The sequence below is a fragment of the Citrus clementina genome, unplaced genomic scaffold, assembly GCF_000493195.1.
Source record: "Citrus clementina cultivar Clemenules unplaced genomic scaffold, Citrus_clementina_v1.0 scaffold_3, whole genome shotgun sequence".
Taxonomy (NCBI): Eukaryota; Viridiplantae; Streptophyta; class Magnoliopsida; order Sapindales; family Rutaceae; genus Citrus; species Citrus x clementina.
The window spans coordinates 7,418,212-7,487,312 of NW_006262339.1; the positions used below are offsets into that span (position 1 = coordinate 7,418,212).

Here is a 69,101-nt window from a genome sequence, read left to right on the forward strand (position 1 = left end):
CTTCGATTGGATTATTTGGAGTGTCCGCACGGCACGTGCCTGCCTACTTTTGAGAGCAGTAGAAGAGGCAAATTGGGTTTAAGTTGATAATAGTCTTCTTAGAAGCACTTTAAGTTTTGATCATGAGGTATTTTAAGGAGAGCCCCAGCTGTGGGAGACACCTTTAAATCTGTACCATAATCTAGACTAGAAGTTTCCGCTCGAACCGAGAGGCACAGGTTCTCCCAACAAAGACGACTTCTCTACGACTCGAACTTAGGAACAAATTCAATCAAGCCACTTAAAGGGACTCCATTATCAGTGGAGCCAACACTTTGTTGGTAGCACATATTATTTAATCTATTCAATCGAATAACTGTTCGTTATATTCGACAAGTGAAATATTTGCTTGCTTCATTTTTGCCTTCTACCAGCTTGATTTCATGTATCTTTGCCTTCTACCAGCTTGATTTCATGTATCTTTGCCTTTCCAACTGAAGAAAACAAAAAACTAGGATTCTTGAAAACTTGATTGAACGAACTCAACACAATACTACACTATCACGTTTTCTTCATTTTCTCCCTACAGATTTATCTTCTTTTTTCCTTAATTATGTAAAAATATCACTTTAGTCTTTGAAGTTAACAGTTGAAGGCTTCACCAGCACCGTGGCTTTTTTTAGAGTTTTTGAAACTATCTATGCGATCATGAATCCTAGAGTATATAATTCGACAGGCTATGGAATTGGAAGCATGGAAAATAAAAAAAAGGCAACTTATAATTTAATTACTTTAGAAAATTGTCACAAAAATTAACAACTTTATTTTCAAAAACTTCAAGTTGCTACCTGTTACTATGAAACTCTATAACAGGAGAAAGCGAATGGTCCAACAAAGTACAAATTCTGATTTTTGAGTTTTATTCAATTTTTTCCTTGATTAGGTATGTTGTAATAAGAAATGGACAAGTCAAATAAGGATAACGTGAGAGCATGAGAGAACGAGAAGGAGCCCAGTTGTTGAATCCAGCGACTATCTAATACTTACAAACGTTATTTAAGGCCCAATAAAAGAACTTAGAAACTCCTAAAAGACAACTCACCAAAAATTTTATTATAAATATGAACTCTTGATGTATAAAAAAACACAAGCAACTAGCTAAACAAGGATCCCGTTACGTTATGTTACGTTTAACGTAACGTACATCCACACACAGTAACAGTTCCTATGATGAGGCACACAATTATTGCTGTGTGTGGCGTACGTAGCACCAGCCGCTAAAAAAATATAGATTTTTAATTATAATTTTTATTCAATAATAAATATTGTTATTTTATACTCGTAAATATAATTCTAAAGTTGAATCATGTGAATTTTTTATATCTCATTTTTTATATCGTCTTATTATTTAATTATATAATTGAATAAAAATTTACACAACAACGAAAAGGATATTCATCATAACTCAAATCAATTCAAGAATTGGTTTAAACTACATTCACTTCAGAAAAAAAAAATCCAGTTTTCCCAATTTGTTTTCAACTGAATTATGGGCATTAAATAAAAAAGAAAAAAGAAAACTGACTCTGATACACGTAAGAAAATCCCAACCATTTTCAGCGGCAATCCACGTCAGCAACAAAGAGCGCCTACCAAAACCAATGAAGATAAGCAAATAAATCCTAAAATCTGACCACACACGTGTCACCAACCTTAATTGTTTTTATCCTAAATTATTTGCAAGTTTTTCCGTAGACTTGCCGCTGAAATTCGGTTAGAGAAAACGAACGAAAACAGATACCATATTTCCTCTCACTAGCCATAACCAAACCAACAGTTACGTTTTAGAGAGAGAAACAAAAAAAAGCGTCAAGATGTCTACAGGCTCGCTGTGTTCATCAACGACTCAGATCAATGGCTTTACAGGTGGTTTCATGTTGCAGAAAACCAATCTTAATCAGCCCAGTTCACTTAGTTTTACAAGGTACAGTTTTTGAAGGTTCCTTTGTTTGGTTCTTTTTGTTCTTTCATTTTTCTTGAATTTTATTGGGTTTTTTTCGTTTAATGAAGTTTTGGATGTAGAATGGAAAGTTTTGTTTTCGGGTTAAACCCAGTCATAAATGATGTAATTTCCTTGCATGATTTAAAATTGATGAAATTTGTGTTGTATTTTCTAAATTTTCTATTCCATATACATTTTGGGTAGAAATGAAGGTGAATTTTGATTAAATTTGTTGCCTTTTCTTTTTTCATGATCTTGATGTTTATAGGTAATGAGGTTGACTGTGTATAATCGGTCTGTACCCCAGATACCAAAGTTTTTTCAAATGAAGTGCTCTTGTCTTAGGTTATAAATAATTGCTATATTTAATATGTGCCTGCATGTTTGTAGTTATGCTTTTTCTTTCTAAGAAAAAGAAAGAAAGAAAGAAAGAAAGAGGCTCATGAATGTTTTGGCTTTCCTATAAAATCGATCCATGAGGCGGAAAAGCTTCCTTCAATAAATCATGTTACTAGGCTGCCTTCATAGAGTTCAAGATTAATGACCAATGCACCCCAACCATTTCCCGCCCTTGAATATAATTCATTATCTATCAAGCATTTGTACGCTTGCCACATAGCATATACTTGTATCCTTATCTCCGTCATGTCTGTGTTGATCTATTCCTTATCTCACACCTACATTTGTTATATACCTCTATCACATCTTTTTATATGAATTCAGGGGGAGAATTCATACTATAGTGAAGGCATCAGCTCGTGTGGATAAGTTCTCGAAAAGTGATATTATTGTTTCTCCATCTATTCTCTCTGCTAATTTCGCGAAGTTAGGCGAGCAGGTTAACTTTTGCCTTTTGATCACTGCCACCATAATTCTAATTCATAATTTAATGTGATGATGCTGCACAACTAATTGTCTCAGATATTATCATGCCTTATGGCCGAAAGGGTTAACATGTTAATTTTGAACTTCCAGTACAGGCCATGATCCTTATTATTGCACAAGTTATTGACATTTTATTATTTTCATCTCAGTTTATGGCAACTTCTTTAGTTGGTCAATCAATTCTGGGTTTACAAAAATAAGCAGTTTTTGATTGATCTCTTTTGCATATTGCTGTCAACTTTTATTGCTTTTAGAATTTGACTTTCATCTTCTCTTAGGTAAAAGCAGTGGAATTGGCTGGTTGTGATTGGATTCATGTTGATGTCATGGATGGTCGTTTTGTTCCAAACATTACAATTGGACCTCTTGTGGTTGATGCCTTGCGCCCTGTGACAGACCTTCCTTTGGATGTTCATTTGGTGTTGTTTCTTTTGCATAGCTTTCTCATTGATCAAGTCATTTTCAAATAAAAGATATGCTTGCTTGCTGACATGAAGCTGAAGTGTTGCAGATGATTGTCGAACCTGAACAACGAGTGCCTGATTTTATCAAGGCTGGAGCAGACATAGTCAGCGTCCACTGTGAGCAATCATCCACCATTCATTTGCACCGCACTCTTAACCAAGTAAGATTTTTCCTTGATCTCGTTAATGCATTTTCCTTTCACGAATTTCCATATATAAATATAAATTTTTTTGTGTTCTTGTGTTTGTTTCTAATCTTTTCTTGGAAAGATTACTACTGTGCATTTTCTATGGAAATTACTCTGTAACATGTATGGATAATGGAATAAATCTCCATCTGAGATATATGTACAATATTCCAATGGCTGGATACAATTTATGGATCTCAATAACATTGGGAATTTGAGATCAAGCAGTAGAATGTATTTTGTTTAACTGCAGTTGCTGTTTAGAGCCTCTTGAATGTATCAAACTTGTTATTTTGATGGATTATGATTGGACCTTTCTTGCATGAATAAATAAATCATTGGGTAACCTCTAATTGTAGCCATATGTATCAGCCCCATAAGTCATGCTTAATGCTTGATCAGAACAGAATCGTTTTTTTTGCTTTGATATTTAGTGTATATATTATGGCTTGGATAAAGAACTTGCTGACTTTCCCCTAAAGCTGTCAATATCTGCTTTTATTCACATTCTTGTATTACCCACTTGGTGTTCCCAGTAGTGTGGTGCCTATTTGAGTACTCTATTAATATTGTCCCAATTCAGATAAAAGATTTGGGAGCTAAAGCTGGAGTTGTCCTTAACCCTGCTACCTCACTGAGTGCAATAGAATGTGTCCTTGATGGTGAGTTCTTCTGTTCCCTCTCTATATCCTTATTCTTTCTTCCAGTTTTAAGGGGAGTTTACAAAGATGACTACTAGAGAAGACTTTTTTCTGCCAATGCTCACTCCCTAACATGAAGAGATATGTCCTTTTGCGGAACAGAAAGCACAGTGTATTTCTGCTTTCTAGTATGCTAAATTGGTTGAATTTGACTCTCTGTTTCTCTCCATGTGGGCTGTCTGCTTCTTGTTTCACGGCAGTTATTTGGGGATAGAGGCTTAAGTGTGAAAGGTCATCCTGCTCTTACTTTTGTTTCCAAAATTCTTTCAAGAAAGAATCTTTGAAAATATAAAAAAATTAAAAGAAAAAATTGACTGGAAGAAATTGTGAATTGTCAAAGTAAAGAGAGCAAGATGGAAGGATAACATTCCTCCGAAGTTGATCCAATACCATATGTTTGGGTTATCTTTGACAATCTTCTATACCATTCATGTTGACAGTGGTTGATCTTGTCTTGATCATGTCGGTGAACCCTGGCTTTGGTGGGCAAAGCTTTATTGAGAGCCAAGTAAAAAAAATCTCAGACTTGAGAAGAATGTGTTTAGAGAAGGTATACTCTCACGCTTATGTGTGTATATGCATGTGTGACATGTTTGTTTTCTTTTGATCCTTCCAGTTAGGCTTTGATGTCTTTTCTTCATGTATTGAAAAGCCACTAATCTTTGTTTTCTATGCAGGGAGTAAACCCATGGATTGAAGTAGATGGTGGAGTAGGTCCGAAAAATGCATATAAGGTACCCAATATATGATCATCTCAGCTTTGTTTAAGTTGGTGTATTTATATCATTTGTGAATCAGTGTTCAAGTGCTTTTTGCTTATGGCTTTAATGAATGCACTCCAATATGGACTATATATCGATCCATGCCTAGATTTGCCATTGAATTCGCTGCTGGAACTTAGTCAGCTACATTCTTAAACTACTGCTAGCTTCCTTTCTGGTGCTTTCTCTGCTGGTGGTTCCGGAAAAACCTCAATTGGTGCAAAGAGGCACAAGGTTTTCACTTTTGTTGGCAGATGAGCATTTTATGAATGGTTCTTTCTGAAATCAAAATGTGTTTCATATATTTTGAATTTTAATTACAAACTGAAAAATATTGAATTATGCTTGCTGATGATTTCATGGTACCCCATCTTTTGCTTAGATGATAAAATCTCTCTCAATATCCTATATAAGAATTTTTTGTGTGCACATTTTCAGTCATATTGTAGAGAAATACCCCATCTGTTTCATTAACTTCCATTAAAAAAGAAGGGTTTGGGAACGGTGGGATGGGGGGTGGGGATAGAAGAGAAAAACTATAACCTTTTGCCCTCTGAATTGGGATGTTATTATGACTATGTGCAATGAAAGCTCAATTTATCACCCTCAGGTATCTGTAAAAAAAGTTGCAATATCCAGTTCAATGTGATTCAGGTAAATCCAATGTTTGATTGTGGCAGGTTATTGAAGCTGGCGCTAATGCCTTGGTTGCTGGTTCAGCTGTCTTTGGAGCTAAAGATTATGCTGAAGGTGCAGACTCTCAGAACTGTTTTTAATTTTCAAGTGCTAAAATTGATGTACTTATAACACTCTTTCTCGCGTAAATTAATTGTTTTACAGCTATAAAGGGAATTAAAACCAGCAAAAGGCCACAAGCAGTTGCAGTGTGAACAGATGATTACAAAAAGGATTGATTAGATTCAGTCCACAGTATCTGTATCACCCGCGTATGTTACCTTGCCACTTTGTCAAAGTTCTTCTATTGAATATCAGAATATGATTTATGATTAGTGACAGGGTGTTATTAGTTTGAGGCTAGATGACCCATATTAGAAAATCTTCAGAAAAGATAGTGACTGTGAATCATTGGAACAAGAAAAAGTGTCAATCTTTTCTGTCTAGGTTCTTTTCACCAATGAACATTTTGAATTTCTGTCCCCAACTTTCTTGGTGCATTAGACCGTGTATGAATGTGAATAAAAGATTTTGCCTGCTTCTTCGGAGTTTAAACATAATTAACTTATCTTTACTTTATTGAAAAGACTTTGATTATTAAGTTATGGGTTGTCTTCATGTTTGCAGATATGCACTAGTAAATTAGTCGCCTATTGCTTGGTTCATGTCGTTGGCAGAATCATCTTCCCTTCTTGGTCGGTTTCCATGTTGTTGGGGATGTACTCATAAGAAATCAAGTCTGGGGTAAGACTGCTGTTGTGAGGCGTATTTTGTATCATATCTTTTTATATAGATTGAATAATACAAGCTTATTCAATGCATTTGCATCAAACCAATAGACATTAATTAATTTTCCTTTTTGTTAATTTTCTATACATATATTTTTTGGCCCGCATAAGGAAGTGAAGAAATAGACTGCAGATCTAACTAAATGTTCCTTTTACTATTTGATTTTAACCTCCATATATACTGTAAGAATCTGTAAACACCATCGTGGGGCAAAGATTGGTTCAACACGTTTGGTTTGAACAAGCAAACTTCATAGAGATACGTGGCATTTGACAATGAATAGACAGGTTCCAGCAGTCTCGGGTTGTAGCATTTCAACCAAATTTTAGTCTCAAATTGAGGAATAATGAACTGGATGAACTAGATTGTTGGTCGATTGTCATGACCATGCTTGATTAAAAAAAAAACCCCCAGCTTGTGGGAAGTTCTTTGTTCCTCCTGCAACTGTATGCAATCAATTTTTCCAGCTCAGGTTGCCTAGAACCATTGAAGTGTAAAGCAACATCCAAACAAGTTCACAACATACAGTACAATGCATGAGCTCACTAAGTGAACTTCTCAAAATCAAATTCCATCAGGAGTGCAAGATTTTCATAAACAATACTTGTTTATTTGATCCACTACTAACTATATTAGATACAAAAGGTACAAGTTCTCAACCTGCAAAGCTCAACGAAGACTGTCACTATGCCACCCTAGTGCATATACGGTAACCATCCTCCATGACATATAGAGAAATTAACTTTGAAAGACTTGTATGCTCATCAATACAAACACACTATGTATATGTGGACTGGCTGGTTTCACCTCAAATTTTCTTTCTGTAAACTATAATACAAACCTACATACGCCTACACATCCCGTCTGCATACAGGGCATGAGCCATGTCTGATTAGCCACTTGTCCACACATGCCAAATGAAAAGTGTGGTGACAATGAGGCAAGCTCCTTGCAAGTTCCCCAACAATGATATCCTGCAAAGAACAAAATATTATTCTCATTATCATGCTGCCAGAACCACCAAACTACAAGTATGATGGTAGTATGATTGTTTTTCTTTCTTTTAATATTATGTGATTATATAAGCCAATCCCAGATTTCTTGCACCACCTCAAATGTTTTAATAGTTGAACCAACAAGCACCCATGTATCTAATGAGGAATAATGACAAACAAAAGCACCAAAATTTCTAACTAAAATAGTTGAATATATAAAATGAAAACCTGTAAACATATAGAGCAGCAGCTACTCTGTGTTGGCTTGATTTCATCCAAGATCACGTGACAAGGTAATTTTTTCAGTGACTCTCCTGTCAATCCTCTGGATAGAGCTCTACAGTCGGTATCGTTCACATCGTAACTCATACTAGCAATTCTTACCTATGAATGCCGATACAAATTGGTTAACAAATTGAATCTCCAGATTATTGTTCAATCTATCCTTAAAACTATTTCACTAATAATTGTTGAAAAGATTTAAATTTAAACGGAATGAAATACATCATAGTCATGCACAATTGAATAGGGAAAATATTTATTATTTATATCATGCTGCATGTTAGGCATCTCCGACCATTCCAGAACATTAAAAAAAAAAAAAAACTAACACAAAATATTAAACAAAGATCAGAAATATGGAAATATCCAATCAAACTACTATCTTGATAGCAGATCCAGATCGTTGATGGCATGCTCATGGAACCTCATATGACAGGCATACACTCAACTTATAGCTCATATATTCATTAATCAATATATATCCTAACCTAGAAAGTTTTTCATAACAATATCTTGAATGCTTGGTCACAATACACAAGAAATTCAAGTATGATTTTGACATTATGCTGGAAGTTCTAATTCTACAGAATGAGCACAGAAAAGATGGAGTGCTAGCGCAATAAAGCAAGAGAAGCAAGAGAGAAGTGATTGTTCAAGAAATGTCAAAGGCTTTTAAAGACCTTATCATCTTTAAAATGCACTGTACTCCACTTATGCTATTTTCAAGTCACAACAATGGACTTAGAGAATAAAAAACACCAGAATCCACACATCTGCTTTAGTGCTTATTCTCCATTTGGACTCAGGTTGCATAGGATAAATCTCTAAATCATAACGGCCAGCAACCATAGCATAATCAATTATCCTGTGTGGTTTTAGACATAACAGTGCAGAGTAACTTAGACTAATGCCCAACTCAAATAATTTTCACTCAACTCATCACAAGAATAAATGAATAGTCACTCTTAACCATATAATTCTTCTAGACAGTGGTAAGCTTCGAAGGATATAAAATATAAACACACCTGCCAGTGGTAAGCACCTAATATGGCTGGAGTAAACTGTTCCTCTATGAATCTCCCGCGGAGAAGATCCTCAACAAAGTCTGCCTGGGCACAGAGCGTATACAATCAGTCCATTGCAGAAAAAAGGGTAGTAGATCTATACGAAACAGAAGACTCTACAAGATATCTTTAAAATAAAATGGATAGTGATAGCTTGATACACATACATAACTTTTGATGATTATGGAAATCCATTAATAAGAACAAGGAACAAGCAAGTCCCTGCTTTCAGTTTAATTAGTTTTAACCACAAACTAACTGCTCAGTACCAAAGGTATTAAAGAAATATCATTTAGTTAACAAACCATAGACGAGGAGCCCCGAGAACCAGTTCGTTCCAAACACCAGTAAGCACGAGAAGCCTCCAAAAGCTCAACAGAGAGTACAGCCCCGGCAATTGCACCCAGTCCAGCCCCTCGCAGAACACCACAGTCAGAAGCCCTGCCAGCTAAAGCACCCGTAATTGCCCCTGTGAAAGCTCCAGCTGCAAGTTAATCCACAAACACATATCAAACGGTCATCAGAATAGAAATTCAACCCAATAAGAAAACCAATCTAACTTCTCGTATTCATTAAACAATCTTGCCAAACACAGTGAACCGGTACTGAATTGTCCCGAAAATTCAACAAAAATAAAGAGTAACCAAATTTCAATCTTGGCATCACAGACAAGGTTAACATGGATCATACTCATCGGGGTCAGAGGCAAAATTTGATTTTGTTTTTAACATCATTCACAAACAAACTTATGCATACAATGAATTAAGAAGCTCATAATAATGTACCCAGAGCGAAGAGACCAGTGAGGGTGCCAGAAATGGCGCCAGCGATGAATTTGGGAATAGATTGGAAAAGGTTGGGGTCTTCGAATTCTAAATCATCCATGCTGGCGGCGGAGCTGAAGCGGAGCCACCGCAAGTGCGAGAAGCCGGCGTATATTGGTTACTGAAGGAGTGAGGGATCACGTGCAAAAAGAGATGGATTTCGAAAATATCTCGGTGGCTCTTTATTTATTTATTTTTCATTATGTTTTTTGTGTGGATTCAATTGTAAGGGGAAAGAGAAACACAAGTACCTAGATTATGGGGCAGTTAAGTTTTTGAAACTTAAATATTTTACGTTTAATTTTTAGCCACTAAGCTACCCTGCCCACCTGTCGGTGACAGCTGCTTCGCGGACAGGTGCTTTTCGGAGGGATTTTCGCTTCACAAAAAAGCAATCATCAGTTAAAATTATTACGGTTCTCTGAAAGAAACATATGTCAATTTCTTCATAGTTATGCATTTGTATCAAATGTTTTCTGTTTTTAGTCGAACTGTTGTTCATAAAAAGAGCTTCTAAAGCAATTGAACCATCCAGACAGAGCTTTATGATTAGTCGGTTTTGGTACCAATTATGGCGAGGCTGAGCTCAGTAATTATGCACATACAGGCATTCGGGTAAAAAGAGAGACGTGAGATTTTCCACCTTACAATTACGAAAAGCTGTGATTTTTTATTGCATCAACTTCTGCTATTTCACAAATAACAACAACAAAAACAAAACTTAGAATTGGAAAGCAGTGTAGAATTGGAAATAAGAACTGAAGCACGTTACTTTTTGTTTCCCAATAATTGGAAACCTTAAGGCTCTAAACATTTATTCACTCGACCCAACCCTAAATTAATACCAACCATGGAAAAACTTTGTAAGTCAATTTTCGATATAGAAACCGAAAGGATCTGATTTGAGCATTTTTGAAATCCAACAACGTTCCATGACATAGCATGGTACAGCCCTATGAAAAATCGGCACTTATCTCAGTATCCGGCAATTGTGGAGCAATCCATAAGCAGCTCTTCAGAAATCGGTAAAGATTGATGTAGTTATGCCAGTACTGAGCAAAACAAATGCAGCAGCATTGAAGAAGTGCAAAGCTGCTCACAGGAATGATCATTGGCATCCTCAGCAGCATGTTGCCACATGGTGTCCAATTCTGAACATCCAATGGAAAGAATCAGAGCCGCCCTCGATGGCCTTGAAATGGGCAAAGTTTTACAAGAAGGCAATTTTCTTGCCTAGGAAATTAACTACAAATTGATAAATCCTGTTCTTTATATACTGTGGGCTTTAAATGACCAAGAAAAGATCTTGTCGTGTGTCCTTCTGTTTCAGAACTCCCAATTCTTGATTCTTTCAAAAATTCAGAACAGCGGAAAGCCGATTTCAGATCTCCATTCTCTTGATAACCGCGAACCATGACCTGGTTAATGACTGCATCAGGCACAATGCCCATCTTTATCATATCAGCAAGCAGCATCATCACATCAAGCATACGCTTGGCTCGTAAAAGCCCCCGTAGCATGGTAGTATATGTGCAATTATCTGGTCTTAAATTATCAGATCTCATATCTGAGAAAAGCTTACTAGCTTTTAAAATCTGCCCATCATAACACAAAGCTTGAATAATTGCGGCATACAGCACATGATTTGGGGAACAATATCCACCATCTGTTTTATCAGTCTTTTCTAGAAAAAAATTTAATGCATTAGAAATCCTTCCATTTTTAAAAAGGCCATGAATCAAGCTACTAACTGTGAAAACACTAGGGGTGATTTTTGCCTCTAACATCTCCTTGTACAGCCGAAGGGTTTCTTTCATGTTACCATCTTTACTAAGCCCATCAATCAAAGCTGTAAAAACAACGACATCAGGCACAAGGCTTTTAATTACCATTTCTGTGTATAAACCCATTGCAGCATCTATGTTTCCCGCCTTGCATTGACCATCAATCAAAGAAGAAAAGGTAACAACATTTGGTTCTACACCCTTTTCTGTCATTTGAGAACACACACTCAAAGCCTTCTCCATATCACCTTCTTTGCAATATCCATCAATAAGGGAATTATATGTCACAACATTTGCAAGTATCCCCTCTTTATACATTTTTTGCAATAAACCTTCTGCTCCTTCCAATTGACCCACACCACAAAGACCCTTAATAAGTATGTTGTAAGTGAATACATCTGGCGAGATTTCAAACTTTTCCATTTCAGAACACAAGCTCATTGCTTCAAAAAGGTTACCTGCCTTACAATGCCCGTCAATCAAGCAATTATACACAAATATGTTAGGAAAAACACCAAATTTAGCCATGTGAACAAAAAAATTTCCTGCCGCTCTTAATTCACCCACTTTGCACAGCCCATCCATTAGGACACCAAACGTAACAACATTTGGCTGCAAATTATGATGTAACATTTCATGATAAAACTCGAGTGCTCGATTCACATCAGCCACTTTGCAATAGCCATCCATTAGAGCATTGTAAGTGTACAAATTAGGAACCACGCCACATTCTCGCATTGACCTGAACATACTTTCAGCCTCAACCATCTTATTCTCATTGCACAAACCATGAATAAGAATTGTGTAAATCACCACTGTCGGCTCAATCCCTTTGTCAATCATCTCATCAAACAAATTGAGCGCTTTCATAACATCACCTTGGCCACAACAACAATCAATAAGTACCCCATACGTGACAACATCAGCAACCAACCCACACAACACCATTTCTTCATAAAATTCCCACACGGAATCAAACTTCCCCTTCTTAATTAACCCATTTAACAACGCATTACATGCCTGAATAGCAGGCAAAACCTCAATTTTACGATACACCCACAAGGCCTCTTCAATGTGACCCATCTCAGAAAATGCGATAATTAACGTACTAAACACAGAGGGATTGAATTTCGGTATCTCTAAACTGTTGAGTGCATTAAAGACAGAGTAACAGACATGGTGGGGTTTGCGAGATTTTAGGAGATTTTCAGTCACGTCTTTTATCAAACACCTGGCGTTTTTGTACAACTTGGCATTGGCTAAGACATAAAATATAGCTGCAAAGGGTGCAAGACTCTTGGTTGGGTTTAATTTTTTGGAAGAAGAATTGAAAAGTACTAGTGCTTGGTTGGGTGTTTTAGAGTTCAGTATAGCATTTGTTAAATTTGAACGGGGTGGCAATGATGACGACGACGACGACGATAAAGAAGAAAATGGTGTTGAAGGCATTGATGATGATTCAGAGATTGATCTTAAAGTGATTAAAGGCTGTTTGTTGATTTTGATGTCGATGAAGGTGAGTTTTTGTTTTGGCGGGAAAATCTTCAACATTGCTCAGACAGCTACTTTGAGGTTGATTGCCTCTGTCCATGTATTTCTGTAACTGTTCTTTATTCCGTTAACGGTCTTCGGGAAAGTACCCAACGACGGAGAAAATGTTAATACCAAAAGGCCAACAAAAATAATTTTATCACTTCTTAATTTTTATTTTTTATTTTGATAACAATCTTAATATCCTATTTAAGTTTTCATTGATATAATTTATTTTCATTTTACTAATATTGAAAATGATCACCATCAAGAGTAATGCTAACACTCTTTATCTTGTTGAAATTATTCAAAACAATATTGCTACCCAATAAAGTTGGATTAAAAAAAAAAAGTACTTCTAACCAATGCGACAACAAAGAATAATTCTGCACATGAACTGAAATGGCAAAATTTAACAACTAATTATCTCGTCAAAATTTAAAATTAATACGCATCGTGTTATCAAGTAAATATGCATGCTATCAACTACCATAGATTAGTAAATATTAATAATGACTAACATGATTGTGCTAAATACAAATAAATTATTAGATTACCAAAGCCTTAAACACTATGACAATAATTAAAACTTGGGGATACCTAACATTATTGTCATTAAAAAAATTTGAGGCTATTTATAATACTCTAATATCTCTTTTCCAATAATAATAATAATAATAATTGTGAATTTATATTACTCTAATAAGTAAAATCTAGGCCTGCTCCCTTGTGCATGTTACTTGTCTGCCAGCGGCGACTGCTTAAATGTTGGTTGAAGAAATAATTCCCGCCAATCCGGCAACGAGCTCCAAAGCTCCAACAACGCGACAAATTTTTTCCCTATTACAAATCCGCAACACCACTAAAACACACTTTCAAATTCACTCTCAAATAATCATTAACGGCTTTTCCCAGAAGAACTACATCCTCGCAAAGCTCTTAGCTTTCTACGTGACATCGGGTTATCTCATAAATGCCCAAAAGGTTTTTGAAAAAACTGAAAACCCAAGTACTTCTATATGGAACCAAATGATTAGAGGCCATGCTAGGAGCGAAACGCCTGAAAAATCAGTTTACTTGTACAAACAAATGATAGACAAAGAGACTGAGCCTGATGAGTACACGTATTCGTTTCTTTTGAGTGTGTGCGCAAGATGTGGGTTCTTTAGAGAGGGGGAGCAGGTTCATGGGAGAGTTTTGGCAAGTGGGTATTGCTCAAATGTGTTTATGAGGACAAATTTGATGAATTTGTATTTGATGAGTGGGGGGGAGTGCGGCGTTGGTTGCGCGCGTCTGCTGTTTGACGATATGCCTGCGAGGAGTGTTGTGAGTTGGAATTCGTTGCTTAAGGGGTATGTTAAGCGTGGAGATATTGATGGGGCATGGAAGATTTTTGATGAGATGCCACACAGGAATGTCGTTTCGTGGACGACCATGATTTCGGGGTGTGCTCAGAATGGGAAGTCCAGGCAAGCGTTGTCTTTGTTTAACGAGATGAGAAGAGCCCGTGTGGGATTGGATCAAGTGGCGTTGGTGGCAGCTTTATCGGCTTGTGCTGAAATAGGGGATTTGAAGTTGGGAAAGTGGATACATTCATATGTTGAGGAGAACTTTTCTGTTGGAAGAGAACCAGTTTTAGTATCTTTGAATAATGCACTTATTCATATGTATGCTAGTTGTGGCGAGATTGAAGAAGCCCATGGAGTGTTTAGAAAAATGCAGAGGAGAAATACTGTTTCTTGGACGAGCATGATTACGGGATTTGCAAAGCAGGGCTATGCACAAGAAGCTCTTGTTTTCTTTGAATGGATGCAGAGCTCGGGAGTGAATGGAGCAAGACCGGATGAGCTAACCTTCTTAGGTGTTCTGAGTGCTTGTAGCCATGGTGGCTTTGTTGATGAGGGCCGCCAATTTTTTGAGTGCATGAATCAAAATTGGGGAATCAAACCAAGGATAGAGCACTATGGGTGCATGGTAGATCTCTTCAGCCGTGCTGGGTTAATGGATGAAGCTTTCAGTCTTGTTCAGAATATGCCCATGAAACCAAATGATGCTGTGTTGGGTTCTCTCCTTCTTGGTTGCAGAATTCATAACAATGCTGAGCTTGCCTCACAAGTCGCTCAGAAATTGGTGGCTGAGATTGACCCTGAGCAAGCTGCCGGCTATCTTGCACTTGTGGCTAATGTGTATGCTGCTGCTAAAAGGTGGCAGGATGTTGCTGCTGTAAGACAGAAGATGATCAAGATGGGTGTAAGAAAGCCTCCAGGTCAAAGTTGGGTCCAAATTAATGGTGTTCTTCATGATTTTGTGGCTGGTGACAGTACCTACAAGCAGGCATCTTTAATTTATAAGACGCTTGGTGAGATTACCATGCAGGCTATGCAGGAAGGCTACAAGCCAGACATATCAGAGCTGTTTTTGGGTATTGAGGAATAGGACAGGTAGCAAGAGAAATTTGCTGTGTTGATAAACTGCATCTCGCGTTAAGTTCACTTACTCGAGTTTCTACAGTTCTTGAGATCATTTGTTTGTCTTATAGGCACTAGACAGTTGCTCATCTTATAAGGTATAAAATTTTTCGTCAATCTCCCAAAAAGTGTAAAATTCATGTAAACTAATAGAAGTATTCTTTCTAATACAGTTGATTGTCTATTGAACTCCCTCTTCACATACACATGCAATTGTGGCATGACCTTAATCTTTTTTGTGTCACCAAATAAAATAATAAGCTAAGAACTAGCATGATGCACGATTGTGTTGAAATAGAATATCAATCAGGCAATTCATTCATCATTTCATGTAATTTTCACAATTACTACCATCATTTTGCGTAAAATGAACTATGACCAATTCCAAATGCTTTTGAGAAAGGCAAGTGCTAATAGTGATTATGTTTGATTTGCTAAATATAAAGCCAAAATTTCAATATGCTAGGCATATTTCATTCACTACTCAGCAAGAAACTATGCTGGTTTGGGCCCTAGGAGGAGGAAACGTGAGACACTGTGGGAGTCAGGAGAAAACCCCAATAATTGGCTAAGACAATGCTTGAAATTTTGAAATTACAGCTTTGGTTCTACTTATGCATCAGCGCAAGGAATAATTCCATTTGCATATTCTCAATTTACTTGATGCCAACGGTTTCTAATTCCTTGTAATGTGTCCATATCCAATTTCTTAGCAGCATGTTTCTCATTCTCCTCATTTTAGATTCTTTTATCAAACTCGTTTCGGAAGAGATTGGAATCAACCAAGATATATGTGCAACATGGAATTTGTAGTTTATTTTTCTGTTCTGTTTATTCTCTAATAGTGTATATATATATAATGATATGATGGTATATGCCTATCCTCTAATATATTGAGTTTAACAGATATACATGCGATTCGAAATTGAAACAATTATGAACGGAAAAAAAAGTTTAATAAATAAACACTTCACTTATTGAATAAATGATTCTAGTGAGATCATCCAAAACAAGCTAATTGTAACAATTTTTTTAGAAATGTAATAATAAAAGAGATTAATATATGATAAGAGCAGCAATGGTAGGAGCCGCCTCGCTTAATTTTATTAAACCCATTGCTTGAAATTCATGTAAAATTAGGATTAAAAAAGGTACAAAAGGTGAGATGGGCAAGTATCCATCCACATTATAGTTTCTGTATTGTTTACAACCATTTTAGCAATGTAATGGGCAGTATCATTACCAAGCCTTGAAGTATGTTGCAGGGTGGTGTTGTTCAGTCTTCTTAGGCCTTCTTGAATTTATGAAATAATCCAGCATATTTCGATTCTGCTAAATTTCCTTCCCATAGCCAGATCCACAGCTTTTTGACAATTGGATTCAATCATCAGTGGCATACAACTAGTAGATTATGCCGTTTCAATTCCCAACAGAATTGCTTTTGCTTCTGTAGCAAGTACATCACCATAGAACATGTCCTACTTCTGAGCTGCTGCTACAAAGTTTCCCCTCAGAATCTCTAATTACTACTCCTACACCAGCCACCTAATTTTCCACCTTTTCTACAGCATCTACATTCACTTTAAAACATCCGATTAGAGGAGGTTTCCAAGTCTGGTCCTCTAAGCTCCTCTGTCTTGAAAAAAAAAGGCAGTGGAGGAGGTTTATTTTTTCTGTATGATTCTACAATTGCTTTTGCTTTAGCCACTGATATTTGAGAATCTTCTCTCTTTTTCTCAAAGACAAAAAGATTCCTAGAATGCCAATTTGCCTAACAAAGAGCTATAAACAATTCCATTTCTACTTCACTTTTCTTTGCTGCCAATACTTGGAAGATACTCAAAATGTCTTAGGTGGTAAAAAGCTTCATATCATCTGGAAAGGCTATGTTCTTCCATGTCTTCTGTCATTCCTTACAGTTCAGAAGAGCATGGGCAGTATTCCTTCCTTATTTGCCACATCTTTGGCACTAGGGTTGTTACAAAACCTTTTTCTGCCAAAGGTTATCTGCTGTTGGAAGCAGATTCTGAGCTGCTCTCCACATGGATATCTTAACCTTCTCTAGTAAATCAAGCTTTCATATTGCATGCCACTCTAATGGACTTTTCTTAGACAAAATTTTAAGTTTTAAAGCAACTTGATAACCTTTCTTTACTGAGTAATTACCATGTTTATCATAAGCCCACAAATGTCGATCTTGTCTTGGACTTCTTGGCAACATGATCTTCAAAATTTGGTCTGCATCTTCAGGTGTAAATTGTTGCCTAATTATAGTTTTATTCCATTTATGCTCCTCATTAATTAGCAAAGAAACTGTGCTATCTATAGGCAAAGTTGGCGCTGACAAAATCTTGAAGGTTGAAGGTCTAGGAAGCCAATTGTTATTGTAGATTTTTACTTGTTCTCCATTTCCAATTCTCTATCTCACACTATTTTAAATCACTTGTCCATTGTCAGAGAATACTCCTCCAACTAAATGATGGCTTACAACATTTCTTTGCATTTAAGAAACATGTTTTTCTAAAATATTGTGCCTACAAAACCTTTGCCATTAGAGAGTCAAGGGATTGAAGCAATCTCCACCCTTGTTTGGCAACTAGGGCTTGGTTGAAATTGGATAAGTCTATGAATCTCATTCCTCATTTTCTTTTGGATTTACACATCCTCTCCCGTCTAGCCTAATGAATGCTTCTGTGATATTCCTTTGAGTTCTACCAAAATCGAGCTATTGCTTTTTGGATGTCAGCACATAGACCCAAAGAAATCCTAAACACACTCATAGCATAAGCAGGAGCTGCTTGGGCAATTGTTTGATTAAAACTCTTTCCCTCAACTGGAAAATAGTTTGCTCTACCAATTGGATATCTTATTAAGCACTCTCAGCTTGATGTCATTGAAGAAGCCAAAGTTTCCATGGACAACAACCTCAAATGCTTCTCATGTCTTGAAACAACATTGAGCTAGAAGATGCTTTTGATTTTATCAATTTGCTGGGCTTGGTTGTTTCCATTGAAGAGCATTGAGGATTTCTCGCAGTTGAAAATTTAACCAAAGGCAACTGTATAGCTATCAAACATTTGCTTTAGCCTTGTACAATCTTCATCATTGGCCCTTGCAAATATAAGGCTATCGTCTGCAAAGAGTAAATGAGTTATTGCCAAGTTGTTGTTGAATTTCAACCCCTAGATCAGCTTCTTAGCTTCAGCTTGCTACAATAGATTTGAAAAGCCTTCTGCACAGAGAATAAAATGATAAGGAGACAGGCAACAACCTTGTCTCAATCCCCTTTGTAAGTGAATCATTCTTTTTGTTGTTCTATTAATGAGAATTGAGAAAGATATTGCTGAAATACATCTCATAATCAATTCAATTCATTTAGGTGAGAAATTTAGTTTCTTCATAACATTTTCCAAAAAGCCCCACTCCACAGTGTCATATGCCTTACTAATATCAAGTTTTTAAGGCAACTAGGGCATTTTTCCTCCCCTCATACAACCTTATCTTATGCAAGCATTCATAACATATAACTACATTATCAATAATAAGTCTAATAGGAATAAAAGCACTCTGAGTTGGTAAGATTATACTATGCAACATATGTTTTAGTCTATTGGCTATGATTTTTGTTACAATTCTATAAATCACATTATATAAACTAATAGGCCTTAATATATGTCGCTTTTTTAGGCTTCTCCACCTTTGGGATTAAAGCAATGTATGTATGATTAAGGGGAACAATATTACTTCTTTTATTGAGGATATAAAGGCATCAATACTCATTTGCTCACATATTTCCAGTGCTTTTGAAAGAAAACTGTTGGAAGCCATCTGGTTTAGGGTCTTGGGTTAGACACATTTGGGACAAAGTTGTTATTATCTCCTCTGCAGTGAAAAGTCTATCCAGCTATTTATTCATGTCATTTCTCTTATTACTCTAGTAGACATATCTTGAAAGACATATTCTATTTGAATTTGAGAAGGATTTGTTGTAATGAGTAACTATGTAAAGTAGTTGCAAAACATTTTTTCCACATCATCAGCTTCTTTTGTCTTAAGTCCCATATTCATCTAGAATTCCCCAGATTTTTTTTTTCCTTTTTCTAGATAATTCCTTGGCATGGAAAAATTTTATGTTTTTGTTTCCCTCTCAAAGCCAATCAACTATGGATCTCTTCTTCCAGTATATCCCCTCTTTCAGTAAAAGGCCACTAATATACTTTTCTAACATTTTGATATGTTATCAATCTTCATAATGCCAATTTTATTATTTCATCCCCGTTAATTCATTTATCAACTTTTCCAGTTTCTTACCTCTATTTCTGAATGTTTCTTTACTCCAACATTGAAGTTGAGCCATTGATTCTTTTTTTTTTTAAGCATTTAACTGCACCTTCAGTCATTTCACCTTTTTTTCTCATCCCACACCTACTTAAAAATTTCTCTGCATTTGTCATAATGGTTCCATAAATTCTCATAGTGTACCTGAGTAAAAGTTGTTGGAAATTTTCAAAATAATTGTGTCTTATGGTAAAGACATGTCCTATTAATTGTGCCTTATAGAAAATGTACCTTTCACTAAAGACTTGTCTAATTAAATAATGTCTTGTTGTAAGGACATGTCCATTTAATTGTGTCTTGTAGAAAATGTATCCTTTTACTAAATGATATAACTTTTCATGGCAACATTTCACTTAGAGATGCATCATTTCATGGTGACATTTCATTTGAAATGGTGATGGTTCAATTTGGACCATTGATTAAAATCAAATCTAGATCCAATGGCCATGAATGAAGGGGTATCATGAAAGATGATAACCCAAATGAGGGGGCACAAGTATATCTATAAATAGGGGTCATGTTTAAGCCATTTAGACATGAAATGAATGATCATACACCACTCTTTTCTTAGCATTCCTTTCTAGTACGAATCTCAACACAAAACACCCATTTCTTTTGTGCATTCACATTCTAATATATTGTTTTTTGCAGGAACAATATATTGTTTCTTGGTAGGCTTGCAACATTCAAGAGTATTCTAGTTTGCTTTCGTCGATGCACAACGCAAGCAAACAAACAAGTGCTTCATTGTATCCTGGAGGCATATTTGCTTAACCCATGTGCATCACTCAATTGGTGGGGGCAAATAACGTCTTAAGGAAAGCGACATTTGTAACGTGCCTTGAAGCACACAAAATTTATGCAGTTTCTTCCTACATACAGAGTTAGTTGTAAACACATTATTTTACATAATAAAGTTCCACCATTATTGTTGTATTTCTCTACATTTATCATTCCCCACAAAATTTACCACCAACAAAAGTTCTATTATATCTTAAACCCCTTCATTTCTCCACCACAACCATCAAAATAGGGTTATGATCTTATGTCCATGTCTTTAAAGTTTCAACAGCTGATTCAAGAAACATATTACACTATTCATTGTTACCCAAGAAGCGATCTAATCATTCTTCAATCAGGCAGTGCTATATCTTTTGTTAAACCATGTAACAGGACGCCCTTTACATCCCAAATCCACCAGATTGCATTCTCTAATGGCTTATCTAAATTGATACATCATGCAAACTTCTCTGTCATTTCCTTTTGTTTTCTCAAAAGGCCACAGAATTTCGTTGAAATCACTAAAGCACACCCAAGGCAGAGAAGATATGTTAGCTAACCTTTTTAAAAACGTTCATGTATGGTGTTTCTAGCTCATTTCTAGGTGTCCGTAGATCCCTACACACCTCCAACAACTACCATTCTCAGCACAAACCATTACGTCAATTTGGCGTTTACTTTAGGACTTGATATCCACCAATAAGTATGAGTTCTACATTAAGGCTAAACCTCATTTTGCCTGTTTTGTTTTCTTCAAAACAATTATAAAACTTCAACTTTTTACTTTTCTCTTGCATTTGACTAGCTATTAGCTTGGTTTCGCAAAAGAACACAAGTTTAAGCTTATGCTTTTGGAGCAATTTTTAAGCTTTTCGGAACGTTGGGTCACTCCCCAGTCCATGAGCGTTCCAGCTTATAATATTCATGGCCGTAGGTGGGGTTGGCGTCCAGCCTCCATCGATGTCAACATTATGCCTTCCGTTTCAAATTCCTCTATTTCATTGTCTTGTTACTCCTTTGTTTCCATCTTCAGTTTTTGTTTTGCTTTTGGAGAGTTGAGAATCACTACTTCTGTTTGGCCACTTATTTTTTTTTCTTTTTTGCTCCTAAGCAGGGACGTAGCCAGGATTTTGATTGAGCCGGGGCATATTTAAAATCAAACATGACTCGAATGTGCGATTGCTCGTGTCATAAGTCCCTATTTGAGAAAATTTATTGTGGGCCCCATAAACTCCAAATGGGAGCTTGCCACATGTATGATTGTGCTCCTTATAAAGTGCGTCTGTATGCATCTAATTGAAACCCCTATTTAAAGTATAATACATTTTTAAAAATTTAGATATCAATATATAACATTACAACTATAATATTTATTGATAATAAATTTACTTATTACAATGGTTCTCCGTGAAAACTCCTCAATGAGATTTTATGAGTTGAAAATAATGCATTATCACTATAAGCAAAAATATATTTTTCAATATACAAGACTAGGTTATTACTTAATTTGCTCTTAAAATCTTTTAATAATAACAAAAATATTCATATATTGCAACACACAAAACAAATATGAAATGCATGATAAAATTATAAATTTTAAAACTAGACAAAAGATTAATTAGAAAATTAAAAATTAGAATTAGGTAGACTTACAACTTATGATTCGGTGTTGAAAGACTAAATAATTGATTTTACTTGAATAAAAAATAAAAAGATTAAATACCAGTCCATTAACCATTATACTAACATTTTGTTATGATTGTTTTGTATTTTAATATTTGTTCTTGTGTCTTTAATCAAGTTTCATGAAATGTTAATAACTAATTAAATTATTTATAATTAGAAATTTAAACTAGGGACAATATGAAATATTTTAAAATTACTGGAGTCAATTTTAAATTTTATAATTCAACTGGGGCATTTTTCATAAATAACAAATAAAATATAATTTTTTAGTATAATTATAAAAAAAAAAATTTTAAAGCCAGCTGGGGCCTGTGCCCCACCTCGTCCCACGCTGGCTCCGTCCCTGCTCCTAAGCTTGCACAAATTGCTTCAGTAGCTTCGATTGCTAGCTTTTTGTTGTTATTAGCCCATGTTGCTTCTTTTCTTTACATTTGTCTTCACCTTGTGCTTGCATTTTCCATTTTCTTCTTTTGGGCTTTGTTATAGCCGCATTCAACCCATTTGCTCTTTCTTTGTTTTCATTTTCTTTACTTTCCCGCCATATTTTTTCATGTCTCCAAATCCAGCTGTGTTTTCTATTTTTTAGCATTTTGCCTTTTTCCTTCCTCAGCTCCATTAGCTGTAATAGGTATTTCTAGCTCTTTCCCTTTGTTGATGTTGACTTCACTAGCTGTCATCTTTAGCCTCTGACAGTTTTCACTTACAAATCTCATCTCTTTATATCTTTGTAATTGATACGCCTTTGTATTTAAATTTTCTCAGATGTAGATTGCCTCATCTTCCGGGTCTAAATTTTCAACCCCTTTTAAAGGTTGCAACTCGATGATTTTGGAATGGGGGTTTCCCTTGTGGATTTAGTGATTCATTTGTTGTATTTTCTGATCTTGTGTTCGGTCTTCCACTATCTTTTTGTTGTTTCAATCTTTCTACAGTGGTTTGAGCTTTAGTTCATGTACCATACGGCATATCTTCCTTAGCATGATTTTTGTATACTACACATTCTTTGTATTAGTGTTCAATACAACCACAATAGTAATAAAATTCTGGTAGCTTTTCATATTGGACTGTTATTGGAATCTGGTCTTCCTCTTTTTGGCTTTCTCCATGACTATCTTTCTGCATCTCAGGTCGTCTATTTGTTTAGGCATTTTCTTGTTTCTTCTTTGTCAGCAGCAGTATGACTTTTGTTAGTGGCTTGGTGATACCCTAAGCCTGATAATCTACCCCATAACATCTCTGCTGGCATCTGTTCCCACCTTCTCAACTTTCCTAATTGTGCCACCAATTACCATTAATATTTCCTTATCCATACACATAATGGGTACATTTTGAAGTTGCACCCAGAATGATGTATGTACAAAGGATTGTTTGGAGATATCACCGATACCTATAGGCTCTGTAAACACAAGGAAGGCATTATTAAAAAGACATGGACCACTTGTCAACTCACGCCTTTTATCCATCTTTGCTCCAAACTTGAAGAGGAATACATTGTCCCCCAAGTTTTCTACTTTTACTGCTCTAATATTTTGCCAAGCTTGTTGCAAAGCTATTTTTAAGCCTTTCTTGTTCACATTCCTGTTTGTTAACACCTTCCCTATTAAGCATTCCGCCACAATTTTTTCTCCTTTTGCTTTCATTTTGCTCCTAAAAGATACTCTCCCCTCTCCCTCTCCTGATATAGTGATTGCTCTACATCGTTTGATTAAGTCTTCCATATCTATAGCCCGTTTGCAGACACTGGCTTCAATTAATAATGGATTAATTCTAGCGATGACTCCTCTAACTTTGAACTCTGGTTGCTACCCAAAACAAGGCTGGTATTGAAAGCAAAATCAGATAAGTTTACTAAGAGAAAAATGATTCTTATAACCCAACTCGTGGGTAGAAAGAAGAGCCATAAAGACCCTATCTAGTTTCATTCTTATTTTTCAGAGAAAACCTAAGAAGGAAGATTTATTTATTTATATTTTATATTTTATGGAAGGCCCTATTTATGTTGCCACAACGACAACCTACACCACATTTTGTCTTTTTTGTGTTAAATTTCATTTGACCACTTTCTTTTCTTTTTATTTTCAAATATTTATAACTCAATCCAATTAATACGATCGGCAGGAGAAGCGATGGCAGCAGGTTGTAGCAACGGCAGTAGGCAGTAGCGGGTAGTAGCAATAGTACCCAAAATGTGGTTTTTTGTCAGTGAAGTGTATATTAAGGAATCAATAGAAAGGTGGAGGCAAAATGGGAATAGTAAAGTTAGGGAGGAAGAGGATGAAGATGAGCAGGTGACTGCTTCGGTAAGTGTTGATCGCTGCTCTTTTGCTTATTTTCAAATTTAAAATAATTCAGACTTATCTGTTAAAAATTCACTTTTTAATTTTTCTTTTTTAAATAGGACCTATGATGTTAATTATCAAATATATACATCCTTACGGACCTTACCATTGAGTCTGCTTTTCCATTTCATTGGACGGTAAAAAGACAAAAGTTGCATGGCACTTTTTCTTTTTGACGTGAAAGTTGAAAATACGGTGACCCATTCAACAAGCATTACATCCGAGGGTGAAGAGTTAAAGTCACAAATTGGCTGGATTCTTTATGGAAACGCTTTTTCTTTTTGACATGAAATTTTACAAGCGTGACCAGCAAGTTAATAAAACGGTGACCCATTCGACAAGCAATCGAAGGTAAAAAAGAAAAAAAATTATGAGAACCCCAAAATGTTCCTATAAACATCCAATCGAATTCCCGTCTTCGTTTCCATTTACCGATAATTTCACTTCAATCAAAATCAGCTGATACATTCTTCCTTAAACGAAAACTAGAAAAGAAAAACCAAGCAGATATACGATGGGTCCAACTCAAGACAGATCCGAAATCGTGTTCTTCGACGTAGAAACAACGTTTCCGATCCGACACATATGGGAATTCGGAGCCATTTTAGTTTGTCCCAGAAAGCTCGAGGAGCTCGACAAGTACACCACTCTGGTCCGACCCGCCGACCCGTCACTAGTCTCCAATCTCTGCGCTCGCCGTAACGACATCACTCCAGAGGATGTCTTTTCCGCCCCTACCTTCGCCGATATCGCCGATACAGTCTTTGACATTCTCCAGGGTCCGTAGAGAGCTCTCATTTTTTCTTTCAATTTTTATAATACTATTTGTTCTTTTTAACTTAGATTTTATATATTTATTGTTGTTTATACAGGGAGGATATGGGCGGGTCATAATATACTGAAGTTTGACTGTGCAAGAATAAGAGAGGCGTTTGCGGAGGTCGGACGGCCAGCGCCGAAGCCCAAGGGGACGATTGACTCGTTGATATTGCTGACTGAGAGATTTGGAAGGAGAGCTGGTGACATGAAAGTAAATATCTGTTAGCTTTGGATTACTATGATGTTATTGTTCAAGTATTGGTGGCTGCCAAAGATTTAAGATTTTGTGTTTTTTTTTCTTCAATGTTTTGCTTGTGTGCTTTTCTGTTGTTATTAAGTGCTGTCGTTTTAATGCTGTCTGATGAAATCACTGGCTATCTAGTGTCAAGTAAAAGTGGAATGAAACACTTTAGCTGCTTTGCTTTTAAAGTCTTGTTGAAGCACGGCAGTTACCTATGTTTGGATGGAGGGAAGGAGAAGAGAAAAAGAAATTTGGGAAATTTCGTCTTTCTCTCTGTTTGGTTGGGAGGGACAGAAAAAGAACTACGTCAAAACTTTCAATTGGATAGTTTCACTGCAAGACTGAAAGGAGGAGAAATTCGTTTGTTTTCAATTTGATCTTATAACTATGTTTCAATTTGTAAGTTTGGCCCTGTGCTTTCTGCCTGTACTGTGAAATGATTGGATTTGGAATGATGGCACATGCTCAACCTTCCCCTCCTTTCATTGATTTTTCGAGCCAAACTGGAGAAATTCCTTCATACCTCCTTCCCTCTCATTAATTTTTTTAAGCCAATCACAGTTTTTTGCATTTTTCAATATCATATTTAGACCCTTTTTTGGCTTAAGACATGCTAAAGAGGTGGCGCTTTCTTCTATTTGAAGTTTGAACCTCATTGGATAAATTTTGAGAAACTTGCAAACAAGGTTTTAGCCTGTAAAGAATCTTGCAACTGGGATTCTGTACTGTCATAATTGTTGATAAGACAAGAGTTGATGAATCTTTTGTATGCAATTTACAATTTTGGCATTATGGCTTATGATAAGACAAGAGTTGATAATTATTTACTTCTTGATGCTGATATGCTAGTATCTGAGCAGATGGCCTCCCTTGCAACCTAGTTTGGCCTTAGACAGCAGACTCATAGGTATTTCTACAGACTGCAAGGAGTTATGTTGCTTGCTCTTTCCATGAAATAATACTTTTTTCTACAATCTTTCAGGAGCTTAGATGATGTTCGGATGAATCTTGAAGTTCTCAAGTATTGTGCAACTGTGTTGCTCTTGGTAATCTCTTGTTGGAAAAGCAGTGAGACCTGGCTTCTTCTTGAATGATAGAAATTAAGCTTTCAGATTTCATAATATTCCTGTATAACATACTTGCAATGTTAAGCTTGGACTCAATTTCCATCCAATGAGTATGACATGCTTTCCTGCTAGTTGATCTTATCATAACATATTTTCAAAAAGATAGTGCATATTGCATGCAAACGTACATAGGTAGCTTTTCTGAAGCTTGATGATAGATGAAGATCCTTTGGAAGTTCAATGTTTAGTCTACAATCCCTCTGAAGTTTACTTTGATTCATATGTAATCCAGACCCTACCACCCTTGGAGAACATCATGCACTTCAATTTTGTTTTGTACTTACCGCAATCAGTTGGTACCATATAAGCTTGCAATAGTTTTTCAACTATCCCAATTACTCTTTGACAATCAAATTTTGTAAGATGATTAAATGCAGCGTATGCTGAGATGTGGAATGCTTGCCCTCCCATTGGTCATAATTGATACTTTTGAGTTCTTGTATATTTTAGGCTTATCTTGTTTTACTGATAAATGACATCTGATTGAGAGTTTACTGGGGTGGCTGATGGACTTGCATATTTCATAAGATTTCTTGTGCTACAATTAACCAGAAATTGCCATATTCACAGGAATCAAGCCTCCCAGACATTTTCACTGGGAACGGTTGTGTTTCCCAAAATGCTACTGCAAGAGGTCGTATTAATGTTAGATCCTCTCCCGAGGGGACAAGCTCAGTGCTCCCTCTTCAAAATTTAAGTTTGAAAGTGCTTCAAATGCGTCTCCCCCAGATCAAGGAAAGGAGGAAATTCACCCAATATTTACTCTAGTGACTCAAGGAACTGGGGAGTTGGACTCCGTTCTGGCTGTAACTACTGTTGATCAACTCAATCCTTTGGACATAAGCCGACTCAACAATCAGATGGAAACTCAATCTCTTCAACCAGACAACACCATGGAAGATAAATCTGAGCCAGAGTCTCGTCAGATGTGGTTCGCGGCATCTGTGTCTGAGGGTTCAAGTGGTTATGCCGGATTTATGGAGCCTGATGAAGTTTCCATCACCTCCATCAGTGCTGCTGTTGTCCCATTGTTTCCTGGGAGTCGAATTCAAAAAACTAAATTATTGCACAATGATGTTTTTTTGCAGCTTTGTTGTTCCCGCTTGAAAACACGATTTGAAATAAGCAGGAAGTTTCCTGATCAGGCTGGCCGGCCAAAGTTGAGCTTTCTTGTTGATGCATCGCAAAGTCTATGCACGGTTCTTGATGCATGTGAAGTCGTTGTGAAGAAATTGGTTGAACATTCTGGTAGCAGCTCTGAATGGAGCGATGTTGTGACCAGAAAAGGTGGTTTCTTCAACTATCCCGCAGCAAGATTGCAGTAAGTTTTCCCGCCATTTTTACTTGCATATTTTTCCGTTCCGGCAAGAAAATGAACAGAATTACAGTCTAAAGGAATTAAATTTCTGATATACATCTTTTTCCTACGGCAGGAATTTAGGATACCGTGGTATGTTTATTTTGATATCTCTTGCTTTCTGTGGTACTCATCAAGTTGCGTCTTAGGTGTAAAATTTACATAATAATAGGGAAAACTGACAGCCAGCCTGAGAAGTTTAGACGTTCATATTACCATGCATATGGATTTTGGGTGTGTAGTTTATTTATTAACTATTAGCTTTTGGATTGTTTTCGAGATTCATGAGGTGCTGGGTAAGTACAAAAATGGATCAGTACAGAAGTTTGTATTAGTTTTGAAGATAAAGAGGGAAGTCAATATTGAAATCTCTTTTTGACGTAACACCATCAAAGGCGGGCAAATTAAACATTAATGTTTTGTTTATGCGGAATTACAAATGAAGCATCAACATGAATTAAGTGCCTCCTTGTTTTTACATATATTTCACTATTGAAAATACAACAGATGGATAATGTTTTGCCACCCTTTTCGCAGCATACGTACTGAAGCATTCGGAAATGCTGCTCGATACGCTACAGAAATATACCGGAAAGATGCATCTGGCAACATTCAGAAGCTCATGTTCGATAAGTTTGATGCTGCAGAACTCAAGTCCTCCTTAAAACCAGGGACCTGTGTGGATGCATTCCTGTCCTTAGATCCATATGACTATCAGCAGCGTGCAGGCATCCGATTAGTGGCCGAAAAGTTAATTATTCATTACGAGTAACAAAAGGGAAAGGACCTCTTGGAGGATCATCATTTGATGGTTAACAATACCAACGATAATGTAATGTACCCCAATGTTACCAATACAATGTTGCCAAATGGACAACAAGAACAATCTGGAAAAAGCGCTTCATAATGAATTGCCCTTCGCCCCTGCTTTTGCTTCTCCGCTAGTGTCAAAATCATGGATATTGTTTAAGCTCAAAACTGTGGAAATAGACCACCAAACGTGGCCCTACTGAAACAAACTTTTCATAAGCTACTCATTAGTCGCTCCAAGCCAAGAGTTATGTTATGTTGGTTGATTTCCTTTGTCGCCCCACAATAAATACTTTCTGTTAACGGACAGTGTGTCAGTGTCAACTAATGGTAAATTTGAGGGAAAAATGTCGGGTAAAAATGGGATTTTGTTTTGTCTTGAGGCATAATATAAGGTTTTGTTGGCTTTGGGTGTTTGGAAAGAAGCGGTTCCCTCAGCTTCGACGGTTGCCGTTTTAACAAAATTCCAGACGGCTTTTTCTTGTAGCTAGTAACATGTAATTCTTTTTGGTCCTCTGTCTCCAACTCATCCTCGTCACCACATATTCTCCTAAAACTGAATTAAACAGAAATTGAGTTTAATCTGTACAGGCACATTTGATGATGATATGCCTGAGTGGAGGGGAGCGTGGTTTTGGGGTGTGCACGTTTGCTGTTTGATGATATGCCTGAGAGAAGTGTTGTGAGTTGGAATTCGTTGCTTAAGGGGTATGTTAAGTGTGGAGATATTGACGGGGCACGGTAGGTTTTTGATGAGATGCCACACAGGAATGTCGTTTCCTGGACGACCATGATTTCGGGGTGTGCTCAGAATGGGAAGTCCAAGCAAGCGTTGTCTTTGTTTAACGAGGTGAGAAGAGGCCGTGTGGGATTGGACCAAGTGGCGTTGGTGTCAGCTTTATCGGCTTGTGCTGAAATAGGGGATTTGAAGTTAGGAAAGTGGATACCTTCATATGTTGAGGAGAAATTTTCTGTTGGAAGAGAGCCAGTTTTAGTATCTTTGAATAATGCACTTATTCATATGTATGCTAGTTGTAGTGAGATTGAAGAAGCCTACGGACTGTTTAGAAAAAATGCAGAGGAGGAATACTGTTTTTTGGACAAGCATGATTAAGGGATTTGCGAAGCAGGGCTATTCTTGTTTTCTTTGAATGGATGCGGAGCTTGGGAGTGAAGGAAGCAAGACTGGATGAGCTAACCTTCTTAGGTGATCTGAGTGCTTGTAGCCACGGTGGCTTTGTTGATGAGGACCGCCAATTTTTTGAGTGCATGAATCAAAATTGGGGAATCAAACCAAGGATTGAGCACTATGGGTGCATGGCAGATCTCTTCAGCCGTGCTGGTTTATTGGATGAAGCTTTCAGTCTTGTTCAGAATATGCCCATGAAACCAAATGATGCTGTGTGAGGTCTCCTTCTTGGTTGAAGAATTCGTAACAATGCTGAGCTTGCGTCACAAGTCGCTCAGAAATCGGTGGCTGAGATTGACCCTGAGCAAGCTGCTGGCTATCTTGCACTTTTGGCTAATGTGTATGCTACTGCTAAAAAGGTGGCAGGATGTTGCTGCTGTGAGACAGAAGATGATTAAGTTGGGTGTAAGAAAGCCTCCAGGTCGAAGTTGGGTCCAAATTAATGGTGTTCTTCTTGATTATGTGGGTGGTGACAGTGCCCACAAGCATGCATCTTTAATTTATAAGATGCTTGGTGAGATCACCATGCAAGCTATGCGGGAAGGCTACAACCCAGACCTATCGGAGCTGTTTTTGGGCATCAAGGAATAAGACAGGTAGCAAGAGAAATTTGCTTTGTGTTAACGAACTGCATCTCGCGTTGAGTTCATTTACTGGAGTTGCTACAGTTCTTGTGATCATTCATTTGTATTCTCATAGGCATTAGGCAGTTTTTCATCTTATAAGGTGGCAAAACTTTCTCCAATCTCCCGAAAAGTGTAAAATTCATGTAAACTACTTGCTTGCTTGCTAGTTGCTGTCTAAAGAAATTGCAAAGTGTTTATGAAAAGAAAATTTTATTGATATTGATTTTGGGTACAAGTTGAGTGCTTGCTTGTTCGTGTATTCACTTACACATTCATGCATCTTGACTTGAGACTCTTTATATACAACTCAAGACTCTGGTCAAGACTTTGGACCATTATTGACATTGATTACAAAAGACAAAAGTAGAAAATGACTCTTTATATGTGGTGAAAAGTCAACGATTAATTAAAAAGGTACAAACTGACTAATTAGTACTATTATAGTGACTCACTATTTATAAACAGTAACTGTTTACTATTTTAAGTGATGACTCACTGTCGGTAAGAAAAGACAAAATGAAAAATGTGTTTTTACAGTTTTTCCTTTATCGAGTAGCGAATAAAGGTTATCTATAAAACTACGTGACTCTATCTACTTTAATTTTACACTGATTTTGGCTACTGCTGACTAATCTTCCATGTCGTTTTTTATGTTGTCTGATTCTTTACTTTCCAAGTCATCCTACCATTTTGTCTTTTCTTACCAACAGTGAGTTATCACTTAAAATAGTAGTCGGTTACTGTTTATAGATAGTGAGTCACTATAAAAGTACTAGTTAGCCGGTTTGTACTTTTTAAATATTCTTTCCACATATGCATGCAATTGCGGGAAGACCTTTATCTTTTTTGTGTCTCCAAATTAATAGTAGACAAGCCAAGAACCCTGGAACATGATGCACGATTGTGTTGAAATAGAATATCAATCAGACAATTCATTCATCATTTCTTGCAACTTTCACAATTACTGCCATCATTTTGCGTAAAAAGAACTATGACCAAATCCAAATGCTTTTGAGCAAGGCAAGTGCTAATAGTGATTATGTTTGATTAGCTAACTACAAAGCCAAAACTTCAATATGCTAGGCATATTCTATTCAGTATTCAGCAAGAAACTATGCTGGTTTGGACCCTTGGAGGAGGAAACGTGAGACAGAGTGCGCGTTAAGAGAAAACCCCAATGATTAGCTAAGATATTGCTTGGAAATTTAAAATTACGGCTTTGGTTCTACTTGTACACGAACGCAAGGAATAATTCCTAGTGCACATTCTCAATTTACTTGTTGCGTAGGGTTTCTAATTTCTTGTAATGTGTCCATATCCAATTTCTTGGCAGCATGTTACCCATTCCCCTCATTTTAACTTCTTTTATCCTTTTAATAATTAGTACTGAATCTTCAAACCCGTTTAGGATGAGATTGGATTAAGCTAAGATAAGCTATTAATTAAATGAACTATATTTTGCATTATGAAACTCAAAGCATTTGAATTTATAGTTTATTTTTCTGTTCTGTTTATTCTCTGATAATCAATCCTTACATTCATTATATAAAAAGAATGATGCAATATGGTATGCCCATCCTCTAATATATTGAGTTTTGACAGTTACACATGCGTTTTGAAATTGGAACAATTATGTACTTGAAAAAAATAAATAAATAAACGCTTCACTTATTGAATAAATGATTCTAGTGAGACCATCCAAAATAAGCTAATTGTAACATTTTTTTAGAAATGTAATATTAAAAGAGATTAATAAATGATAAGATGGGGCAATGGTAAGAGGGACCTGCTCAAATTTATTGAACCCATTGCTTGAAATTCATTCCTCTTTCATAACTAATTATTTATATTCTATATTTTATAGAAACACTTTTTTTTCTTTTGGGACATTACCATTACACTACCTTTATTTTGTTTTATATTCATTCAACCACTACAAAATTCTAACATGATTTCTGTACCACATTTTTTTTTTAATTTGTATAAATTAGCTACTTTTACACAAATACTGTTAAATAATTAAAACAAAATGATAATTTTACCCAAAAAAATAAAAGATCATTTTATTTTTAAAAAATTTGAAAAAAAATAATTTAAAAAATATCCCTAAATTTAATAAAAAATAAATTTCAAATAGAGGTTCTTAGCTGATTTTTATTAAATTTAGATTTTGTAAAGTTTTAATAATTCTTTTTATTAAAAAATTATAATTTTGTAAAATTTTATTAAAATAACTGAATTTATTTATTAAAAAATCCTTTATTAAAAAATAAAAATTATAATTTTGAGATTTGTTTCTCAATTAAATTTAGGAGTATTTTTATAATTATAATTTTTTTATTTTTCAAATTTTTTACAAAATAAAATAGACTTTTAATTTATTTAGAGGTAAAATTGGTATTTCATTTAAATTATTGAATGATGTTTGTGTAAAAGTGATTAATTGATATAAATTTTAAAAATATGATGGTTCAGAAAATACATTAAAATTTTGTGGTGGTTGAATGAATATAATATAAATCAGGGATGATTTTTTTTTCTTAAATGTGAATTTTTTCATGCGTGACAGCAAGTTAATAATTCGGTGACCCATTCAACAAGCAATCGAAGGAAAAAATACTCTATAAATATCCAATCGAATTCGCGCCTTCGTTACCGTTTACCGATAATTTCACCTCAGTCAAAATCAGCTGATATATGCTTCCTTAAACGATAACAAGAAGAAAAATCATCTGAACGATGGGTCCGACACAAGACCGATCCGAAATCGCGTTCTTCGACGTAGAAACAACGGTTCCGACCCGACCTGGCCAGCGCTTCGCCATTTTGGAATTCGGAGCAATTTTAGTTTGTCCCAAAAAGCTCGAGGAGCTCCACAACTACTCCACTCTGGTCCGACCCGCCGACCCGTTGCTTATCTCCTCTCTCTCCGTACGCTGTAACGGCATCACTCCAGACGCCGTCGTTTCCGCCCCTACTTTCGCCGATATCGCCGATACAGTCTTCGACATTCTCCATGGTCCGTTGAAAGCTCTCATTTTTTTCTTTCAATTTTTGTAATACTATTTGTTCTTTTTAACTTAGATTTTTATTTATTTATTGTTGTTTATACAGGAAGGATATGGGCGGGTCATAATATACTGAGGTTTGATTGTGCGAGAATAAGAGAGGCGTTTGCGGAGATCGGACTGCCGGCGCCGGAGCCCAAGGGGACGATTGACTCGTTGGCATTGCTGACGCAGAGATTTGGAAGGAGAGCTGGTGACATGAAAGTAAATATCTGTTAGCTTTGGATTACTATGATGTTATGTTCAAGTGTTTGTGGGTGCCAACGATTTTAGCGTTTGTGTTTTTTTCAATGTTTTGCTTGTGTGCCTTTTCTGTTATTATTAAGTGCTATCATTTTTAATGCTGCCTGATGAAATCACTGGCTGTCTGGTAAAAGTGGATTGAAGCACTTTAGCTGCTTTGCTTTTAAAGTTTTGTTGAAGCACGACAGTTACCTATGTTTGGATGGAGGGAAGGAGAAGAGAAAAAGAAACTAGGGAAGTTTCTTTGGGAGGGACAGAAGAAGAACTAAATTAAAGCTTTCAACTGTATGGTTTCACTGCAATTGAAGTGAGGAGAAATTCATTTGTTGTCAATTAGATCTTATGACTATGTGTTAATTTGTTAGTTTGGCCTTGTTCTTTCTGCCTATACCGTGAAAGGATTGGGCTTGGAATGATGGCACATGCACAACATTGCCCTTCTTTCATTGATTTTTCGAGCCAAACCGGAGAAATTCCTCCCTATCTCCTTCCCTCTCATTATTATTTTTTAGCCAATCACTGTTTTTTGCTTTTTCCAAAACAATATTTGGACCCTTTTATGGCTTAAGACATGTCAAAGAGGTGGAGCTTTCTTTGTTTAATCTATTTAAGTTTGAACCTTATTGGATAAATTTTGAGAAACTTGTGAACATTGAAGGTGCCAACACAGCGTTTTAGCCTGTAAAGAATCGTGCAATTGGGTTTCTGTTCTGTCACATTTGTTAATAAAACAAGAGTTGATGAATTTTGTGTGCAATTTACAGTTATGGCATTATGGTTTTATACTTTTCATATGTGATAACTGTTTACTTCTTGATGCTGATATGTTAATATCTGTGCAGATGGCCTCCCTTGCAACCTATTTTGGCCTTGGACAGCAGACTCATAGGTATTTTTACAGACTGCAAGGAGTTATGTTGCTTGCTCTTGCCTTGAAATAATACTTTTTTCTACAATCTTTCAGGAGCTTGGATGATGTACGAATGAATCTTGAAGTTCTCAAGTATTGTGCAACTGTTTTGTTCTTGGTAATCTCTTGTTGGAAAAGCATTGAGATCTGGCTTCTTCTTGAATGATAGAAATTGATAGCTTTCAGATGTCATAATATTCCTGTATAACATACTTGTAATGTTAAGCTTTGACTCAATTTCGGTCCGATGAGTATGATATGCTTTCTTGCTAGTTGATCTTATTATAACATGTTTTCTTAAAGATAGTGCATATTGCTTCCAAAAGTACAGCTTTTCTGAAGTTTGATGATAGATGAAGACCCTCTAGGAGACTAGGAAGTTCAATGTTTAGCTACAATGCCTCTGAAGTTTACTTTGGTTTATACATAATCCAGACCCCACCACCCTTGGATAACATCATGCACTTCAATTTTGTTTTGTACCTACGGCTATCAATTGGTGGCATATAAGTTTGCAATAGTTTTTCAACTATCCCAATTACTTTTTGGCCATCAAATTTTGTAAGATGATTAAATGCAGCTTATGCTGAGATGTGGAATGCTTGCACTCTGATTGCTCATAATCGATAACTTTTGAGTTCTTGTATATTTTAGGCTTATCTTGTTTTACCCATAAATGACATCTGATTGAGAGTTTAGTGGGGTGGCTGATGGATTTGCATGTTTCATAAGATTTCTTGTGTAACAATTAACCAGAAATTGCCATATTCACAGGAATCAAGCCTCCCAGACATATTCACTGTGAACAGTTGGGTTTCCCCAAATGCTACTACAAGAAGTCGTAGTAATGCTAAATCATCTCCTGAGGGGACAAGCCAAAACCTCAGTACTCCCTCTTCAAAATTTAAGTTTGAAAATGCTTCAAATGCGTCTCCCCCAGATCAAGGAAAGGAGGAAATTCATCCAATATTTTCTCTTGTGACTCAAGGAACTGCGGAGGTGGACTCCGTTCTGGCTGGAACTACTGCTGATCAACCCAATCCTTTTGACATGAACCAACTCAGCAATCAGATGGAGACTCAATCTCTTCAACCAGATGACACCATGGAAGATAAATCAGCGCCAGAGTCTCATGAGATGTGTTCCATGGCATCTGTGTCTGAGGGTTCAAGTGGTTATGCTGGATTTATGGAGCCTGATGAAGTTTCCCTCTCCTCCATCAGTGATGGTGTTGTCCCATTGTTTCCTGGGAGTCAAATTCAAAAAATTAAATTATTGCACAATGATGTTATTTTGCAGCTTTGTTGTTCCCGTTTGAAAATACGTTTTGGAATAAGCACAAAGTTTGTTGATCAGGCTGGCCGGCCACGGTTGAGCTTTGTGGTTGACATAGCTCAAAGTCTATGCACAGTTCTTGATGCATGTGAAGTCATTGTGAGGAAATTGGTTGAAGATTCTGGTAGCAGCTCTGAATGGAGGCATGTTGTGACCAGAAAAGGTGGTTTCTTCAACCATCCTACAGCAAGATTGCAGTAAGTTTTCCCTCCATTTTCAATTCCATATATTTCCGTTCCGGCAAGAAAATGAATAGAATTACAGTCTAAGGGAATTAAAATTCTGATATACATCATTTTCCTACAGCAAGAATTTAGGATACCGTGGTATGTTTATTTTGATATCTCTAGTTGCATCTTAGGTGTAAAAGATTATATAATAATAGGGAAAATGGATAGCCAGCCCTATATGTTTGGATGTTCATTTTTCCATGCACATGGATTTTGGGCATGTAGTTTATTTCATTTTGCTTTATTAACTATTAGCTTTTAGATTGTTTTCATGATTCATGCGGTACTGGTTAAGTACAAAAATGGATCGGTACAAAAGTTTGTAGTAGTTTTGAAGATAAAGATGGAAGTCAATATTGAAATCTCTTTTTGGCATAACACCATCTATGGCAAGCAAATGAAACATTAATGTTCTGTTTAAGTGGAATTAGAAATGAAGCATCAACATGAAATTAAGAGTCTCCTTGCTTTTACAAACATTGGTCTATTGAAAATACATGAGATGGATTATGTTTTGCCAACCTTTTTGCAGCATACCTACTGTAGTATTCGGGAATGTTGCTCAGTATGCTACAGAAATGTACCAGAAAGAAGCATCTGGCACCATTCAGAAGCTTGTGTTCGTTAAATTTGATGCAGCAGAACTCGATTCCTTGTTAAAACCAGGGACCTTTGTGGATGCATTCCTGTCCTTAGATCCATATGACTATCAGCAGAGTGCAGGCATCCGATTGGTGGCCAAAAAATTGATTATTCATTCCGAATAACAGGAGGAAAAGAACCTTTCGGAGGATCAGCATTTGATGGTTAACAATTAACCAAGTAGACTGACATGTACACAGCAAATTTGTTTTTCATTTTTCATAGGATGAGAATTGGAAATAACATTGTACTGATGCAGATGATGTATGATTGTAATATCATTCTTGACATTTGAAGTTTAATGTGATATAACTTGGTCTACCTTTTCAATTTTTATGTTTCTCTTCCTCCTCTAAATTAGTGAAAAGTGAAAAAGGTAAAAACAGTAAGCAGTGCAATGTTGTGTGATAATATTGCCACTATTAACACAAGTAAAGTCATCCATTAAATTATTAATGGTTCTGTTATATCAATTATTTTACCGCCAACAAGCAAACAAAAAACAAAAGGTTTTTAAGAAACCCTAAATTCTTTGAAACCTCTATTTTCACTGGAATACGTGGGAAAGATTTTAACAAACTGAAGAATAAAAATCTCCAGTGAACAAACAAAAAATGTATAGAATTGGCAATGCAGTATTTTACTTTAAAGATAAGATAATCGCAGGTGTTTGGAGAGTTAAATAGGGTGATAATGATCTCCTCCAAATAAAAGTGAGCAAATGGTTGAGTAGACCACCTCGAGTAGGTGGTAATTTTGAGACCATGAGCAAACCACCTCGACCAGGTGGTAACTTCGATGAGCTTGAACAGATCACCTCGACCAGGTGGTATGAATTTGAGCAAATCAGCTCGATCAGATGGTATGAGCTCGAGCAGATCACCTCGACCAGGTGATAATTTTGATGACCTCGAGCAGACCACATCGACTAGGTGATTACCAGGAAACAAGAATCAGTCAAAATGAACCGCCACATACCTCCTCCTAAAATTAAGGCACAAACTTAATCAATTAATGGTTATTGCCATGATCTAACGTCGTAGGTTTAAGGGTATTTTCAACTCATCTCTCTATGATATTTTTTAACTGTTCTCACTTTTAAAGAGGGGGGTCCATCTTTATAAAAAAAAAGAGAAACTATTTATTGAGATATTTTTATTTTTCGGAAAAACTTATAAACTGACTTGAGTGCGGAGGGTTTACGCTGAAAAAACTTCCGGCACCTCTGACCATTCTATGTGATTTCAGGTACCGGCTAATCATCAGCTTGAAGATTATCAGCTCATGAAAATTTTGCTCATAGTCGGAGGATCTTCTTGGAGATCAACCAGCAGCTTTCCACCAAACAAATTCAATGATGATGCAGAGATTTGAGATCGAGCCACTAACCAATTCATCCGGATTTTGGCATCTGTTGATGCCGAAATCTGCTCGTCCTTAGACCGACCAGATTCTTTCACCAACGTTTAAGTTATCGACTGCTGCACGAACCGCTAAGGCTGGAATCACCCTCCTTTCTCTCACTAGACCTGCGTTCACCGAAAACGGATCAGAGACGCCGGTGGTTTTGCCGGCGTAAACCCTCCGATGCCTAAGTTAGCACAAGGTGTTTACGGAAAAATAGTGTAATTTGGATTTAAGATGTTTGTTAGAAATTTGTAAGGAAATGGCCTGGTTGCAATTTGGCAGCGTTTTCCCTCTTTCCAGTTTTTCTGTCCCCTTCTTCATCGATTTCTTCTTCTTTTATAGCCGCTGTCCCCACGTTCCCGTTTGCCCTTCATCCCACCTTTTTCGGGTAGTGGCAGCCCCTCATGGGACTCTAACTGCTGCATCATGGGCAAACGTGGGATCTCGCATCTCCCGCAACGGTTCTGGGAAAGCGCAACTGCCGCGATTCTGTGAGATCGTGTTTCCGCTTTTTGGGGTACGGGTACCGGCTCGGTATATACCTCTGGTCAGCATTCGTCTCGGCTCGGCTCATGTTGCCCCTGCTCTGCTCGTACCATTTGGCTGAGGTGATTCATGCCGGGGTGGAAATAGTAGCATGACCGACCTGGTGCTTTTATTTACTTAACACCAGTCCCCCAGTTTCTGGTCTTGTGAGTGAAATGAGTCAAGAGTAGAAACTGATTGTCAAATCTTGCCAATCCGGGGGCTTCTCCTCTGGTTTTCTATCTACATGGACGGACCTGAGGATTTCTTTTCTTCAGGGGAGGTTTTGACCTGAGCATGGGCCTAAATGAGCATGTCCATTGCGTATCTGGGCTTGCATCTAGCCTGGCCTCTTGTAACAGTTGGTGACGTGGCATCCGCAGACTCTTCATATTTTGAAATTTGAAATGACGGGCTATCTGTCCTCGATGTACGGTGCGTCTCCATCACTTTAATGCTTTCATTTCCCCCTTTTCGTTTCAAATCCCTAGACTGGAGTCATCATCATCTTGTTACTCGTTCCTCCGCCGTTAACCAAATTTTCTCTGAACTTTGCTCATACTCCCAGCGTCCGAAGTATCCATTTGCTGGGTGTTTCTCTGTCACGGCAGCGCTATCTGTGTCTGTCTGTTCCAGGTATAGCCTTTAACCTTTTCTTTGGCTGTTGTTGATTGGGTTCTGTGTTGCCCCTTTTTGTATTCGTGTACTTGGGTTTGTTTTGGTTTTTCTTTTGAGATTCCGATATGTCAAACCGGAAAAGAAAGTTAATTGTTGATGAGGGTGATGAAGAATCAGGGGATTCAGGCCTCAACGTGCCAATACCCACCGATTTCTTGGGTCCCTCCAGTAGTGTAGGTCCTTCCCATGGCAGGGATACCCTTGAGTACCCACGCCCTCTGGTTGTCTCTTCCTCCCCCGAACTAGCGCTTGTAAAAAATAGAGGTGGACCTGCGTCGAGCTCTGGTGAGAACCACAGCTTTGGTGGGGTTGGGATCTCTGAAGGAGTTGGCGATGGTGAGGGGAGCAGTTCCGGACCGAGCCGATCTGCTCAGAGAAGGAACCTAGGCCATAGGGTGGAGGCTGATTCCTACCCTATTGATTTCATGGCTTGTGCCACCACCCCCACTGACCTATTTAAACTTAGGAACCTCTACAACATCCCCAGCGAGGTTCTTCTTGTAGTTCCTGGAAAAGGCGATGTCCCTAGTCGGCCTCTGAAAGAGTATGTGACGATGCACTTGGAGAGTTTCAAACTAGGAGCTCGGCTGCCCCTTCAATCTTACTTTGCCAAGATACTGGGCGGTATGCACCTGGCCCCAGGTCAGCTACACCCAAATGGGTGAAGGGTTCTCTCGGCGATGTTTATGTTGTGGGAGAGGTGTGGGTCTGAGGAGCCTTCTCTTGTCGAAGTGAAACATCTGTATCAGCTGCGGAGTAGCCCAAAGGAGGCAGGCTGGTATTATTTTATGTCCAGTTCTGCCAAGAGGAAACCGATCACTGGGTTTTCATCTTCATGTAAAAATTGGAAGAACAAATTCTTCTTTGCTGGAGGGAACTGGTGTCCAGCAGTTCGGTCGCTTGGTGGGGACATTTATCTTCCCACCCATTTTGTCACCCCAGGTCGTTCATTTTTGCCTATATTCTTAATTAGACTGCTACTTATTGGGTTCTTTAACCTTTTGTGCTATTTCAGAGTCGTGGGGTCTGATCGGGGGGCTTGAAGATCGGCCTTTGCTTCAGGTGGAAACGGCTCTATTGAACGCGTCTACCTGCCAAGACCTCCTGTCACCAACAAGTCTGGTCGGCTCGGGCTTAGTGGATATAGCCGCCGGGATGGATAGCAAGATTCTCAGTGCTATGACCAGAAAGCGTGGTCGGGCTTCGAGCAGCTCCAGCAACCCTCCTCCTCCCCCGAAGAAACCTAGCGTTGGTCCTTCCAAGACGCCTGTTCCTGCTCTGCCCCCACCTCCACCTCGTAAGAGTGTTGGGGAGAAAACCTCCGACAAGAGTCCTGAGGTCAGATTGCAGTCTGGGGACTGCTCTTCTCCTCTACTATCTCGGGATCAAGTGGACTACCTAAGCCCGTATCAGAAGGATTACAAAAAGGCGGTGGGGCCCAATATGGTGAAGGACATCGAGAGTATGAACCTCTCCGAATTAGCTGCTTCCGTTCAGAGAGTGTCCTTCAGGTTGGCCACCATGGTTTCGTGCTACAAGATTGGGTCCGCGCACCATGAGAAGAAACTCCAAGCTGACAATCAGGAATTGAAGAAGAAAGCTGAATCTGCTGATCGCTCCAAGGAGAAGCTGGCTGAGCTGAACAAGCAGATTATGGAGCTAGAGGAGAGAGTTGCGGTTGCTGAATCCACTTCCTCCAAACTCGAGGGTGAGCTGGGTGACCTGAGGTCTGATCTCCATGCTACTCAAATTGAAAGGGATACTCTGAGGGCCGCCCTTGAGGGGGAAATCAAATCCTTGGGTGAGCAGCTAGCTGAGGAGAAAGGCAAATCCACTGACGTGGACGATCGGCTGGATGCCGAGTATGACTCTGGGGTTGCCTTCTCCTATAAGTGCATAATGTCTGTGCTTAAGGAAGAATATCCCGAGCTGGACATGAGTAAGCTGGAGGCTGGAGTGGAGAGGTACATGGCTGAGGTCGGCCAGGGTGATAAGGAGCAGGGCGGGCAGGATCAGGTGGAGGCTCCTTCGGATGGTGTGCAAGAGGGGGAAGCTGGGGGACGCACTCTCGAAGTGGGTTAAGGGTCCATGCCTCCTCCTCTCGGCATTGCTGATCTTCCACCTCCTGATGTTGCTGATCCCTCACTTCCCGAGCTCGCTGATCCTTCAACTGCTGGAGCCGCTGATTCTCCTAACCTTTAGGCCTATTTTTTGTATAAGCTCTAGATTTGCGTTTGTTTTGTAAACAATTTAAACATTTATATAAAAAAAATTTTTTGAATGCTCTCTATTGGTTTTCCTGTTTGGTTTTTTAGTGCATCGAACAGGAATAGGCATTCGTTTACCTTAGTAAAATTTTCACAAAATTGCCTGCTGGTCTTCGGTGACCGAGTAGGAGTAAGCATTTACTCGCCTTAGTCTAATATTCGAAGCTTTAGTTGCTGGTCTTTCGTTGACCGAGCAGAAACAGGCACTTTATTGTCTTAGTAGAATTTTCGAAGTTTTAGCTGCTGGTCTTTCGTTGACCGAGCAGAAACAGGCACTTTGTTGCCTTAGTAGAATTTTCGAAGCTTTAGCTGCTGGTCTTTCGTTGACCGAGCAGAAACAGGCACTTTGTTGCCTTAGTAGAATTTTCGAAGCTTTAGCTGCTGGTCTTTCGTTGACCGAGCAGAAATAGGCAAGCTGTTGCCTTAGTAGAATTTTCGAAGCTTTAGCTGCTGGTCTTTCGTTGACCGAGCAGAAACAGGCACTCTGTTGCCTTAGTAGAATTTACGAAGCTTTAACTGCTGGTCTTTCGTTGACCGAGCAGAAACAGGCACTCTGTTGCCTTAGTAAGCATTTAATGGGCTTGCTAGCAGAAAGGTTCCATACTGAATTCATATTTATTGAATTTTGAATGCGTTACAGAAATGTGAGACATATGTGTGTGTCACAAATCACTGTGTTCATAACAGAAATAACTTATCAGAATGAAAACTAGTAGGGCACTTTGCTTACTGGAAGTACTTTTTCAGGTGCTCGGCGTTCCATGACCTCTTCACCTCTCATCCGTTTGGATACGCCAGCTTGTAGGCTCCCGGACCAGTTGCTCGTATCACCCTGTACGGGCCTTCCCATTTCGGACCAAGAGCTCCATGGTTAGGATCCTTGGTATTTTGGTTCACCTTCCTGAGCACCCAATCTCCTGTTCGGAACTGCCTCACACGTACGTTCTTGTTGTAATAACGCGTGACCCTTTGCTGATACTGAGCCACTTTCTGCGAAGCCCCTTCCCTTTTCTCCTCCAGCAGGTCCAGGCTCAAGCAGATCTGCTCGTCATTTTGCTCCTCATTGAAGTATTCCGTCCGATGTGTTCCCACTCCAATTTCTGCTGGGACTACCGCCTCGTGACCAAAAGCTAAGGCAAACGGGGTCTCCCCTGTGGCGGTTTTGTGAGTTGTCCGGTAGGCCCACAGTACCCCTGGTAGCTCGTCAACCCAAGCTCCTTTCTTCTCTCCCAATCTAGTCTTTAGGAGTTTCTTTACCACTTTGTTGGCTGCTTCCACTTGTCCGTTTGCCTGGGGGTGTGCGGGGGTGCAGAATTTCAGGTCCACCCCTAAGTTCCAGCAAAACTCTCTGAAGTTGTTGTTGTCAAATTGCCTCCCATTATCGGTGATGATGGTATACGGGATTCCGTATCTACAGATGATGTTCTTCCAGATAAAATTCGTTGTCATTCTCTCCGTGATTTGGCTAAGAACCCCCATTTCTATCCACTTGGTGAAGTAGTCTATTGCTACGATTGCATGGGTTGCCGCTCCTCGGCCTTTCGGCAATCGGACTAATCAGGTCGATTCCCCACTGAGCAAAAGGCCATGGGATGTCATAGTGGTCAGCTTTTCTGGGGGTTGTGCGGGAACCTCTGAGAAGCTTTGGCAGGTTTTGCAATTTTTTGCCATTTTTTTCGCATCCTGGTGCATGGTTGGCCAGAAGTACCCTTGCCGGAGTGCCTTGAAGGCTAAGGTTCTTGCTCCCGAATGATTGCCGCAAATTCCTTCATGAATCTCCCTTAGTACATAATCTGCCTCCTCATCATCCACACATCGCAAGAGGGGCAAAGTGAATCCTCGGCGGTAGAGTACCTCATCGAGTAGAGTATACCTCGCTGCTCGGCATTTCAGCTTTCTTGCTTGCCTTTTGTCCTCTGGTAAAACGCCATCGCGGATATATGCAAGAATTGGGTCCATCCAGGACTCTTTAGTGCTTATTCTCATCACCTCTACCTCCTCCCCTATACTTGGCGAGGTCCTTACCTCCAGTGGAACCGATTTAGGTAATTTCGGATTTGCAATTGCAGCCATCCTAGCCAACATGTCCACTCGGTAATTTTCATTTCGAGATATCTGCTTTACCTCCACCTCCTGAAAAAGCCCAACCATCTGCTTCGCCTTCTTCAAATAAAGTCCCAACTTCTCTTCCCTTACTTGGAATTGGTTGTTGAGCTGGTTACATATTAGCTGGGAATCGGCTCGGATTTCAACCCTTTCTGCTCGTAATGCATGTGCCAAACCGAGTCCAGAAATGAAGGCCTCATATTCAGCTTGGTTATTCGTAAGCTGAAACTCGAACTTTACTACATAAGACACCTCGACACCTTCTGGGCTTCGTATTATAACTCCTGCTCCGGATCCCTGTTCACTACGTGACCCATCAACCATCACCAGCCATACCCTCTTTGGATCCTCATGTCCTGCTGGTTGCTCTTCTTGGACCTCTTCCCCTGGTCCAGCACGATCAACCATAAAATCAGCCAGGGCTTGGGCCTTGATTGCTCCTCGGAGCCTGTATGATAAGTCGAATTCGCTCAGCTCCACGGACCATTTTACTAACCGACCAGACGCATCTGGTTTTTGAAGCACCTGCCGAATGGGTTGGTCAGTCATCACAATGATCTGGTGGGCTTGGAAATATGGTCGGAGTTTGCGTGCTGCGGTTATCAGAGCCACCGCCCACTTCTCCATTAATGGATATCTGGTTTCTGTGTCTACCAGGGCCTTACTTGTGTAGTATACCGGGTGTTGCTTCCATTCTTCTTCCCTGACTAAGACCGAGCTGGTAGCCTACTTAGAGATTGCTAAGTATAAAAGCAGCTGGTCACCCTCTCTCGGAGTTGATAGTAACGGGGCGCGGGCTAGGTATTCCTTCAGCTGTCCAAATGCCTCATCACATTCCAATGTCCATTCCATCTTCCTCCCTTTCTTTATGATTTGGAAGAAAGGGTGGCACTTATCAGTGGCTCGAGAAATGAATCGGTTCAATGCTGCCAATTTCCCCGTAAGGCTCTGCACCTCCTTAATTGTTCGTGGGGACCTCATCTCTATTACCGCCCGTATCTTTTCCGGGTTGGCCTCAATCCCTCGATGGCTCACCAGGTATCCCAAAAATTTACCCGAGCTGACCCCAAATGCACATTTCTCCGGGTTCAGCTTCATTTCATACCTCCTCAGCAATTCGAAGGTCTCTTCCAAGTGCTTCACATGATCTGTCGGTTCTCTTGACTTGGTGATCATATCGTCCACGTATACTTCCATAGTGTGGCCGATCAATGGCTTGAAGACCTTGTTCACTAGCCTTTGATAGGTAGCTCCTGCATTCTTTAGGCCAAAGGGCATCACCCTGTAACAGAACAAACCCATGTTAGTTATAAATGTGGTGCTTTCTTCATCCTGCTCGTCCATGGGTATCTGGTTATATCCGGAAAAAGCATCCATGAAACTGAGCAGACTATGACCCGCGGTTGAGTCTACCAACTGATCTATATTTGGTAGGGGAAAGCTATCCTTTGGGCATGCCTTATTGAGGTCCGTGAAATCTACACACATTCTTCACTTCCCATTGGCCTTCTTTACCAGTACTACATTGGAAATCCATTCCGGGTACTTAGCTTCCCTTATAAATCCTGTTTTTAGCAGCTTTTCCACCTCCGCATTAATGGCCTCGTACCTTTCCTGGTTGAAGCACCTCCTTTTTTGCCTCACCGGCCTTGCCCCTTTCTTGACTGCCAGCTTGTGACAAGCTACCCCTCGATCAATACCTGGCATATCCTCATGAGACCACGCAAATATGTCCGCATGGGACTGTAGACACTTCACCAGCTCGCATTTTATTTCTTCACCCAATTCCGATCCGACTCTGACCACTCTGCTCGAGTCACTCCTGCTCACAACAACCCCCTCCAGGTTCTCAACAGGTTCCTGGCGACCATTTTTTGAATCCCCTCGGTTATCTAGAGAAGTAACCTGCAGTGTTTCCTTGGCCGCTGTAGCATAGCAGCTTCTGGCCATTCTCTGGTCGCCCTTTACTACACCCACGACTCCACTTATTCTGTATTTCAGCGCCAGATAATGCGTGGACATCACACATTGGCTTATCCTCATGAATGGTCTCCCCAATATCATCTGGTAAGGACTTCTTTCCTCTACCACTACAAAGTCCAGCATCATCGTTCTTTCAAATGGCTTTGTCCCCACAGTAATCGGGAGTTCAATGATCCCCATAGGAGTTAGCCGTCCCCCTTCAAATCCCTTCAAGGACGTATTTGTCCGTTCCAGTTTCAAGTCTGCAATCCCCATATCATCTAGAGCCGACTTAAACAGGATGTCAACCGAGCTGCCTGTGTCTACTAATATTCGTCGCAATTCTGTACCGGCCACCATTGCCTTAATCACCAATGCATCTTCATGAGGATATAAGATACCCTCTTCATCGTCATCTGTCGACATAATGGGAACTTGTTGCACTTTTGCCTTCTTGGTTGCTGGCAAATTGAAAAGCACTTCTTTGCTAGTCATGGCGTACCTCCCATAGTTCTTCCGTGCTCTGTTCAAATCCCCGGCCAATGTTGGCCCTCCTGCTATCACACGGATGGTCGGCTGTTCACGTTCCAAATCCCTCTCAACTCCGTCATCCCGCGTGTACTGCGACTTCGTGACAGGGGACATTCCATCTACGTACTCGTCCAAGTATCGGTTCCTCACTAAGTCCTCCACCTGAATCTTCAGGTCACGACATTGGCTGATAGTGTGACCGTGAGTGTCGTGGAACTTGCAGAATCTGCTCTTATCCCGTCGGTGAGTCGGTTTTTTTATTGGAGCTGGAGGGTACAGCAGGCCTCGTCCTTCAATCCTTTCATACAATTCCTCCATGGAGATCTTTAAGGGAGTGTACTGTCTATATGCCAAGCTTTGGTCTACCAGCTGAACTGCTCGGCTATCATGAATGCCACCTCGGTCTGGCTCGGTCGCTAACTGATCTGGTCGTCTAGCCCTGAAATTTATCGCATGTAATGCTCTGGGAGTGTTGTGATAGGGGTGGGCAGCCATCTACCGGAGTACTTGCTGCCGCTCTAGGATCGGGGGGCGCGGAGGTTGAGCTCGGCTGTGTTGAAACTGTTGTGCTCTCAGAGCTATGGGGTAAGGGCGGGACCGAGCTGATATTCCGCCCATCATTGAAGATTCTCCGATTCGCTTTTCTGACCCGCTCCCTTTCGGGGCTCGCCGGTCCTTTCGCCTCAGCTCTTTCAGCTGTTCACTTTTAATTCTTGCCGATTTCTCCTCTTCGATTTCTATATCTCGCCTCGCCTGCTCATACCCCGCCGAGTAATTCTGTACGAAGGGGCTTCTTAAGTTATACCACAGTCGGTCGATCCTTACACCTTCTTTTAATCCCCTCAACGCCTGCGGGTAATTAAAAGCTCCCAGATCCAGCACGGCTCGGTGATATCGTTTTATAAAGTCTCGAAGGGATTCATGCTCCTCTTGTCTCATCCCTATCAGTTCCATCATGTCGTCCTCTGGGGCTACTGCCCCTTGGAACTGCTCGGCCAACTCCTGGCACATCTGCTCATACCCCTTTATACTTCCTCGGGGCAGCTTGCGGTACCATTCTCGAGCTCGTCCCTCTAGCGTCAACAGGAACGCCCTGCACTTCTGAGCTGGTGTCAGCCCCTGCACACCCGTCATGTCGTTGAAACGCTCAATGTGCACCAGCGGGTCACTTCGCCCGGAGTATTTGAGGTCGGGGAAGCGGAAGTCTCTTGGGATTATGGTACCCATTATATCAATTGATAACGGAGATTCTTCATCTAGCATTATCCTCCAGCTCGGGGTTTTCTCTTGCCCTGTATCTCCTCTATCACCTGCGCCAATCTGCGCACCTCCGCCTCCAATTCTATAGCACGGTCAGGATCCCGTGCAGCTATCTGATCTCACTCCTGCTCGGCGCTCTGCAACCTCTGTCTGAGCTCTCCTTCATCAACATTTGCTCCTCGGCCATTAGTTTCCCGTATGCGTCCGGGGCGAGGTTGGTCTCCCCCTTCATCCACGTGTTCCCCTGGGATCCGACCAGTACTTCTGTGGAGATGCACCCCATTAAGTTGGCCTGCGGGCGGAGGGATTTCCTCAACTCGACGCCTCCGGAGGTTGGGTTCTGCTCCGACTTCATCTCTTCCCACGGGGGTTTCACAATCCCTTCTCCGTTCATCCCTCAACTCAAACAATATGGACGCGAGAGTCTCCATTTGTTTCTCCATCCGCTCCAGTCTGTCTTGCATCATCCTCTCTCGGGCTTCATTCGCAATTTCCCAGAGAGTGATTATCTCCACTGTTTCATTGTCCTCCCTCAAAGTATCCTTTCTTGACACATCCATATCTGATCGTTCGTTGCTTCTCCGGTAACTGCTAATTTGGTGGTAGCTTTTTATTCAGCTCCCCACAGACGGCGCCAAAATGTTGATGCCGAAATCTGCTCGTCCTTAGACCGACCAGATTCTTTCACCAACGTTTAAGTTATCGACTGCTGCACGAACCGCTAAGGCTGGAATCACCCTCCTTTCTCTCACTAGACCTGCGTTCACCGAAAACGGATCAGAGACGCCGATGGTTTTGCCGGCGTAAACCCTCCGATGCCTAAGTTAGCACAAGGTGTTTACGGGAAAACAATGTAATTTAGATTTAAGATGTTTGTTAGAAATTTGTAAGGAAATGGCCTGGTTGCAATTTGGCAGCGTTTTCCCTCTTTCCAGTTTTTCTGTCCCTTTCTTCGTCGATTTCTTCTTCTTTTATAGCCGCTATCCCCACGTTCCCGTTTGCCCTTCATCCCACCTTTTTCGGGTAGTGGCAGCCCCTTTGGGACTCTAACTGCTGCATCATGGGCAAACGTGGGATCTCGCATCTCCCGCAACGGTTCTGGGAAAGCACAACTGCCGCGATTCTGTGAGATCGTGTTTGCGCTTTTTGGGGTACGGGTACCGGCTCGGTATATACCTCTGGTCAGCATTCGTCTCGTCTCGGCTCAGCTCATGTTGCCCCTGCTCTGCTCGTACCATTTGGCTGAGGTGATTCATGCCGGGGTGGAAATAGTAGCATGACCGACCTGGTGCTTTTATTTACTTAACAGCATCAAACAGCAGGAGTCCTCCGATTCTGTTTGGCCAAACACGTCATGCAAAATGGTTCAACACTAAAGGTGTGGCGATCACCACAACATTAAAAAAAGCAATAAAGAGTCGCTCAATGACCATTGACTTTTTCATTTGTAAATTACTGAGTCAATTATCCACATTGTGATTTGATTACTAGAACTTTTAATGATACCGTATGGCCAGAAATTCAATTAATTATTATTACGTACGTCAGCCCATGTTATTATGTGCTTAATTGTGAATTGAAGTGGCCGATCAAGTGCGTAAGACAAAATTAATGACAAAATCCAGGCTTCCCGTCTTGTGTTTCTGTTTCATTATACACTACATAGATTTCAAACATTGCCATGCTCGATGCGTTGCAAAGTGATTAACGCCTGAAGCATTAAATGATTCGTGGCCAAATGATTTGATTCGAAAAATCAAATAATTCGATTCTACCTCTATGTATTTTCAAGACAGCATTGCCAATATATGTTATGGCATAGACCAGTGCTATTACTAATAATGAGTTTAGATGTACCCGTAAAAGATTCAGTGATGTGCATATTGTTCATCTTATTAGTAAGATGGTTGTGGAGTTTATGAATTCAAGCATAGACCGGAACAAAACGGCAGTATTTAGAGCAATCAGTTAAATCTATTATGAAGTCAAGTGAGGGAGCTTGTGATCACTTAAATCAAAATAGCAATCAAGACTCACCTTTTTTTTTTTTTTCATAATAACTGCAAGCTTTGCGTGTGGCGGTTTACGTGACGACTAAAAACGTTTTTTCAAGTTCATTATGACTATCCTGGACACATGTGTAGAGATTGGGTAAAAGTTAATTTAGTCCCTATATTTTAAAATTAGTATCTATTTAATTTTTATATTTTTTAAAATGCCTCGAAACATCCATGCCGTTAAAATATTGATACCCTTACTGTTATTTTTTATTTCTTTTGACTTACTTTTACAATATTACTAATGAAGAGTAGGAATCCATATTATACTAGGATTAGTTTCCTTATTAACTAAAGTTTAAGACTTTTAATTTCCTTTTTAATTTAGAATTTTGTTTCCCTTTCAATTTAGGATTTTGTTTTTACTTCATGAATTAGGATAATTACTACTACTATAAATAGCTCCCTCTTGTAACCTTTGAAAGCAGAATTTTGAGTTAAATAATATTTCAATTTTCAAATCTTTTTGTGAGTATTTGAATAGTTAATTCTTGGTATTTTACGGAATCAGCGAGTCTTAACCCTTAAATTCACGGTATTCTTTTAAATCAACGTGAATTTAGTTGTTCTTTTATTATGGTATTCTCTAGAATCAACAGAATATTTTGAACATTAAACTTCCGCTGCATCAGCTTGGTATCAGAGCCGAAACCCTAGTAATCCCATCTCAACCCCATCTACCACCAAACCTTTTCTTTTTTCTCCTTTTTAAATTTTCTCATTTAGCTTTAAAAAAAATCAGTAAAAAAGGAAAAAAGAGTCAGCAGAAACGACAGCCGCGTCGGCCACCCTTCCACGGTTGCCGTCGTTGGTTTTCCTTGGCCGTTAAGACGAACAGCCACCATCATCGGAGGCAGAGCAAGCCGGCCATCAAACCCCAAGCATCAGACACAGTCGATTAGCCACCGATCGCCAGAAAAAGAGCCAAAACAGCCGCGATCGCTACCACCTTTGTTCACCACTTTCCGACGCGATTTGGCCAGAAGCACCACCATCAATCCATTCCTCTCCATCAGCTAAACCTTTCCCACCATTCCTCACCACCGATCGACGCTCAAACTGCCGGAAACCGAAGCCCTCAAAAACCGCCGACTTTATCTACAATTTTGGACCAAAACACCACTTTTTCAGACAAACCACCACCATCGTCATACTCACCAACCCAAAATCTTTCAGATCCACCCATCCTTCCTCGATTTTCGACCACCGTCATCGGAAATCTAAAACTTTTGCTTAATTACAGTTTTGGCCTAAAATTTTTATTTACTTTCAGTTTAGCCCCACTACCTTTTTAAACCCGAATTTGAAGAATGCCTTCAAGAAAAGCTTGTGATGCTCATACTGCAACTTACAATCAAGAAGATGTTTCTAAAGATGAAGTTCTAGCTAGCATGACAGCCAGAATTGATATGTTGACTGCACAAATGGCACGAATGGCAGAGTTACTTGACGAACGCCATCGTACTCCAGAACGTGAAGACAAATCAAGTGAAAGCTTTGCTAACCCATTCTTTGGGCGTCGACCTAGAACTGAGTCTACTGATGATAGAAGATGAGAATCTGGGTTGAGAATAAACATTCTCGAATTTCAAGAAAGTGGTCGACCTGAAGAATTATTGGATTGGATTAATGCCATCGAGGAAGTTTTCGAATACAAAGAAGTTCTTGAAAATAAACTAGTTTCGTTTGCTGCAACTTGACTTCGTGGAAGAGCAGCAGCTTGGTGGCAACAAACTAAGCTCACAAGGATTAGGCAAGGCAAAAAGAAGATTGATTCTTGGGAAAAATTGAAGAAGCACTCACGTGGAGCATTCTTGCCTCATAATTACGCCAAACTGTTATACCAACAGCTACAAAATTTAAGGCAAGGTAATCGATCAGTGGATGATTACACCACAGAATTTCATTGGTTGGTGGCACGCAATGACTTAACAGAGACAGAAGAACAACATGTTTCCCAATACATTGGAGGCCTACGATTTCAGTTTCAAGACCAATTAAATTTACTTGACCCATACTCTGTTTCAGAGGCACACCAACAAGCCCTGCAGTTAGAAAAGCAATTTAGTCGACGTACTAATGACTCAAGCTTTCAGGGTGCTCGAAGTGTTGTTTGTGATAATTCAAACCCGACTTCCCAATTCCGTAATTTCACTCCTCCAAATCCTCCAAATAAAACTAGTAAACCTAGTGAAATCGGTCAAAGCAGCAAAACCCAATCTTCGAGTTCGGGATTATGCTGTTTTAATTGCGAAGAAAATGGGCACCGAATGACAGAATGTAAAAAGGGAGGAAAATATGGTAAAGGCTTATTCGTAGGCACAGAGGAAAGTGAAGACTACCAAGAGGAAGAAACTGAAGAGTTCGTTGTAGAGCCAACTTTTGATAATAGTGGTAGCGCTCAATCTGTTGAAGAACATGGTGATAGCAGACCAATGTTGATCGTGAACCGCGCATTCTTCACTCTTAAAGGTCAAGACAAAGACAAATGGCTACGACAAATATCTTTCAGATTACTTGTACAATTAGGGGTAAAGTATGTCGTATGGTCATAAACTCAGGTAGTTACGAGAATGTCATTTCAGAAGAAGCCGTAACAAAGCTAAATTTAATGACAGAACCTCATCAAACTCTATACAAGCTCACATGGTTGAAGAAAGAAAATCAAGTGACAGTATCGAAACATTGTTTAGTTTCCTTATCCATTGGTTCAATTTATAAAGACAAAATTTGGTGTGATGTAGTGGTTAGGGATGCTTGTCATCTATTACTGGGTAGACCTTGGCAATATGATCGAAACGTAGTGCATGATGGGAAGAGAAATATCTACAGCTTTATGTTTAACAACACTAAGATCGTTCTCCTACCTAACAAGAAGTTTACTCTCCCGCAAGACTTGGGTAATTATTTGTTAGGCAAGAAGCAATTTATAGATGTTGTAGCAGAGACAAAGAGAGTCTACATTTTATTGGAAAAATAGAGTAACTGTAATTCGAAGATTCCTGAAGCTGCGACACCTATTCTGGAGGAATTTTAAGATTTATTCCCCAATGAACGACCACAGGGTTTACCACCTCTTCGAGATATACAACACCAAATTGATTTGGTACCAGGTTCTACATTACCAAATCGACCTCATTATCGTATGAGTCCTACAAAACATGAGGAATTAAGGCGTCAAGTGGAAGAGTTACTAGAAAATGGATTTATCCGTGAAAGTCTTAGTCCATGTGCAGTCCATGCTTTATTGACTCCAAAGAAAGATGGTTCTTGGAGGATGTGCGTGGACAGTCGAGCTATCAATAAAATTACCGTTCAATATCGTTTTCCAATCCCTCGATTAAATGATTTATTAGATCAACTCAGTGGAGCAGCAATTTTTACCAAACTTGATTTGAAAAGTGGCTATCATCATATTCGAATACGGCCTGAAGATGAATGCAAAACAACTTTTGAAATTTGCCAAGGGTTATACGAGTGGTTGGTAATGCCGTTTGGCTTATCCAATACTCCGAGTACTTTTATGCGAGTCATGAATCAAGTTCTCCGCCCTTTTATTAGAAAGTTTGTGGTTGTTTACTTCGCTGATATACTTATATATAGCATCAGTCACGAGTTACATTTACAACATTTAAGAGAAGTCATTTTGGCCTTAAGAGCAGCAAGTTTATACACAGCAGTAAACAAGTGTATTTTTTTTTTATAGAGAAAGTATTATTTTTGGGATATGTGGTGTCGAATGATGGTATATCTATTGACCAATCAAAAGTGGATGCTATTCGAGATTGGCCTCAGCCAACTACTTTATCCGTCACTAGAAGTTTCCATGGATTGGCCTCTTTTTACAGGCAATTCATTCCTTATTTCAGTACTATTATGGCACCAATCACGGATTGCATGAAAGGAGGACAATTCTCTTGGGCAAAGGCAACTATTAAGGCATTCAAGATTATCAAAGAAAAGTTTATTACTGCCCCAGTACTTGCCCTACCAGATTTTTCGCTCACTTTTGAGGTACATTGTGATGCTTCTAAGGTCGGCATTGGAGCTATTCTTAGCCAACGGGGTAAGCCTATAGCTTATTTCAGTGAAAAGTTGAATGAAGCAAAGGCACACTACAACACTTATGACATGGAATTTTATGCAATAGTCAAAGCGTTAAAACATTGGCGACATTATCTAGTTCATAAAGACTTTGTTTTATACACTGACCATGCCGCGTTAAAGTACCTTAATAGTCAAGACAAGCTCCCTTACATACATGCCACGTGGACAATATTGCTTCAACAATTTACTTTTGTGGTGAAGCATACCTCTGGTGAATCCAACCGGGCAGCAAATGTACTTAGTCGACGAACTTCTTTATTGACACAGATGCATAATCAAGTTCTCGGATTTGACACATTTCGAGAGTTATATACTTCTGATCCTTACTTTGCTCCTATATTAGAAGACGTTGTTGCAGAGTTTCGCTCAGATTATCATTTACATGACGAATTCATTTTCAAGAGTAATCAGTTATGTGTTCCTGACTCAAGTTTGAGATTGAAAATCATTGCAGAGTTACATAATTGCCAACACTTATTTTTGGCCTACTATGAGGCGTAAAGTCTATCACTATGTCGAGCCTTGTCGCATTTATCAAGTTTCCAAGGGCACAGCAACTAATGCTAGGTTATATATGCCGCTGCTGATTCCAACACAACCTTGGGCTGACATTAGCATGTATTTTGTTTTGGGATTACCCCGCACTCAGAGGGGTGTAGATTTAATATTTGTTGTTGTTGATCGATTCTCGAAAATGGCTCACTTCATTGCTTGCAAGAAGACTACAGACGCTTTGACTGTTGTTCATCTATTCTTCAAGGAAGTCTATAGATTGCATGGTTTACCGAGTTCTATAGTATTTGACCGGGATACACGATTTCTTAGCCATTTTTGGAAGACATTATGGAAGTTGACTAACACTCGCCTGAATTTCAGTAGTGCTTACCACCCACAAACAGATGGTCAAACTGAAGTTGTCAACCACTCTTTTGGAAACCATCTACGTAGTCTAGTTGGCGATAACCTGAAGACGTTGGATCATAAGTTATATCAAGTCGAGTTTGCTTATAATCGTGCAGTTAAGCGTAGTACTAGTTTAAGCCCTTTTCAGGTGAATTACGGATATAATCCACGAGCTCCCATCGACTTGGCTCTAATTCTAGATTTAGTTCACAAAAGTAGTAAAGTCGAAGACTTTATTGAGCAGCTTAAGAAAATTCATGAAACTACACAATAGTCTTTGAAGCAGACGACCGAAGGTTATAAAATTGTGGCAGACAAAAAACGTTGAGCTTTGGAATTTCAAGTGGGATATCTTGTTTGGGCTGTCCTAACTAAAGATAAATTCTCAGTTAGTGAGTACAACAAGCTTTCTGCTAGGAAAATCGACCATTTGGAGATTATAGAGAAGATAAATCCTAATGCCTATAGATTAAAGCTTCCTAGTCATATCTGCACCGCAGATGTATTTAATGTCAAGCATCTTATTCCTTACAGAGGTGATCATAATAAAGCTGTTGTTGCTGACAATCCGAATTCGGGGGCGAATTCTCTCCACCCTGGGGGGAATGATGAAGAGTAGAAATCCATATTATATTAGGATTAGTTTCCTTATTAACTAAAGTTTAAGACTTTTAATTTCTTTTCTAATTTAGAATTTTGTTTCCCTTTCAATTTAGGATTTTGTTTTTACTTCATGAATTAAGATAATTACTACTACTATAAATAACTCCCTCTTGTAGCCTTTGAAGGCAGAATTTTGAGTTCAATAATATTTCAATTTTCAAATCTCTTTGTGAGTATTTGAACAGTTAATTCTCGGTATTCTTTTGAATCAACGTGAATTTAGTTGTTCTTTTATTCCGGTATTCTCTAGAATCAATGGAATATTTTGAACATTAAACTTCTGCTGCATCAATTACCCTTTTATAATATTTTTTTTGTTTGGAAATTAGTAAAAAAATAATAATTAAATTACCAATTTAACCCTAAAAATAAAAATAAAAAATATATTAATTTTTAATTGTCAAAAATTGTATGCAAACTACCAAGTGTGCAAATGATGCTTGCAAAAAAAATTAATATAATTTTTTATTTTCTAGGGTTAAATTAGTAATTTAATTATTTTCTTTTTATTAATGTCTAAACAAAAAAATTATTATAAAAGGGTAACATTGTAAAAGTAAACTAAAATAAATAAAAAGTAACGATAGGGGTATCGATACTTTAACAGCAGGAATGTTTCGAGATATTTTTAAAAATACATGGACTAAATAGACGCTAATCTTAAAATACAGGGACTAAATGGACTTTTACTCTATAGAGAGGCTATGCAACTTGGGTTTATAGGTTGTTATAAAGCTATTGTACTAAACTGGGTCTTTCATTTCATTTTGTATAGATTCTAAAAAACCTCTAAAAAGCTTCGTAATCTTAGCTTTGAGTTCTTATAAATTCTTCATTGAATTAGTTGATAAACTAGCTCTAATGGCTTCACTCGTATATGCAAGTCTTGTGAAAGATTGAACCACATAAGCTTATGTGCTTTTTGTGCTTTGGCTTCTGATTTGGATTTATTGTTGTTCTTGATTAGTTTCGTGAGAGATTAAGTTTGTTTAGTGTGCATTGATTCAATTATTTTCATGTTTTGTGCTTGTGTGCAACTTGTACTGATACTAATCGAGGTTTTAGGTAAAGTATTGATTTGATAAGTTTAGTGGTTCGGTCAAACTCTAAAATTGGCATCAGAGCAAGGTGTTTGATTAAGATCCAAGAATGGATACATAGTAAGTTGATCTGGAGAAGTTCAATGCGAAAAAGAATTTCAAAATGTGGAAAGTGAAGATAGAAGCTCTCTTGGTCACTCAAGGTTTGGGGGATGCTCCTAAACCATTAACAAAAAGAGAAGGCAAAGATGCTCCTCATGGAAGACTCTAGAATAGTCGGTTGAAATAGATAAGAAAGCCAAAGGAACTATAATCCTAAGTCTTGCAAACTTTATGATTAGAGAGGTGGCCAAAGAGACATTTGTTACAACCTTGATGGAGAAGCTAAAGAACTTGTACATGAAGAAATTTCTTGCAAACAGGCGTTATATCAAGAAAAAAATGTTCACTCTTAAAATTGTTGAGGGCTCATCATTAGATAAGCATATTGATGAGATTAATCAAGTCTGTGACACTTTGGCTACCATTGATGAAATTTTGGATGATAAGGGTAAATCTTTATCACTGATCAATTCCTTACCTGAACTATGCAAGAACTTTGTTGATGCTTTTATGAATGGAAGGAAACTCTTACCTTAGATGAGGTTAAAATAACTCTTAATACAAGGGAGATACAAGAGAAACAAGGGAGTCTTCATGGTGAATGTAGTGAGGGACTTACAGCAAAAGGAAAAAGTGCTTGATGAGATCACCATTCTAGCTACGTGGGACTACAAGGTAGACATATCAGAGCTGTTTTTGGGCATCGAGGAATAGGACAAGCAGCAAGAGAAATTTGCTTTGTGTTGATAAACTGCATCTCGTGTTAAGTTCACTTACTCGAGTTTCTACAGCTCTTGTAATCATTCATTTGTCTTTTCATAGGCATTAGACAATTACTGATCTTATAAGGTCGTAAAATTTTCTTCAATCTCTTGAAAAATGTAAAAATTCATGTAAACTAACAGAAGTATTCTTCCTAATACAGTTGATTGTCTATTGAATTTCCCTCTTCATATACGCAACCAATTGCGACATGACCTTAATCTTTTTTGTGTCCCTAAATAAATAAATAAGCCAAGAACTTTATAGCATGATGCATGATTGTGTTGAAATAGAATATCGATCAGACAATTCATTCATCATTTCTTGTAGTTTTCACAATTACTACAATCATTTTGCGTAAAATAAACTATGACCAATTCCAAATGCTTTTGGGCAAGGCAAGTGCTAATAGTGATTATGTTTGATTAGCTAACTACAAAGTTAAAACTTTATTATGCTAGGCATATTCTACTCATTATTCAGCAAGAAACTATACTGGTTTGGACCCTTGGAGAGGAAATGTCAGACACTGTGCGAGTTAACAGAAAACCCCAATGATTAACCAAGATATTGCTTGAAAATTCGAAATTACAGCTTTGGTTGTACTGGTACATCAACGCAAGGAATAATTCCTAGTGCACATTCTCAATTTAATTGTTGCCTAAGGTTTCTAATTCCTTGTAATGAGTCCATATCCAATTTTTTTAGCACGGTTTTTCCCATTCTCCACGTTTTAACTTCATTTATCAAACCCATTTCGGATGAGATTGGAATCAACCAACATATATGTACAATAGAAACAATTAATTAAATGAACTATATTCTGCATTATGGAACTCAAAGCATTAGAATCTATAATTTACTTTTCTGTTCTTTTTATTCTCTGATAATCATTCTTTATAGTATAAATGGTATGTCCATCATCTAACATGTTGAGTTTTGACACCTATACAAGCGTTTTGAAATTCGAAGAATTATGTACTTAGAAAAAAATATAGAGTTAATTTTAGCATATCCCTCGTGAAGTGATAATTTTCAAATTGTCTCTCTTACTATTGAAAACATCAAACTACCCCCCTAAAACTCGTTATCTTTAATCATTCACTGCAGTTGACTCGTGAAAGTTCAATAATAGTGCACTAATAATGAAATTCGTTAACTTAAATTATTACACACTTACTATTTAAAAACATATTTCCTTTGTCCCTTTACAAATTCTAAAGTATCTCATCACCCATTTATTTTCTTATGTCATGCATTTTAGTTCATAGGTATAATAAAAGTCAATATTAAAATGAAAAAAATAAATGAAACATTGAATTTCTCTTCTTTGTTTCTTTTCATCTTCCTTACTTCTTCTTCTCGGTATTTTTCTTCATTTTTTCCTCTTACTCACTCATTCATGTTTTTCTTTCATTTTTTTTCTCTTCCTTACTCCTCATTCGTCTTTTTCTTCATTTTTTTAGAATCTAAAACTTGCAAATGGGTGTTGGCAGAGACCATTAAAATCCTCAAAATCCAGCGACCAAAACCTGAATTATTTGCCCCCTTAATGTCACTACAGAATCATCCAACTCACCGCCGATTTAGTCGTGCCATTCATTGTACGAACAATCAATCACTGCCATAGCATCGCCGAGAGCTTCGTCTCAATTCTTCTTCTTAAGCAATCAAGAGCCTTGTTGATCCAACTATTCAGCAATCAAGACCCATACTTCTTTTGCTCTTTTCAAACAGAGAATGACCACGGCATGGCTGTGACAGCCGTGGAGTTGCAGGTCATTGTGGACATCATTTTGCAACAACTCTTTGACATCGCGGCTGCCCATGATTGTTTATAGGGTTTGGGATTGTTGCTTGAAATTCTTGTTTTGATTGTTTAATTGAGCTACTGTTACTAGAAAATTAGGAAATACTATAATTTGATATTTGGGATTACTTAATTTGAGATTATGAATAATCTTTAATCTTGAATTAACCATATTGTTAATAATAGATTGTAATTTACGTTATTGTTGTTTATTATTTTCAGTTTGGTGAATAAGCAAAGGATTTAAAGAATTACTGGTTGTGTACGAAGACAGTGGTTTTTGGTGAGAAGGGTTTTGAAGCTTCATATTAAGCTTGTGGTAGCATTTTTCTTTTGTTCTTTGAATCTTTTTATATCCATATATCTTTTTAGATATCTCTCCAAAAGGAAAAAAGAATAATAATAATTATAATAATAAATATAAAAAATGTAAAATATCATTAATTTTCCATTTATAACTTTAATTAATTTCTTTATTTCTTTTTTAAAATATTTTTTAAAATAAAAAAATATATTTTAATCAGTTGAACAAAATTAGACATATAGGTGCAAAATGAAAATACTTTAAAGTATTACTAAAGTATTACAAATGCATATCATAAATATTTAAAATATTTGTATGTGTTTTGAAAAACTTAAAAAGATCTGGGTCTATAAAAATTAACCCACATAAAGGTTTGACTTTTTTGGTTTATTAACTCTTAGGGGAATGCACAAATGCTATTTTACCCTTTTAGCCGTTAAAAGTAACAGACAAATAACGAGTTTTGGAGGTAACTTGATGTTTTTAATAGTAAGGAGGGTAATTTAAAAATTATTAGTTTACGAAGGAAGTATACTGAATTTTTTCTAAAAAATATAAGCACTTCACTTATTGAATAGATGATTATGGTGAGATTATCCAAAATAAGCTAATTGTAACAATTTTATTATAAATGTAATATTAAAAGAGATTAATAAATGGTAGGATGCAGCTATGGTAAGAGGGGCCTCGCTCAATTTTATTCAACCCATTGCTTGAAATTCATTCCTCTTTCATATTTATTTATATTTTATGTTGTACAGAAGGCCCCGTTTATGTTGCCACAGCCAGAGGAGTAACGTACCCTTCATTCTGTGTGTTAAATTTCATTTGACCCCTTCCTTTTTTTTATTTTTAATTATTTATAAGGATAACTAGATCCGATTAATATGACCAGCACAAGAAGCAACAACGACGAGCAATATTAGCATCGCACAGCAGCAATGACGGCAAGTAGTGAGCAGCAGCAACGGCGGTAGGCAACGAGTAGCAGCAACGGTGACAGCAGCAGTAGCGAAGCAAGTAGTAACAGCGATGTCTTGGATGTGTGTTTTTCTTTTTTTTTGGGTAAAGGGTATGTTAGGGATCAACAAAAAGTTTGGGGCAAAGTGGAAATAGTAAAGGTGGCAGGTGGCGGATAATGGTGAGCACGTGACTACTTTGGCAAGTGTTGTTCGCTACTCTTTTGCTTATTTACAAATTTGAAATAATTTGGACTCATGTATTAAAATTTTTTAACTCTTTTGATTATTTTGAATTTAAAAAAAGTAACTATATTGTTAATTATCAAATATATACATCCTTAGGCATTAAGACTTGCTTTTAAATCGAATCAGTCGGCGAAGAGCTAACTTTAAAAAAAGACAAAAGTTGTGCTTCCTGGATTCCTTAGTGGACACACTTCTACGATGACCCATTCAACAAGCATTAAATCGGACGGTGAAGAGCTAAAGTCACAAAAGTATAAAAGTTGTGCTACGTTGCAACGGTAGCTGGATTCCTTATAGAAACACTTTGTTTTCTTTTTGACGTGAAATTTTACATGCGTGACCAGCAAGTTAATGATACGGTAAGAAGAAAAAAATATTATGAAAACCCGAAAATGTTCGTATAAGTATCCGACCAAATTTGCGACTTCGTTTTTCATTTACCAACAATTTCACTTCAATCAAAACCAGCTGATACGTTCTTCCTTAAACGAAGACTAGAAGAAAAATTAAGCTCATATATAATCTGAACGATGGATCCGAGACAAGACAGATTCGAAATCGCGTTCTTCGACGTAGAAACAGCGTTTCCGAACCCACCCGGCCAGCGCATCGCCATATTGGAGTTCGGAGCCATTTTAGTTTGTCCCAAAACGCTCGAGGAGCTCCAACCCTACTCCACTCTGGTCCGGCCCGCCGACCCGTCGCTCATCTCCTCTCTCCCCGAACGCTCTAATGGCATCACCCCAGACGCCGTCGCTTCCGCCCCTCCCTTCGCCGATATCGCCGATACAGTCTTCGACATTCTCCACGGTCCATACAAAGCTCGCATTTTTTCTTTCAATTTCTATAATACTATTTGTTCTTTTTAACTTAGATTTATTTATTTATTGTTGTTTATACAGGGAGGATATGGGCGGGTCATAATATACTGGAGTTTGATTGTGCGAGAATAAGAGAGGCGTTTGCGGAGATCGGGCAGCCGGCGCCGGAGCCCAAGGGTACGATTGACTCGTTGGCATTGCTGACTCAGAGATTTGGAAGGAGAGCTGGTGACATGAAAGTAAATATCAGTTAGCTTTGGACTACTGTGATGTTATATGTTGGAAGTGTCTGTGGTTGCCAAGGATTTAAGGGCGCTTTTGCTATTGTTTTTTATACAGTATTTTTTATTTTGTTTCCTAAAACAAAAATGATTAGTTTTTGATAAAAATAAAACATAGTTTATAAACTAATGTCTGAGAATTTAGAAAATATTTTTGGTGGCTTGTCTGGAAAAAATAGAAATAATGAAAATTTATTTGATATTTAGTCAAATTTTAAGAAAAATATCATCTGTTGATTTTGTAAATTTCCTAAGTTTTTTAAAAAATTAATTTTATATTTAAATGATTTATGATAATTTTAAAATAACACTTGGGTTAAGGGTCAAGTTGGTAATTTTTCTTACATCTCCCCCCCCAACTCATTTATTGATTGTTACATTTATTTATATTAATTATGTTAAATTTATTTTTTAATTAATAAGTAGTGACTAAGCCATAATTTTAAACTTATGCTTCGTTTTTTTTTTTCTGTTACAAATTTACTATATTATAATAAATTATTTATCTAACAAACACATGAGACCTATTAAATTTTAGTTGTAATTAGTGCATTATAGGTATGGGACCTAAAAAGAAAACAAAGAGATAGAGAATTCTGATTTGGCCTTCTCAGTCTTTACAAAGAAAAAGTGAAAAACAAAAACTTTTCGAGTTTTGTACTTTTTGTTTATAGTTCAAAAAACACATCCACCAAATATATTATACACTTTTATGTTGCCATAAAACAAAAACGATACTGAACACACCCTAAGTTTTTTTGTTTTTTTCTTAATGTTTTGCTTGTGTGCTTTAATTTCTGTAATTAAATTATTTATCCATAGCTTTTTTCTATTACAAATTTACTATATTATAATAAATTATTTATCTAACAAACACATGAGATCTACTAAATTTTAGTTGTAATTAGTGCATTATAGGTTTGGGACCCAAAAAGAAAACAAAGAGATAGAGAATGCTGATTTGGCCTTCTCAATCTTTACCAAGAAAAAATGAAAAATAAAAACTTTTTGATTTTCGTATTTTTTGTTTAGAGTTCAAAAAACACATCCACCAAACAAATTGTACACTTTTATGTTGCCATAAAACAAAAAATGAGGTAACCAAAAACGATACCGATCGAACACAGCCTAACTTTTTTGTTTTTTTCTTAATGTTTTGCTTGTGTGCTTTTCTGTAATTTTTATCACAATTTTGAGAAACTTGTGAACATTGAAGGCGGCAACGCGGGTTTTAGGCTGTAAAGAATCTTCCAATTGGGATTTTGTACTGTCACATTTGTTAAGAAAACAAGAGTTGATGAATTTTTAGTGCGCAATTTACAGTTTTGGCATTATGGTTTTATACTTTACATATATGATATTTATTTACCCCTTGATGCTGATATGTTAACATCTGTGCAGTTGGCCTCCCTTGCAACCTATTTTGGCCTTGGACAGCAGACTCATAGGTATTTCTACAGACTTCAAGGAGTTATGTTGGTTGCTCTTGCCTTTTTTTTCCCCTTGAAATAATACTTTTTTTTACAATCTTTCAGGAGCTTAGAAGATGTTCGGATGAATCTTGAAGTTCTCAAGTATTGTGCAACTGTGTTGTTCTTGGTAATTCTCTTGTTCGAAAAGCAGTGAGATCTGGCTTCTTCTTGAATGATAGCAATTGATAGCTTTCAGATGTCATAATATTCCTGCCTATAACATACTTGTAATGTTAAGCTTTGACTCAATTTCCATCCAATAAATATGGCATGATCTCTTGCTAGTTGACCTTATCATAACATGTTTTTTGTAAGGATAGTGCATATTGCATGCAAAAGTACATAGGTAGCTTTTCTGAAGTTTGGTGATAGATGAAGATCCTTCGGAAGTTCAATGTTTAGGCTACAATCCCTCTGAATTTTACTTTGTTTTGTATTTACTCAATCAATTGGTAGAATATAAGGTTGCAATAGTTTTTCAACCATCCCAATTACTTTTTGACCATCATGTAAGATAATTTTCAGTTCTTGTGTATTTTAGGCTTATCTTGTTTTTACCCATAAATGACGACTGATTGACATTTTGGTGGGGCGGCTGATGGACTTGCATGTTTCATAAGATTTCTTGTGTAACAATTAACCAGAAATTGCCATTTTCATAGGAATCAGGCCTCCCAGACATATTCACTGTGAACAGGTGGGAGATGTGTTCCGCGGCATCTGTGTCTGAGGGCTCAAGTGGTTATGCTAGATTTATGGAGCCTGATGAGGTTTCCATCCCCTCCACTTCAGTGCTGGTGTTGTCCCATTGTTTCCCGGGAGTCAAATTCAAAAAATTAAATTATTGTACAATGATGTTATTTTGCAGCTTTATTGTTCCCGTTTGAAAATACGATATGGAATAAGCACGAGGTTTGTTGATCAGGCCGGCCGGCCACGGTTGAGCTTTGTGGTTGATGCATCTCAAAGTCTATGCACAGTTCTTGATGCATGTGAAGTCGTTGCGAAGAAGTTGTTCGAAGATTCTCGTAGCAATTCCGAATGGAATCCTGTTGTGACCAGACAAAGTGGTTTTGATCCGACAGCAAGATTGCGGTTAGTTTTCTCTCGATTTTTAACTACATATTTTTCCTTTCCGGCAAGAAAATGAATAGAATTACAGTCTAAATGAATTAAATTTCTGATATACATCATTTTCCTACAGCAGGAATTTAGGATACCGTGGTATGTTTATTTCGATATCTCTTGCTTTCTGTGGTACCCATTAAGATACGTCTTAGGTGTAAAAAATTACATAACAGTAGGGAAAGCCGACAGCCAGCCCGAGAAGTGTTGAAAAGTCAAAGAAGAGCTTGGCAATTTCAAGGTTGGTAGCACGATTTGGTACACCAACAATTGTAGAGATTTTTCAAGCCGAAAAGAAAGAATGGACAAAGGGGATGAATTTGGAAAATAATAATAATTAAAAAATTATATTTTTAATTATTTTATTCTTTGCATAGTAATTTATTTCTCTTATAAATAGCTAAGGATTTCATTCATTTGAAATCATTCCAAAATTGTTAAGCTTATAAGTTTTTAAGCTTTTGAGAGAAGTGAGAGAAGTGTATCTAAGAAATTTATCTTTCCTGCAGAGTGTGAGAGTACTAGGTATATTTAAGTTTCTGGGAAGTGAGATTCGTTACTCAAATATTGTACTCTATTAATTGTTAAATAAATAATTATTCTTTCTTGCCTCCGTGGATGTAGGTTTAGTTACAGAACCACATAATTCTTGTGTCCTTTATTTTTCTATAATTATTTGGTGCGCTTGATTCCGCATTCCACGCACAACAAGAAGATCGGACGTTCATTTTTCCATGCATATGGATATTGGGTGTGTAGTATATTTCATTTTGCTTTATTAACTATTAGCCTTTAGATTGTTTTCGCGATCCATCTGGTGCTGGGTAAGTACAAAAATGGATCAGTACAAAAGTTTATGGTGGTTTTGAAGATAAAGATGGAGGTCAATATTGAAATCTCTTTTCGACATAACACCCATCAAAGGCAGGCAAATGAAACAATACTGTTTTGTTTAGGTGGAGTTAGAAATGAAGCATCGACATGAATTAAAGAGTCTCCTTGTTTTTACATACATTGATCTATTGACAGTACATCAGATGGATTATGTGTTGCCACCCTTTTTGCAGCATACCTACGGTAGTATTCGGGGATGTTGCTCAATACGCTACAGAAATGTACCGGAAAGAACCATCTGGCGACATTCAGAAGCTCGAGTTCGTTAGATTTGATGCAGCAGAACTCGATTCCTTGTTAAAACCAGGAACCTTTGTGGATGCATTCCTGTCCTTAGATCCATATGACTATGTCTACGAGCAGAGTGCAGGCATCCGATTAGTGGCCAAAAAATTGATCATTCATTCTGAGTAACAGGAGGAAAGGACCTCTCGAGGGATCATCATTTGATGGTTAACAATTAGCCAAGTAGACTGACGTGTACATGGCAAATTTGTTTTCCATGTTCATGTGATATGTAATTTTAATATTATTCTTGTCATTTGAAGTTTAATGTGATATATAGCTCGGTCTAGCTTTTCAATCTTTATGTCTCTCTTCCTCCTCTAAATTAGTGAAACGTGAAAAAAAGGAAAAACAATAAGCAGTGCAATGTTATGTGACAGTACTACTACTATTAACACAGGTACTGTCATCCATTGCATTATTATTATTCGTTCTGTTAAATCAATTATTTTACCGCAACAAAAGCATTAGGTTTCTAAGAAACCATAACTTATTTGAAACCTCAATTTTCACGAGAAAGATTTTAACAAACTGAAGAGTAAAAATCTCTAGTGAACAAACAGATCATGTAGTTGAATTGGCAATGAAGTATTTTCACTTTAAGACGATAATCACAGGAGACCTTTGATTCTATTTACCCAAATACGCCATGCAAAATGGTTCAACATTGACGGTGTGGCGGTCACCACAACATTAAATAAGCAATCAACAGTCGCTCAACGACCATTGACTTTTTCATTTGTAAATTATTAAGTCAATTATCCAAATTGTGATTTGATTACTAGAACTTTTAATGATACCTTACGGCCACTTGTTTAGTTAATTAATTATTACATACGTCGACCCATATTATATAATGTGCTTACTCATGAAATGAAGTGGCCGATCAAGTACTTAAGACAAAATTAATGACAAAATCCAGGCTTCGCGTTTTGTGTTTCTGCTTCATTAGTTACACTGCATCGATTTCAAAGATTGCCATCTTGGTGCGTTGCAAAGTGATTAACGCCTGAAGAATCAAAAGATTCGAGGCCAAATGATTTGATTTGAAAAATCAAATAAAAAATCAAAATAATCATTCGATCCTCGCAGTTTATTCCATGATTAGTTATTCAGACTGCACCAACGCAACCAACCAAAATGTGCTAAGTTTTACTTTTGACGTTACAATGAGACTGCTCTTCTAACGGTGTCACTTTCTTTATGCCACCGGAGCTTACTTGTGTTTTAAGGTCGCTTAATGTTTCGGTTGGTCGGTGGAGCAGTAACGACAACAAAAGCATAAGCTGCCAAATGGATAGCAAGAACAATCTGGAAAAAGCGCTTCATAATGAATTGCCCTTGGCCCCTGCTTCTGCTTCCCCACTAGAATCAAGATTATGGATAATGTTGTAAGCACAAAGTTGTGGAAACAAACCACCAAACGTGGCCTTACTGAAACAAACTTTTCATAAGGCACTCACCAGCCACTCCAAGCCAAGACTTATGCCGGTTGATCTCCTTTGTCTCCCGCAATAAATACTTTCTGTTAACAGACAGTGTGTGTCAGTGTCAACTCATGCTAAATTTGAGCCAAAAACGTAGGGTAAACATGGGATTTTGCATAATATAAGGTATTTTTGGCTTTGGGCTTTTGGAAAGAAGCGCTTCCCTCAGCTTCGACTGTTGCCGTTTCGACAAAAATTCCAAACGGCCTTTTCTTGCAGATACTTACAAGTAATTCTTTCTGGTCCTCTGTCTCCAACTCATCCTCGTCACCACATACTCTCCTAAAACTCAATTAAATAGAAATTACTTTGATTTTTCGAACAATTATTTAATCTCTCCACTCTAGTTGAAAAGTCAAGAACACTATGTAAGCTTAATCGTATGGAGACAAATCAATCCAACCATGATCATAATTCCTAAGCTCCTGTAGAGGAAAAATATATAAATATTTGTGAATGAGTGAATATATTATTATTTTTTATTATTATAAACATAGTTTTAAAGAATTAAAATTTCTTGATAATCTTGACAATCATAATTTGTGCACACCTCTATTATTTATAATATATGGTTAAGATATAATTTTTTAATATTTTTTATCTACTAATTTGATGAAAGAAGTTTATATGCGAGAGAATTTAATATTCCTTTTAGGATTTATTAATTGATGATTGATAAAAATAAAAATCATAAAATAATAATCTAAATCATACGTGATTAATAAATAATATATAATACCAAAATCAAAGATCCCACAAAATTCATGTTGTTTGCGCTGGTGCGTGACGTGCACGCCAGACAATGGCGCGTCTTTCCCTCTTCCCCCAAATACAGTAATCTATCGGCTTCGTCTTTACCACAAATCCTACACGAAAAGACACCATCCGGCTGTCCAAGCAGCGACGATCTACAACCAATAAAAAACACCCACGTCATCCTATCGAAGAGTCAACCAACCTTCTCCCAATCACACACATCCCACAGCATACACGGCAGACCACAGAATCAAAATTCTCGTCGTTTAAATAATTTTTCTCAGCGACGTGATCGAATTTAGCTTCTGCCAAATCGCCAGCTCTCAGCCCGTAAAAGGTTGAAAAAAAATTAATTAAATAAAAAGAGAGAGTATATAAAGGAAACAAGGGGTGTAGAGTCGAGAGGAAGAGAGAGAGAGGAGAGAACACGTAGTGGAATATAGTCCGTGTATGAAACGAAGGACCGAGAGAGTCACACGATGCTCTTCACTGCTCTTCTCTTCAAATCTTGTTATTGGATTTTGAGGAATTAGATTATGTATTGTACTGTATTTTCGCAAATGTCAGCTGAAACGACGGCGTCTGGGTTCCCGTTGGTAGGAATCGACGATGTTGATGACTACATTTGGGTGAATTTTCCTGAATTTTCGACCTTTTTTTTTCTTTTTTTTGTTGTTTTAGTTAGCGTTTGGATTCTGAGAAAGTTTAATTTCTGTGGCCAATGAGAAAATGCAGTGACAGCGAAATAATGTGAAGTTTTTTTAATCCTTTAATTAATTTTGCATTGTAGGTATTTTCCTGCGTTTTCTCAGAAGCCAAACAGCGTATTCATAATTTTTGGCGTCGAAGTTGTTTGTTTTCTTTGTTGACGTCTTTGTTTTGTCTGGTAGCTTTGGAGAGCTTGTGTAAAGACAAGGGTTTAAATTAGGTTGATTTCATTTGTTTTTCAGTTTAGTTTCCACTTGGTTGCTGAGGAATCCAAATTTTTTAAGAAATACGGCATATGATTAATGTGTATCTTGTTGTTTAAGTTTCTTCAAACTAATAATATGAGAGAAAATACTTGCTAATTTTATCTAAACTGATACATTATTAATATGATAAAATTGAAAATGTTATTGATGACCTCAGCTTCAAGTTTTGTGAATACTTGCATT

General features: G+C 37.9%; 9 protein-coding genes and 2 pseudogenes across 13 annotated transcripts in view; 8 read left to right on the top strand and 3 right to left on the bottom strand.

The window, feature by feature from the left end:
* Positions 1–1,728: 1,728 nt before the first annotated feature.
* LOC18050053 (ribulose-phosphate 3-epimerase, chloroplastic) lies at positions 1,729–6,469 on the top strand. The gene is made up of 10 exons (XM_006440570.2): positions 1,729–1,963; positions 2,705–2,819; positions 3,145–3,285; positions 3,378–3,491; positions 4,102–4,180; positions 4,660–4,769; positions 4,897–4,953; positions 5,661–5,730; positions 5,821–5,927; positions 6,283–6,469. The coding sequence occupies exons 1-9, from the start codon at positions 1,854–1,856 to the stop codon at positions 5,868–5,870; spliced, it is 846 nt and encodes a 281-aa protein (XP_006440633.1). The 5' UTR covers positions 1,729–1,853; the 3' UTR covers positions 5,871–5,927; positions 6,283–6,469.
* Positions 6,470–7,076: 607 nt separating this feature from the next.
* LOC18050054 (NEP1-interacting protein-like 2) lies at positions 7,077–10,005 on the bottom strand. 2 transcript variants are annotated; one of them, XM_006440571.2, is made up of 5 exons: positions 9,571–10,003; positions 9,091–9,269; positions 8,747–8,830; positions 7,668–7,823; positions 7,078–7,418 (listed from the first exon to the last, which is right to left on the bottom strand). In XM_006440571.2, exons 1-5 carry the CDS (start codon positions 9,668–9,670, stop codon positions 7,296–7,298), a joined length of 642 nt encoding a protein of 213 aa, XP_006440634.1. In that variant the 5' UTR covers positions 9,671–10,003; the 3' UTR covers positions 7,078–7,295. The 2 variants fall into 2 exon arrangements, with proteins under 2 accessions (XP_024044117.1, XP_006440634.1); XM_024188349.1 differs by lacking the exon at positions 8,747–8,830 and having other exon boundaries at positions 7,077–7,418; positions 9,571–10,005.
* Positions 10,006–10,354: 349 nt separating this feature from the next.
* On the bottom strand, positions 10,355–13,069 carry LOC18050055 (pentatricopeptide repeat-containing protein At5g61400). Its single transcript, XM_006440572.2, has one exon. The coding sequence runs from the start codon at positions 12,942–12,944 to the stop codon at positions 10,851–10,853; it is 2,094 nt and encodes a 697-aa protein (XP_006440635.1). The 5' UTR covers positions 12,945–13,069; the 3' UTR covers positions 10,355–10,850.
* A 595-nt stretch (positions 13,070–13,664) lies between these two features.
* Positions 13,665–15,508, top strand: LOC18050056 (pentatricopeptide repeat-containing protein At5g66520). Its single transcript, XM_006440573.2, has one exon. The coding sequence runs from the start codon at positions 13,689–13,691 to the stop codon at positions 15,357–15,359; it is 1,671 nt and encodes a 556-aa protein (XP_006440636.1). The 5' UTR covers positions 13,665–13,688; the 3' UTR covers positions 15,360–15,508.
* Positions 15,509–24,827: 9,319 nt separating this feature from the next.
* Positions 24,828–29,007, top strand: LOC18050057 (annotated as a pseudogene).
* A 228-nt stretch (positions 29,008–29,235) lies between these two features.
* On the top strand, positions 29,236–30,838 carry LOC18050058 (annotated as a pseudogene).
* Positions 30,839–33,360: 2,522 nt separating this feature from the next.
* On the top strand, positions 33,361–37,444 carry LOC18050059 (protein NEN1). The gene is made up of 6 exons (XM_006440576.2): positions 33,361–33,722; positions 33,818–33,975; positions 34,857–34,903; positions 34,979–35,042; positions 35,699–36,456; positions 37,022–37,444. The coding sequence occupies exons 1-6, from the start codon at positions 33,443–33,445 to the stop codon at positions 37,254–37,256; spliced, it is 1,542 nt and encodes a 513-aa protein (XP_006440639.1). The 5' UTR covers positions 33,361–33,442; the 3' UTR covers positions 37,257–37,444.
* Positions 37,445–40,421: 2,977 nt separating this feature from the next.
* Positions 40,422–41,823, top strand: LOC112099541. Its single transcript, XM_024186943.1, has 2 exons — positions 40,422–40,644; positions 40,757–41,823. The coding sequence occupies exons 1-2, from the start codon at positions 40,422–40,424 to the stop codon at positions 41,821–41,823; spliced, it is 1,290 nt and encodes a 429-aa protein (XP_024042711.1).
* Positions 41,824–43,565: 1,742 nt separating this feature from the next.
* On the bottom strand, positions 43,566–44,741 carry LOC112099542. The gene has a single exon (XM_024186944.1). It carries the CDS (start codon positions 44,739–44,741, stop codon positions 43,566–43,568), a length of 1,176 nt encoding a protein of 391 aa, XP_024042712.1.
* A 16,390-nt stretch (positions 44,742–61,131) lies between these two features.
* Positions 61,132–66,003, top strand: LOC18050060 (protein NEN1). Of its 4 annotated transcripts, none has more exons than XM_006440580.2 (7): positions 61,132–61,633; positions 61,726–61,883; positions 63,327–63,373; positions 63,461–63,524; positions 64,060–64,167; positions 64,266–64,492; positions 65,590–66,003. In XM_006440580.2, the coding sequence occupies exons 1-7, from the start codon at positions 61,354–61,356 to the stop codon at positions 65,828–65,830; spliced, it is 1,125 nt and encodes a 374-aa protein (XP_006440643.1). In that variant the 5' UTR covers positions 61,132–61,353; the 3' UTR covers positions 65,831–66,003. The 4 variants fall into 4 exon arrangements, with proteins under 4 accessions (XP_006440643.1, XP_024044949.1, XP_006440640.1 ...); XM_024189181.1 differs by lacking the exon at positions 65,590–66,003 and adding an exon at positions 64,602–64,833; XM_006440577.2 differs by lacking the exon at positions 65,590–66,003 and adding an exon at positions 64,605–64,833.
* A 2,070-nt stretch (positions 66,004–68,073) lies between these two features.
* The window catches only part of LOC18050061 (probable receptor-like protein kinase At5g61350), a 10,497-nt gene continuing 9,469 nt past the window's right edge, over positions 68,074–69,101 (top strand). Inside the window, exon 1 of the mRNA XM_006440583.2 lies at positions 68,074–68,573. Within this exon, the coding sequence (XP_006440646.2) occupies positions 68,481–68,573 (93 nt within the window). The 5' untranslated portion in view covers positions 68,074–68,480. The remainder of the gene's footprint in view (positions 68,574–69,101) is intronic.

Excerpts from the sequence above, each read along its gene's own strand:
- LOC18050053 (XM_006440570.2), top strand. The coding sequence starts at position 1,854 with ATGTCTACAGGCTCGCTGTGTTCATCAACGACTCAGATCAATGGCTTT. Across the intron at positions 2,820-3,144 it reads TCGCGAAGTTAGGCGAGCAG|GTAAAAGCAGTGGAATTGGC; the intron begins GTTAACTTTTGC and ends ATCTTCTCTTAG. Across the intron at positions 3,286-3,377 it reads TTCCTTTGGATGTTCATTTG|ATGATTGTCGAACCTGAACA; the intron begins GTGTTGTTTCTT and ends GAAGTGTTGCAG.
- LOC18050054 (XM_006440571.2), bottom strand. The coding sequence starts at position 9,670 with ATGGATGATTTAGAATTCGAAGACCCCAACCTTTTCCAATCTATTCCC. Across the intron at positions 9,270-9,570 it reads CACTGGTCTCTTCGCTCTGG|CTGGAGCTTTCACAGGGGCA; the intron begins GTACATTATTAT and ends ATTAACTTGCAG. Across the intron at positions 7,824-8,746 it reads TAGGTGCTTACCACTGGCAG|GTAAGAATTGCTAGTATGAG; the intron begins GTGTGTTTATAT and ends CGGCATTCATAG.
- LOC18050055 (XM_006440572.2), bottom strand. The coding sequence starts at position 12,944 with ATGTTGAAGATTTTCCCGCCAAAACAAAAACTCACCTTCATCGACATC.
- LOC18050056 (XM_006440573.2), top strand. The coding sequence starts at position 13,689 with ATGTTGGTTGAAGAAATAATTCCCGCCAATCCGGCAACGAGCTCCAAA.
- LOC18050059 (XM_006440576.2), top strand. The coding sequence starts at position 33,443 with ATGGGTCCGACACAAGACCGATCCGAAATCGCGTTCTTCGACGTAGAA. Across the intron at positions 33,723-33,817 it reads AGTCTTCGACATTCTCCATG|GAAGGATATGGGCGGGTCAT; the intron begins GTCCGTTGAAAG and ends TTGTTTATACAG. Across the intron at positions 33,976-34,856 it reads GGAGAGCTGGTGACATGAAA|ATGGCCTCCCTTGCAACCTA; the intron begins GTAAATATCTGT and ends ATATCTGTGCAG.
- LOC112099541 (XM_024186943.1), top strand. The coding sequence starts at position 40,422 with ATGTTTATGTTGTGGGAGAGGTGTGGGTCTGAGGAGCCTTCTCTTGTC. Across the intron at positions 40,645-40,756 it reads TCCAGCAGTTCGGTCGCTTG|AGTCGTGGGGTCTGATCGGG; the intron begins GTGGGGACATTT and ends GTGCTATTTCAG.
- LOC112099542 (XM_024186944.1), bottom strand. The coding sequence starts at position 44,741 with ATGGAGAAGTGGGCGGTGGCTCTGATAACCGCAGCACGCAAACTCCGA.
- LOC18050060 (XM_006440580.2), top strand. The coding sequence starts at position 61,354 with ATGGATCCGAGACAAGACAGATTCGAAATCGCGTTCTTCGACGTAGAA. Across the intron at positions 63,374-63,460 it reads CTTGGACAGCAGACTCATAG|GAGCTTAGAAGATGTTCGGA; the intron begins GTATTTCTACAG and ends ACAATCTTTCAG. Across the intron at positions 63,525-64,059 it reads GTGCAACTGTGTTGTTCTTG|GAATCAGGCCTCCCAGACAT; the intron begins GTAATTCTCTTG and ends CCATTTTCATAG.